Genomic DNA, 72,089 nt, shown 5'->3' with positions numbered 1-72,089 from the left:
TCGACGTACTAACCGTGGGCATCCGCTTGGTGCATGCCTTAGCAAGCTCGTCAAATCACTCATTTTACTCTATTCCCTTGAGCCCTGGTACTCAGTAAATTCGGACCAGTATATTCTCGCAGAGCTCCTTCAGTTTGGATCTAAAGTGTTGCGCGCACTCTGATCTAGTCATTACAGCCATTAAGATGCTTAAGTCGTTGAAGATGTTTGTGCGAGTGTCGAGGGGAGTAAATTCCAAAGCAAATTCAGCTGATTTGGTTATAGTATAGATCTCAGCTTGAAATATGCTACAGTGAATAGGAAGCCTGAAAGACTATGGGAGATCAAACTACGGGTAGAAGACAGCCGCTTCTACTTCTTTCGTGAGTTTGGATCCAACTGTAAAGAAATTGTATGCGTGGTAATCGGCTTCTTCAAGTCTTTCCGTTCTATTAAAAAACCAAGTCAATTGCCAAAGTTTTATTGTGGAATACCGCACTCTGACCTTCGTTTGTAAAAAAGCTTGTATATATAAAGTTAGCGCTTACACCTATTTTGGATATTTGGCCGAGCTCCTCCTCTATTTGTAATATGCCTCTTGAAGTTTTTCTACAAATGAAGATATAAATTGCCTTCAAAAGCCAGATGGTTTTTTGTGAGAAGCTTTTTCACTTCGAAATTTGTCATTGCCTGCCGAGGGACGACCACTATTAGAAAGAATTTTTCTATCATTTGGTATTTCATGCCTGGAGTTTTTAATACGGGCGCTATTGTGGTCTCGCAGCAAACCATTTGGCAACGGCGGCCGCCAATACAAACTTTAGTTGTGGCAAAAATAGTGAAAATCACGCTGTTATCCAAGCGCATGAAAACAATCCATACCTAAATTGTTGCGAAATAATTATTTCTTTGGCCATTTAAAGCTTAAAGTGAGCTGGTGTAACAACATTATAAGCCAGTGCCACTAATCGTATTGATTTGTGGTGGAAGGCTAAATACACGGTGGCACAAATTAGTCATACAATTTGTTTGTTTCGAAAAACTTTTCAACTAAAAACAAAAAAAAAAATATATTTTGTGTGGTGTAAATCTCGATTTTATTATTTTTTTAATGCTTTATTGCTTGTCTTTTTGTATACTGCAGCTGTCTAGTTCACAAGTGTCAAATATGTATGATTGACGAAGACTGCCATGCCGGATAGGGTGATTAATTTTGCGCCATCTTGTATAAATTTCAAAATTTCATACAAATATTAATTAATTGTCGTTTGATAGACTTGGATATATCATTTTTCAAATCAATGTTCGAGTATTCAGCTGTATCTACTTACACATAATCCTTTAATTGGTGCTCCCATATACGAGTCTTAATCTTTCTTATTAAAAAAAAATTATTGTAACAAATTTACTTCAACGTCATATCATTTTACTACTGGTATTACTCTAGTCTATGATGAATTAATAGGTATGATTTCTTCTATTAAATACCAGTATCTGAATTAGAATTTTCCCATACTAATTTCCCTGCAAGGATGCCACAGTGCGTAGATTATTGGTACAATAGCCGAAAAGCTAGCCATACCTGTCTAGTACAAACGTTTACTCGCGGACATTTTTATTGAAGGCAATAAACTCCTAGAAATGTCGTGTCAATTTTAAAATTTACACTCGTCAAGAAGAAAAACCCACTCACTCCTTGTGACTATAAATGTAGATACTTAAAATGTTAAATTTAATTTTTACTAGTTTTCAATAAAAAAATATAGCGCATTCTTTAACAAAAGCCAAATATAGGTTCTAAACTTCTGCGATTACCTCCAAAATAAATAATTTAATAAATTTATATAAAGAGTCAATAATAAAATCTATGATTTATTAGCTAACACCCGTCGACAAAAAAAGGCACGGATCCTTTGGGATTATAAATTTTCACCTTTAATTTATTTAATTTTAACTAATATTCAATAAAAACATAGTTCATTATTTAATACATAAAAGACATATGCAACTAAGTTCTATATTTTGGAGAAACAAATACTCGGCGCTAAGCCGAGATTGTAAAGTGATAATACCCGCCCTCGATTCCCCAATTCTCTGTTCGCTTGACGAAAAATTTGCATGTGAAAACAACAACCAAGTTATCGAAAAAGATTCACCGCTAGCGAGTGTGAATATTCCTCATAAAACTGGTATAACTGACTATTTTCAGTGCTGCCAACTCTCTTTCAAGAATGTTTCATTAAATCAAGTTCATACAGAGACACCTTTGTTGCTTCAGCATTGCGAACCCTATTTTGGTGTTGATTGTCGTATTCACACACCTCGCAACTGTTAGTTTTTAGTCTGCAGTCAATAACAACATTGAGAAGAACGAGAACACAAAGGGTGTTGACAGAGCGCGACCATCAGAAGTAAGAGATGTAATTTTCGGCAGCCCTTTCCCAGCGTCACCAGCATACGTATGTTTATTTATGCCAACTGCTGCATCTATTCGCCACTCGCTCACGAATCGCAGGCATCTAATATACATACATATAATGCAATTATTAAGCCAATTTGGTATTCAACTTTGGTGTAGGATCCTAACAACCTTAGCTTAATTAGGCTTAATTTTTAAGCAAATTCAATGGTAAAGGAAAAAAAGTAGTCCGTATGAACCCTTCAGGCCCGGCATTAGATGCTCTGATTGGTTTACCACCACTTGATGCTTTCATCCAAGGAGAGGCTTTGAAGGCCATCTGCAGGCTGAAACACAATGGGAACTGGTACGGCCCCTGTCTGGCATTGGAACACAGAGAAGCATGGACGTCGATCCAACGATTCTCTCCATGCCCTTTGATTCCATGCCATCAAGAGTCGTACTTGAAAAGAGATACAGTGTAGTGCTACCAAAGGCTCAGTTGTGGGAAGACTCAGAAAATGAGCCCGGCAAACACTGGTTTCGCATTTGTACGGATGGCTCCAGGACCGAGCATGGCTCCGGCTCTGGGGTCTACGTGGAATCCAGCAGGACAAAACTGCACTTTGCTCTTGGAATGCATGCATCTGTGTTTCAAGCGGAGGTGTATGCAGTTTAAGAAGTGATGAGCTTTGTTGTGAAAAAGCGATGGAGAGGCAGATCTATATGTGTATGCAGCGACAGCCAAGCTGCGCTTATGACCTTAGACAGCCCTCCAACCACATCAGGGGTAGTCAAGTCCTGTAAATCCAGGCTGAACTATGTCGGTAGGCATAATAGCCTGATGCTAATATGGGTCCCGGGTCACGTGGGTATTGCGGGTAACGAGACCTCTGACTCCTTAGCTAAGATGTAGCTAAGATGGGCTCTGAGGCCAACTTCTTTGGCCCAGAGCCCGTTTTTGCCACTCCCTTCTGCGGCCATCACAGCCACGGTTAGCAAATGGGTAACTACCACCCCCAAGCGAGCTTGGCAGGCTGAGAGAGGCTGCAGATAGACTAAACTGATGTTATCTGTCATGTCCGATCGACTATCGCAAACCATTCTGTCATTAAGCAGAGGGGAGTGCAGACAACTGGTTGGACTGATGACGGGCCACTTTCTGTGGGCGAAGCACATGGAAAGGTTGGGCATCTCAGACAGTGTACTCTGCCCAGCGAATCAGGTTTGAGGTCTTTGGCACTGATGAGTTAAGAAACGACCATCTTGGCTCCTTGGCACCACAAGAGTTATTCAGATTTCTTCGGAGATCGGGTAGATTTAAAGAAAATTAAAAGGGAATCCAAGTGTAGCACAATTGACTTAATTAAAGTCTGAGTGCTGCACTTGCTAGTTGTCCCGACAAACAAAAAAAACAAAAAAGTCCGTATGGGCTGAAAAGTCCCGGGCATAACACATAGATGGCATTCGTTTTATTGCTTTCCCCTCTTTTTCAGTTGGTGCTAACCTTACAAAGACAGCAGTTAAAATTTCATGATATTCTATTAATTATTTTGTGAGTTATTGTGCTAAGAGTGACGCTACTTTCGTTAGAATTTCGTGTTTTATTTTTACACTGCTTCTTGATGGGGAAAAATAGCGTTCGAGCGAAGCAATAGCTTGAAAAGTGTTATAGGAACTTCCCTCCATCAATGAGAAAAAACAATAAAACGATGCTTTGCTGACTTCGAACGTGGTATTAGAGACACTGACGATGCACAACGCAATGGGAGTCCAAATGAGACGGTTACACCAGAAAATATCAAAAAAATCCACAAAATCGTTTTGAATGATCGGAAAGTGAAGTTGCGTAAGTTAGCTGATATCGTAAAGATATCAAAAGAACGCGTTGCCTTTATATTGCATGAGCATTTGACTATGAGAAAGCTCTGTTCAAAGTGTGTGCCGCGTTTGTTCACTGTTGATCAAGAACAAGAACGTGTTGAAGATTCTGAGCCAATTAAAACATTCCACCGTATTCACATGATTTAGCTCCCAGCGACTACTGGCTGTTTGCAGACCTAAAAATATGCTCACCGGTAAGAAATTTCAAATGAAGAGGTTATCGCTGAAACTGAGGCCTACTAAAGTGGCATTGAAATGTTAGAGCGGCGCTGGAATGATGGAATGAATGCTTTGTTCTTGATGGAAATTACGTTGATGAATAAAGCTAATTTCGAACAAAAAAGTGGTTTCTTTGTTGGGCCCGGGGCTTTCAGCCCATATGTTACAACATCTATCATAAAAAAAGTAAAAAAATGAAATAAGAGGGCTCTTACATCAGGGCATGAGAGCCATGATGGCAATAAACATCTGGTAACAGAAAAATGCAGCTCTGAGTCTATATTGAGACGAATATGTAAGTACTGAAATACCGGTTAATACTTCCGCTAAGATTTGAATTTCACATAATCCGGACAGCGGCGAAAGTGAAAGTCGAAATTAGTTGAATTAAAAAACCCAACCTTACTCGAGTCACACTAACAAAAACTCAGTAGGTACACATTACGTTGCAATAAATTTCTTGTATGCCAAAATTGCAGCAGCTGCAGACATAAACCATTGATTTTTTAGTGAATATCAAATTTTTTGCTTATTGCAATCTAGCAAGTTGCAATTGAATGGAGTCGTATGGCTTCGCAGCTAACTTCGAATCCAGTGTCAATGCTGATATCCCAGTCACATGGGCGCATTGACATTGGCATTGGTATATGCCAGGCCAGACCAACTTGCGTCGCCGCTCACCACAGCCGGTTTAAATGTATAAAGTAAGCACCAACAAGCGACTGTAGCAAATGTGAAATGTGAAAATGCATTGCTGTTGTTCACAGCAGAGTGGCAATCCTCATTATTATTTTCGTCATCATTATGTGGATGAGCGTCAACCTTGGCCGTGAGCATTGCACCGTCGTCATGTGATATATATGTATATATGTATCTGTAAATGTGTATATGTATATGTATATGGTGTATGTGTGTTCTGGCTGGCTGTGTCACTGCTCCGACAGCTTTTGTTGCACAACCGGTGCTATACCACACCAGCCTGTATGCCGTCGGCAGTTGTCGCACTTTGCTGCAACTTGCATAACAAATTGCAGTTCGTATTTACAATTCTTTGTCAGCCATGCCCGATGCCACACATTTGCCGTCTGTCATGTGACAACTGTCAGTGCTGGGGTTGCAAGTGGCCCGCATACTTGCCACTTCCTATACGTGTATACCTATATAATACTTAAAGCTTGCCTTGTGTGCTGCTGTGCTGCTTATTTTCTTGATCGTTGTTGTAGTTGTTTTGAAATCCTTGCAATACTACACTTTCGAACTGTTTAACCGCCACTGATGCTGTTGCATTCGCCGGGCGTTCGCGGCATACCAAAGTGTCAGCCCGTCAACCTGCCGGGCAGTCATGCATCGATTCCAGAGTCTCAGAGCGGCACCCATTGGAAAGATGTCTACAACCTCTTGCTGCTAGCCTGCTAGCTTGTCTTGTGGTATGCTGTAGGCTGCAAGTTGCAAGCTCCTAGCTACTTGCCGCATGCAACATGCAGTATACGCTTGCTGTACATATGCATGTTCGGCCTGTTTGTATGCATGTCAGTCATCCCCCAAAACAATCCTTTCTGTACTTCCGAATAACGGGTTTGTTTTCAGCCTTTTGCTAGCATTGCTGTTGTTTGTATTGTTGCTACTCTGCGAGCTTTTCTTGTTCGTTTTATTGTTGTTGCTGTCACATTGGTGCTATGAGAATGCAATCTACCAAACAAAAATAATGGACTTAATTGAAAATACAAAATTTTGCCTGTCTAGACAGTAAATTATGTGACAATTGTTTTTGCAGATTTTTTTATTTTTATTTTTATTACAATTTTGGTCTTTTGTTTCAATTGTTTAAATTTTGTTGCTATTTTGTATGTATTAAAAATTAATTACTTTGGGTACGATACATAGCACACACAGCCAAACACACTATCACATGAAATAGTGCACACATAGCACTAAAGGCCAGGGTTGCTGGTGTGCATGCTACTGTTGACTTAATATTTTATATGGTTCTAATAAATACCAATGATGATAACAGCAACAGTACATCACACACATGAAAAAATTGATATATGTACTCGTATGAGCGATATTATTGGTGGAAAATATAGTTTTCCCTACCATGCCAGAAAGTTTTTAAATTATCCTACTTTCATAAAATTGTGAGACAAAGTGGCGCAAAATTAATCATCAATTAGGTTTTTGAACAATTTTTTTTTATAAAAACTAAAAAAAAAAAAATATTTTTGATGATGAAAATCTTTACTTTGACCTTTACGCGCTCCACTGCTTGTCGGTTCGTATACTACAGCTGTCTAGTTAACAAATCGCACTTGTTACGTTAAAGCGTAACAACTCAAAATCTGAACATTTTCAGTAGAGACGAAAAACTGTTTCCGTAAATATTAATAATATAGGTATTACAAGGAAAAAAATATGTAATTGCACGAAAATATCATTAAAAACAATATAACGGTTGTTTCATTCTTATTTGTTTAGTAGTTGCGCTAAAATAACAAATTTTTGAGTTGTTACTCTTTTCCTTTTCTTTTTGAGTTGTTACGCTTTAACGTAACAAGTGCGAAATGTTAAATTTTATTGACGTACGACGCCATGCAAAAATTATGAATCTTCTGATCATCCCCGTTTGGCGCTACACCTTCTTGTGATCTGTGGCCTGCTGAACAGTACATCTCCATGCTGCTTTACCCGTTGCCGCTTCCTTACACTTCTTTAGATTAAGCGGTCCCAGGCCTTTTTTCACTTCACTAAAATCTTCTGATAGGGTGATTAATTTTACGCTACCTGGTAGATATATATATATATATATTATTATAATATTTTTTGTTTTTCATTGACGATTTTTTTAGAAGCTGTTGTGCAATTGCACGTAACAAATAGAAAAGGATACTGATAAGCGCTTGCCATTTGATTATTTAATTTCTTGTAAGGGGATTTTACAGTAAAATTGCTACACGATCTGCTACCTTTGGGCGTTTTAAATGTTTTCGAGAAGAATCCAGCCGAAGTAAGTTGTATGCTGCATAGCTGACTTGATTTTTTAGTCTCTGTTTATGAGCTTCGGCAAATTTCTTTGTTAATTGAGTCACAGTTGGTATGCCAAGATCACGTTGAATGTTGCTACTTCTTATTCAGGTATAGCCTTTCATTGCACTTATATGGTAAGTATGTGGGTATAAAATGAGAGGAGGATGTCAAAAGAATTCAAGAATATTTTTTTGGAAAGAATTAAAACAAATATTTTTTTATAACAATCCTTGTCAAAAAATGTGTAGTGCTTTTTTAATTGTTGTTCCAAAAAATTGTGATAAGGATCGTTTTCACAGTCACAATCTTAATCTCAACCAACCATTTTTCATTTCACATTTTCATTTTGACTAATGGTTGACTGTAGGTAACTAATGCACTAGTTAATGCATTAGTTATACATATCGATATATATATATATATAATTGGCGCATACACCTTTTTTAGGTGTTCGGCCGTGGCGTGCGTTTTGATGTTGTTCCACAAATGGAGGGACCTACAGTTTCAAGCCGACTCCGAACGGCAGATATTTTTTATGAGGAACTTTTACATGGCAAAAATACACTCCGAGGCTTGCCATTGCCTGCCGAGGCAACCGACCGCTATTAGAAAAAAACTTTTTCTTCATTTTGGTGTTTCTCCGAGATTCGAAACTACGTTCACTCTGAATTCCGAATGGTAGTCACGCACCAACCCATTCGGCTACGGCGGCTATCTTCATTAGTTAATGAATATTTAAAAACAGCTGGACATTATGAACGAAAGTATCAAAACAAAAAAAAAATAACTGTTTTTTTAATTTTTCGGTACCGATTTTTATGGAAAAAAATTATTTTTTGAATCCTTTTAATATGCTTCTTTCGGGTGATAGCTACTAAAGGGTGGTTAAGTTTTAAAGGCCGGTGTTGATTTTGAATAAAATACAATTTTTTAGGTAATTATTGTTCTTTCTCTTTATTATGATAATATTGGTACGGCTCAATTACGTATAGAGCAAAATATGGGACAAGTGGTCGCCGCGGCCTCGGCGGCAAACCTACGCTGAGGCATAATTGAAGTTATATGCCGTTAATGTGCCGAATTATCTCATCCTTTAGCTCTTGAATTGTTGCTGGCTTATCGACGTACACCTTTTCTTTCAAATAACCTCAAAGAAAGAAATCCAACGGTGTCGTTGACGTTTAGGTGTGGTTCACATTCATCATCGGCCCTTGAAATTTAACCACCCTTTATATACGCTGAGTTAAATAACTATAGTAGTAGGACTTATTGACAATTTTAGACAATTTATTTGTTTATTATCTTCTTTTATTAAATTTTTTGTGAAAATATGGTTCATTCTTCTGCAAAAATTATTTAGTTCTAAATTTAAAATTTAGGAAAATTTTCGAAAAATTGTTTGAAATAAAAAGGTATATTTTATCCTAAACAAATATAAAATTATTAAAAAAAAGCAAACGGAATTTTTTTTAAACTATATGTACCAAAATTTTCAACTTTGAGGTTATATTATTTATTTAGTTTATTTCTTACTATACTCAAACTTACAAATAAACAAAATTTCAAAAAAAAAAAAAAACTTTTCTGAAACAATGTTTGGAAAATTTTCCTAAAAAATATTTTGTCTTAAAAGATATTTTTTTTAAATTATAAAAGTGTGAAAAAGAACCGTCGAGATTTATTTTAAAAAACTCGATACCAAAATTTTCAGCTTTGAGGAAATCTTAAAATTATTAATTATTTTCAAACTTTTTTCAGTTTACGTCTCATTATAATCAAATGTAAAAATAAACCAAATTAAAAAAAAAAAAACTTTTTGCCAAAATTTTAGGAACATTTTTCTAAAAATATTTGTTTTTAAAAGGCATATTTTATTTTACAAAACTAAAAAAAAATGAAAATATTAACAAGAACAGGCGAAATTTTCAACTTTGAAAATATCTTAAAGTTATACATTTTTTTAGTAAATTTTATGAAAAAATTTATGACAACGCCAAAAATATTTGAATCACGAAATCGCTTAATATTCAACCCGAAGCTGTTTGGCACCAAGATCTGCGAAAGCTTGAAGTGAGTATTTAAGTTGTGAACGATGTTGACCTGTATAACAGTTCATATTGATTTTTCAAACTTTTCTAAAAAATGTATCAAAGAGCAAAAAATAAAAGACCATTCGGTAGAGGCCTGGTTTGAAACGCCCGGAATTAAAAACCAAACACCTACCCCACGACAGGCAATGGCAAACCTCCGAGTGTATTTCTGCCACGAAAAAGTTCCTCGTAAAAAATCATCTGCCGAGCAGACCTCCATTTTAGTCAAGAATGTTATCATTCTCGTTGGCAACAACATTTTGCCATCTAGAGTGAAAATTTTCAATCCCAAATCGGTAAAATTTAATTGGTTTTTTAGTAAATTGGTGAAATTTTTTATGTGAGCGAAATTTTCAACTTTTATACTTGTTAAAAAGTATTGTAGCGAACGTAATAATTTGAAATCCCATGGCGGAATGGCGGGCGAGTACGGGGGGTGAGGCAGTACTTCCCACACCATGGATTTTCTAGCGCAGTGCGGTCTTAATTTATCATGTTGCAAAATAACGCCTTTTCTATTGATAATCGCTGGCTACTTTTCAGTTCTTCTTCTTCTTAATTGGCGCGATAACCGCTTACGCGATTTTGGCCGAGATTAACAAAGCGCGCCAGTCGTTTCTTTCTCGTGCTAACCGGCGCCAATTGGACACACCAAGTGAAGCCAAGTCCTTCTCCACCTGATCTTTCCAACGCAGATGAGGCCTTCCTCTTCCTCTGCTACCACCAGCTGGTACCGCATCGAATACTTTCAAAGCCGGAGCGTTTGTATCCATTCGGACGACATGACCCAGCCAACGTAGCCGCTGGATCTTTATTCGCTGCGCTATGTCTATGTCGTCGTAAAGCTCATACAGCTCATCGTTCCATCGTCTGCGATATTCGCTGTTGCCAACGTGCAAAGGTCCAAAAATCTTACGCAGAATCTTTCTCTCGAACACTCCAAGCGTCGCTTCATCGGATGTTGTCATCGTCCAAGCTTCTGCGCCATACGTTAGGACGGGCATGATGAGAGTCTTGTAGAGTGTTAGTTTTGTTCGTCGAGAGAGGACTTTACTGCTCAATTGCCTACTTAGTCCAAAGTAGCACTTGTTGGCAAGAGAGATTCTACGTTGGATTTCAAGGCTGACATTGTTATCGGTGTTAATGCTGGTTCCTAAATAAACGAAGTCTTTTACAACCTCAAAATTATAACTGTCAACAGTGACGTGGGTGCCGATACGCGAGTGCGCCGACTGTTTGTTTGAAGACAGGAGGTACTTCGTTTTGTCCTCGTTCACCACCAAACCCATTCGCTTTGCCTCTTTATCCAGTTTGGGGAAGGCAGAACTAACAGCGCGGTTGTTAAGGCCGATGATGTCAATATCATCGGCATACGCCAGCAATTGTACGCTCTTATAAAAAATTGTGCCTGAGCGATTAAGTTCTGCGGATCGTACAATGCTCTCCAACATCAGGTTAAAGAAGTCACACGACAGCGAGTCACCCTGTCTGAAACCTCGTTTGGTATCAAACGGCTCGGAGAGGTCCTTCCCAATTCTGACGGCGCTGCTGGTGTTGAGCAACGTCATCTTACATAGCCGTATTAGTTTTGCGGGGATACCAAATTCAGACATAGCGGCATACAGGTAACTCCTTTCCGTACTGTCGAATGCAGCTTTGAAGTCGACGAAAAGATGGTGTGTGTCGATTCTCCTTTCATGGGTCTTTTCCAAGATTTGGCGTATTGTGAATATTTGGTCGATGGTAGACTTTCCAGGTCTGAAGCCACACTGATAAGGTCCAATCAGTTGGTTGACGGTGGGCTTCAGCCTTTCACACAATACGCTCGCTAGAACCTTATAGGCGATATTTAGAAGACTTATCCCGCGATAAGTGGCACAAATTGCAGGATCGCCCTTCTTATGGATTGGGCAGAGCACGCTTAAATTCCAATCGGCAGGCATGCTTTCATCCGACCATATTCCATACCAGCTCCTCGCCGCCATGTTTGAATAGCTCAGCCGGCAGTCCGTCGGCGCCCGCGGCTTTGTTGTTCTTTAGCCGTGATATTGCTATTCTCACCTCGTCATGGTCGGGTAACGGAACGACAATTCCGTCGTCAACGATTGGGGTATCGGGATCTTCACATTCTCTATGACATGCGCAGCTGTCACCGTTTAACAGGTTCGAGAAGTGTTCCCTCCATAATTTAAGATTGCTCTGTACGTCAGTCACCAGATCGCCGTCTTTGTTCTTACAGGACAACGCTCCGGTCTTAAAACCTTCTGTAAGCCGCCGAACTTTCAGGTAAAATTTTCGGACGTTGTTCCTATTGGCCAGCATCTCAAGCTCCTCGCACTCACGTATTTCGGCCTCTCGTTTCTTCTGTCGGATAATACGTCTCTCTTCCTTTTTCAGCTCTCTGTAGCGATCCCACATGGCTCGCGTTGCGCCCGATCGCAGCGTGGCTCTATAGGCGGCATCCTTTCTTTCTGCGGCAGCATGACATTCCTCGTCGTACCAATTGTTTTTTCGGGCTCGCCGAAATCCGATTTCTTCTTCGGCGGCGGTACGTAGGGAACGAGAAATGTTGCTCCATTGCTCGCGCATGCCGGTTTGTTGGGCAGAGCATTCCGAGAGCAGGAGTGAGAGTCGAGTGGCGAATCTTCTGGCTGTCTGTTGTGATTGCAGCTTTTCGATGTCGAGCATTCTTTACGTAGGTAGATGTACGTTTTTTGCTGCACAGAGGCGGGTGCGCAGCTTGGCTGCAACAAGGTAATGATCCGAGTCGATGTTGGGTCCTCGGATCGTGCGTACATCTAATACACTAGAAGCGTGTCTTCCATCTATCACAACATGATCGATCTGGTTTCGCGTTTTTCGATCAGGAGACAGCCAGGTAGCTTGGTGTATCTTTTTATGCTGGAATCTGGTGCTGCAGACTACCATGTTTCGGGCCCCGGCGAAGTCGATCAGCCTCTGTCCGTTACCGGATGTTTCGTTGTGCAGGCTGAATTTTCCGACTGTGGGACCAAAAATTCCCTCCTTGCCCACCCTGGCGTTGAAATCGCCAGGCACGATTTTTATGTCGTGGCGGGGGCAGCGCTCATAGGAACGTTCCAAACGCTCATAGAAGGAATCTTTGGTCGCATCGTCTTTCTCTTCCGTCGGGGCGTGGGCGCAAATTAGCGAGATGTTAATAAATCGCGCTTTGATGCGGATTATTGCGAGACGCTCGTCCACCGGAGTGAACGACAGTACTTGGCGACGAAGTCTCTCTCCCACAACAAATCCGATCTCTCCCACAACAAATCCGAACTTTTCAGTTAATCATTGATTTTCTTCGATTTGCAAATGTTCATGGATGGTCAACCAAGGTTGGTTAAGAATATCTGACAGGGATTTACTAATACGTTATTGTCTACAGCTGTTGATCGATGTGTCTCGGAAAGATCGAAATTACCGGATCTGAACTTAGAAAGCCTCATTTGGCATTTACGAACATCTAAGGAACTTGGATAAACATCGCAAATGTTTTTGGTAGCAAATGCAGCATTACTACCCTTGTGAAACTCCAAAAGCGTGCCAGGACGGATATTAATCTCATCTGGTATTTGGCTAGCCATTTCGCTCAAAATGGTGAAAGAAAATTTAAGGTTTAAGTTTTCACAACTAAACAAATCACTTTCATTTTGAAATGTCTCCGGCATAACTCAATGAACTCATAAACGGTAAAGAAGCGTTGACAAGCGCACAAACGACATTACTTTTCGGTCCCCCTAATAAAGTGTGTTGAATGGATGCTGCTGGCAGAATAAGACTTTTTGATTGTTCCTTTCTACTGTTTGTAAATTGAATACTTCACCTAATTTTATTACTATTACAATGAGATTTATTTCAATATTCTAATTGACATCTATGTATGCATTTCGTATAATAGAATTCTCGTATATGTAAACAGAATTTGCTCACTTAATAGTTTGCTCAAGTTTGCTTTGCTAACAATTAAGCGATATGTCAATAAATCTTAACCAAGGGAGCTTTTTGTTGTTGTTCACACGTAAAACCCAAAGATTTTGTTTTTAAATCACACTTAAAAGGTGTGTCAAACACTTTATTATTTATTTTCACAAGACGCATACAAATGCATGAGAAAAGTGATAAGTAATTGCATTTGATTGACAGAGACTACACCTAAAAATGAAGAATAGCAACATTGTAATTACTGTTGAATATTGATAAAATACAACAATTTGTTGGAAACTCCAAGTAATAAATGATTTTCATTTAAATTGCAAGTGTGTAAGTGTATGTGAGTGCATATTGCCATGCAACTGTGGATATTCCAGTAAATGTATGTTCCTTGATGAATTGTAGATGTGCTAAAACCGAGTGAAATGAATAAATAAATACAGCTGTGGAAAATTACTTAAGAACGATATCATTTGAACCTTAAAAAAAATAACGTAAATGTTTTGCATATTGGATCAGTCTTTTTATCTAAAAAATCAAATTTGTTTTATTTACAAAAGTGAATACACTTCGAAAATCCTTCGAGAAATATATTTAAGAGCGAGGCAAAATAATAGTCCAATCAGAGATTCAGGCGAAAGGGAAGCGCATATAAGAGTATTTTGTTGAAAATCGTTTTTGCTTATAAAATTTGAAGAAATTTCTGAAATACATCTATTTACATAAAAAGTATATTAGTAATATTCTTGACTGTTTTATTTATGTTTAGTTATTACTTCGATCAACACAAATTTTACATATAGAAATTTTTTTTCAATGCACTGTTATCACACCATCATTATTGTTTCCTTGACTTCCTAGCATTACATAGGGCACCAACAACAACTACGCACCATCTCGTCCGATTACTGGATAACGCCTTTCCCTGCTTCCAACTTTACCCGAGTTGAGCCGTCTCGCGATCACAGTGCTCTTGCAGGTTTCCCTTAGGCTGCCAGGCGCTCTTCCTCTCACTCTGACTGGTTTCTATTCCATTGTTTCTTCGGTATGTTACCGTCGTCCGTGCATAAAGTATGATCGATTCCCTTACATTTCTGTGTTCTAATCCAAATGTCTAGCGGCTCCATGTTTGCTTTTTCAAGCAATTCCTTTTTTGTCACTATTTCTGGCCAGGTTAATCGGAATATAATCCTTAGATAGCGGCTGACAAAAACTTGTAAACGACTGGTTATAGCGGTGGTGATTTTCCAGGTAGTGCTACTGTACAGCAGTACCGACAGTATATTCGACTTGAAGAGCCTAACTTTTAAACTGAAACTCAGGTTGTTGTTTCGCCATACACATTACAACATCCCGAACGCCCCTCTGGCTCTTTCGATTCGGGTGTGTATGTTTACATCCGTACCACCGACCTGGGCAACTTTGCTGCCGAGGTAAGTAAATTCCTCCACTGTTCCGTTAGGGTTACCTACAATTTCCACACACCCATCCATCTTATTTGCCAGACTCATCACCCTCGTCTTGTCAAATTTCATTTTAAGACCGGCAGACGCCGCATCTCTATGAAAGGCTGAAAATGGGTTTAGTTCGGTTAGGCTATGCGCCAGGATGCATATGGCGTCAGCTTAATCGATGTGTTGTAGCGTGCTAGTCGTCGTCCATTTAGGACCGCAGTTGTGAATAGGACTTAAGGCTGCTTCGAGGACGACTCGTATCACTAAGAGGAATAACACGAGCGATAGAATACATCCCTGATGAACTTCGCTTCAAATTTCGAATGACTCTGACAGCTTAGCCTTGCGCAGCACACGACATCTAGCGCCATCATAAGTTGTTTTAATTATTGAAATGATTTTTTCGGAAACCACTCGACAGGCAACCTACAGTCAGCCTTTGTGCACGCTGTCAAAAGTTTTTTTAAAATTTATGAACATCAAATTAAGGCCTGCTGTGAACTCTCCCATTACTCGATGATTATTCTAACAGCATTTATATGGTCAGTACAAAAATATCCTATTCGAAAACCAGTTTGCCCGCAGCCGATTTTTGAATAGAGGTGATCCTTTAGTCGATCCAGGATGAACTTTGCCATAATCATTTAACACATGAATGTTTTCTGCACCTAACAATACTGGGTTGCCCATATTCGCCTGGCCCATATGTTTTTTTAAGTCCGCAGGCAACAATCTTTGCGTCAATTGAATCTTATACGGGAATAAATGCAAATCAATGCGGATAATTCGTTGTAAAGTGGTCTTGGTCGGTTTTGATTTGGCCTCTTTGGATTAGAAAGAGCATCACCAGAGGAAAACCTTTAGTACAAACGTTTAATGGTGTTCTTAGAAAGCGCACTTTTCACATTATTTAATTTTTAATACGCACTTTGAGTTTTCACAATTGACTTCTTTTGTTGAATGTAAATTTCAACAATTTGGGAGCGCTCGCGTGGCGTGTACTGTTCCATGGTAAAAAACTGCTTGGACTGACGCTTCCAACGCGGTATGTCACTAAGCGATCTGACGTCTTTGTCAAAAGATACAGGGTTGCCAGATGGGTCCGTCGAATATGGGCAACCCTGTCATTGATTTATTTTCATTGGAAAAACCTATTTGGCAAGTATTCTCTATATTAGAACTATCAGGACTATTCAAGATGTTATTCAAGTCTTCCTGTGCAGATGGATCTATACATTCTACGGAAAGTTCTTCTGCTAATTGAAACAAAATATTGTTTTGCGATATATTTTCCCCGGTTGTTTCGTTGTACAAATCATTGTATTTTCTGAGCCGTTTGCTCGGTCATATCTACCCCACATTTAGTCTTATTAAAATATCGTTTAATAATTTCTGGCATTTTTTTCTTTTTTTTTTCAATGTTGTCTTAATTACGTTTTGTACTCAGTAGAAGAATATACTTTTTTAGATGACTAATTTTTCTATACCGTCAACGTACAACTATCGATTTTATAAATTTCAAATGTAAATCGCGGTTAATTATCTTTTTTTTGTTTTTCCTTAGCCAGTTTCGGCAATTTTCTTTTATTTCCAGTAGTCCGATTTTCTAATAATTTTGATATCAGTGATTTGCTGGTAGAAAAGTTATCAGTCGTTACATTTCTTTACGCACTAGTAAATGGCTGTATTAATTTTAGGGCAACAAATTCACTCCGAGAGGCTGAGGACTGTGCTGTTTCGTCATATCGCAAATACAGGAATCTATTGATAATAAATTTACTTTGTAGATCAGATGCCAACCAAAATTGTATTCCAAGCTTGTCGGGCTTGTTTGGCATGTACTGCGTGAATCAGGATCTCGTTTTGGTAGGGAATAATTCTTCATCGATCGTAATGCTTTGTCCCGGTGTGTAGCAACTTTCAATGAAGGAATTCCAAACATTTGATATCAACGCAAAATTTATCCTTTTACAATCGTAAACTCCATTCATTTCCTTAGTCGAAGTAGCTAAATTGTAAAATGTTTGTAAACTCTTTTCTGTTCCATTCATGGGAATTCCATTATTGGGAATTTTTATTCGCCGTCGCCGCAGTGGCGGCTTGAAGTAGTCCCTGAGAAGCTTTCGCATTATTTTTATAGATGACCGGGCGGTATGTTTGGGCTTATCACATACGTATATGAAAAAATGGGTAATCAAGAGAGTCTAGGACATTATTAAATACATGAAATTAGAAAAATAATGAAATTAAGTTTATAGAGAAAATCTTGCGAACAATGGACACAATCGGTCGGTAGTTCTAGTATTAAACCTCTACAATGTTCAGTAGGATTGGACTCCTACGTTACCTTGGCTTTTTCAAATAAATGATCCCAATTTGTAGTAAAGGGTTTTTCAATAAGGTCAGGTAGATGTTGAAATGGAATAAAACAAGCTGTGTGTGAGTTATTGACAAAATTAATTTTTTTATTTGACAGGCGCATATATGCCATTAAGTGTGGAATATGACATCAGTCTAATGCCCACCTCGGCTTCTTACGGTGGAACGGATCCGAGTGGTCCAATTTTCAATGACTCTTCCGCATAGATCCGGCTGAATTTGAACGATGGCCTGTGTTATGTTCACCTTTAGAGCATCGGTCGATTGTGGTTTATTTGCATAGACCTGAGACTTCAAGAAACCCCACAGGAAAAAGTCTAGCGGGGTCAAATCGCATGACCTTGGTGGCCAATTCACATCACCCCTGCGAGAGATAACCTTACCCCCAAATCGTTCATGCAGAATGTCAATCGTGGCGTTTGCTGTGTGGCACGTAGCGCCGTCCTGCTGGAACCACATGTCGTCTAGGTCCATATGGTTCAATATGGGCCATAAGAAATTGGATATCATCGTTGTGTAGCGCTCGCTGTTGACGGTGACCGCCTCACCAACGTCGTTTTCAAAAAAGTACGGACCAATGACGCCGCCGGCCCAAAATCCACACCAAACGGTAACTTTTTGAGGATGCATTATCACCTGGTGAACCTCGTGGGGATTGGTGTCGTCCTATATACGCCAATTTTGTTTGTTAACACAGCCATCCATCCAAAAATGCGCCTCGTCACTAAAGATGATTTTTCGCCCAAAACTGGGGTTCTCTTCCAAACGATTCGAAGCCCAGTCAGCGACCAAACGGCGTTGTCTATGGTCATCAACTTTGAGCTCCTGGGTCAGTTGGATCTTGTACGGGTGCAGGCCAAAGTCCCGACGCAAAATTCGCCAAGTTGAAGTCTGCGAAAGGCCAAGTTCTTGTGCACGGCGAGGAATAGACTGCCTCGGGTTCTGTTGTACACCTTCACGGACCGCGGCAATGTTCTCGGCTGATCTTGCGTTCCTTGAAAGTACGGGTGTTGGCTGATTGTTTACTGACCCGGTCGTCTCAAATTTGGCCACCAAACGTTGAAGAGTCGACTTTGAAGGGCCACCACGTCTACCGAAAAATGGTAATACTCATTTTGGTAATAAAGTTTTATCATTTGAACGTGCTGCTCAATCGTGTAACTTGCCATGATGATTTGGCATAAACAACTGAATAATAAACAAAAGATTTGACAGATGTCACCAAAACAAAATTGTTGCCACAGGGCGCCAAAATCGACCCGCGCCAATTGAAAAACCCTTTATTTTGAGTATTGGGTGCATTTTTTACGTCGTTTCAAAGATGCCCTATTGGACTTAAGTCGGCACTCGAAGATACCCAATCCAGAAGTGTCTTCGAAATACAATTTGTCACATGGGAAGTGTGCTCCGGATCATTGTTTTGTTGAAATTTCCAAATCACAAGTAAGTTATCTTCCGCACAAGGTAGCATTACATTTTGAAGTATCTGAACGCACTTGACCGCATCAATATTACCTTCAATACGATGAATCGGACCAACACCGATCAACGAAAAGCAGCCCCACACCATTATTGAGTCTCCCCCGTGGGGTCGAAAGCTAAATGCATGTTTTGGGCGCCGCACGCACTTACTATAATCTGAACCAAATCTATTTATTTTCATTTCAACACTGAATAAAATATAACGACATTGATTTTGATTCCAGAAAACTCAATTCGCCGCTATGGTTGCGATGCTGTTACCAATGCTTTCTTCCGTGCCAGTTGACTGTGAAGTTCTGTTTCTGCCATTCGAAGCAACTGTTCTTTTCGTTATTGGTAAACAAACATTTCTCAATGGATGTCAGCAGCATTCTTGCCGAGATCCTGTTTTGACAATTTCGTCATCATCCTATTAATCTGGCCAGGAGTAACTCGCGCTTTTTTTTCTGGGAACGTTATCAGTAATCATTCTGTTGGAAACGTTTAATTGTGTTGAAATAAAACTGTAGGATAATCAGGTCTTTTGCAACTCTATGATTGGTTGGGCTGGAGTGCAATTTTTCTTTTTCCACATTACTGAATCGTTTCAACTAAAGTGAAATGCTGTAGGAATACTCCAGATTCCTGATACTTCATTTTTTACTACTTACCAACTGCGATATAAAATAGAGAACAATTCACAAAATTTTGCCCGAATCGTTCTTAAGTATTTTTCAACGGCTGTAGATATATGTATGTATATATGTGTGTGTGCGCATATTTAATAGAAACTGACCGACCTTACGAACATGCACGATTGTTATTATTATTTCTGTAGTAGATTCTAATACCCGTAGCAGTCATGGGTTGGCATTTGCCCCAAGCAAATATCTGGTAGAAGGAAATTAAGAAAGTTTTCTCAAAATTTATAAACCATTCATTAGCATTCGGTTTGAATTTGTTTGAACTAAAGCTGTGTTCATTTAATTGCAACTGACGTTGAAAGGATATTTACAATGACAAGTTTTATACGGCAATGAAAAAGATAAAAGAGTTACAAACACATGTAAAAATACACAAGTAAATATCGTCTTTGACCTGGTCGACAGAGATTTTGTAACTGAGTTGATTCCAAGGTAATTCGCAGCCATGAATTTCAATCTTTTAAGTTTGTTTACAGTTTTCGAGTTTTTAGTAAGTTTCTTTTTCTGAAAATTAGCGTCATTGATTTTTTATTTTTTTCAAATTCAAAAAAAAAAAGATGTTGGAGCAAATTCGGCTTTCGAAAGCAGACAACTTGTACTTAGATGATGGGCATACATTTAATTTTTTAGACAAAAGGTAATCGCGATGCTACACAGTTTGAAATGTAGGTCAACATTTCATTGTGTTTTTGCACTTTTAAGTTAAAATATCACGGAAACCTAGACACCACTGCAAACACAGAGTGTCCGCTGGCTGAATTAGAAATTAAATTAAAAAGAAGTTACCATTGTCCTGCTCTATCCAGACATAGATTTATCATTTGGGGAAGACAATTTTTCAATGAATTGGAAGGTCTCTTCTTCTTCTTAATTGGCGCTATAACCGCTTACGCGATTTTGGCCGAGTTTAACAAAGCGCGCCAGTCGTTTCTTTCTCGTGCTAACCGGCGCCAGTTGGACACACCAAGTTAAGGCAAGTCCTTCTCCACCTGATCTTTCCAACGCAGAAGAGGCCTCCCTCTTCCTCTGCTACCACCAGCTGGTGCCGCATCGAATACTTTCAAAACCGGAGCGTTTGTATCTATTCGGACGACTTCACCCAGCCAACGTAGCCGCTGGATCTTTATTCGCTGCGCTATGTCTATGTCGTCGTAAAGCTCATACAGCTCATCGTTCCATCGTCTGCGATATTCGCCGTTGCCAACGTGCAAAGGTCAAAAAATCTTACGCAGAATCTTTCTCTCGAACACTCCAAGCGTCGCTTCATCGGATGTTGTCATCGTCCAAGCTTCTGCGCCATACGTTAGGACGGGCATGATGAGAGCCTTGTAGAGTGTTAATTTTGTTCGTCGAGAGAGGACTTTACTGCTCAGTTGCCTACTTAGTCCAAAGTAGCACTTGTTGGCAAGAGAGATTCTACAGTGACGTGGATGCCGATACGCGAGTGCGCCGACTGTTTGTTTGAAGACAGGAGGTACTTCGTTTTGTCCTCGTTCACCACCAGACCCATTCGCTTTGCCTCTTTATCCAGTTTGGAGAAGGCAGAACTAACACGCGGTTTTTAAGGCCGATGATGTCAATATCATCGGCATACGCCAGCAATTGTACGCTCTTATAAAAAATTGTGCCTGAGCGATTAAGTTCTGCGGCTCGTACGATGCTCTCCAACATCAGGTTAAAGAAGTCACACGACAGCGAGTCATCCTGTCTGAAACCTCGTTTGGTATCAAACGGCTCGGAGAGGTCCTTCCCAATTCTGACGGCGCTGCTGGTGTTGAGCAACGTCATCTTACAAAGCCGTATTACTTTTGCGGGGATACCAAATTCAGACATAGCGGCATACAGGTAACTCCTTTCCGTACTGTCGAATGCAGCTTTGAAGTCGACGAAAAGATGGTGTGTGTCGATTCTCCTTTCATGGGTCTTTTCCAAGATTTGGCGAATTGAGAATATTTGGTCGATGGTGGACTTTCCAGGTCTGAAGCCACACTGATAAGGTCCAATCAGTTGGTTGACGGTGGGCTTCAGCCTTTCCCACAATACGCTCGCTAGAACGGATATAGGCGATATTTAGAAGACTAATCCCGCGGTAATTGGCACTAATTGCAGGATCACCCTTCTTATGGATTGGGTAGAGCACACTTAAATTCCAATCGGCAGGCATGCTTTCATCCGACTATATTTTGCATAGGAGCTGATGCATGCACCTTACCAGCTCCTCGCCGCCATGTTTGAATAGCTCACCCGGCAGTCCGTCGGCGCCCGCGGCTTTGTTGTTCTTTAGCCGCGTTATCGCTATTCTCACCTCGTCATGATCGGGTAGCGGAACGTCAATTCCGTCGTCAGCGATTGGGGTATCGGGATCTTCACTTTCTCGGTGACATGCGCAGCTGTCACTGTTTAATAGGTTCGAGAAGTGTTCCCTCCATAATTTAAGATTGCTCTGTAGGTCAGTCACCAGTTCGCCGTTTTTGTTCTTACAGCAAAACGCCCCGGTCTTGAAACCTTCTGTAAGCCGCCGAACTTTCTGGAAGAATTTTCGGGCGTTGTTCCTGTTGGCCAGCATCTCAAGCTCTTCGCACTCACGTATTTCGGCCTCTCGTTTCTTCTTTCGGATAATTCGTCTCTCTTCCTTTTTCAGCTCGCTGTAGCGATCCCACATGGCTCGCGTTGCGCCCGATCGCAGCGTGGCTCTATAGGGGGCCTCCTTTCTTTTTGCGGCAGCATGACATTCCTCGTCGTACCAATTGTTTTTTCGGGCTCGCCGGAATCCGATTTCTTCTTCGGCGGCGGTACATAGAGAACGAGAAATGTTGCTCCATTGTTCGTGGATGCCGGTTTGTTGGGCAGTACTCTCTGAGAGCAGGAGTGAGAGTCGAGTGGCGAATCTTCTGGCTGTCTGTTCTGATTGCAGCTTTTCGATGTCGAACATTCTTTGCGTAGGTAGATGCACGTTTTTTGCTGCACAGAGGCGTGTGCGCAGTTTGGCTGCAACAAGGTAGTGATCCAAGTCGATGTTGGGTCCTCGGATCGTGCGTACATCTAATACACTAGAAGCGTGTCTTCCATCTATCACAACATGATCGATCTGGTTTCGCGATTTCGATCAGGAGACAGCCAGGTAGCTTGGTGTATCTTTTTATGCTGGAATCTGGTGCTGCAGACTACCATGTTTCGGGCCCCGGCGAAGTCGATCAGCCTCTGTCCGTTACCGGATGTTTCGTTGTGCAGGCTGAATTTTCCGACTGTGGGACCAAAAGTTCCCTCCTTGCCCACCCTGGCGTTGAAGTTGCCAGGCACGATTTTTACGTCGTGGTGGGGGCAGCGCTCATAGAAACGTTCCAGGCGCTCATAGAAAGAATCTTTGGTCGCATCGTCCTTCTCTTCCGTCGGGGCATGGGCGCAAATTAGCGATATGTTGAAAAAACGGGCTTTGATGCGGATTGTTGCGAAACGCTCGTCCACCGAAGTGAACGAGAGTACTTGGCGACGAAGTCTCTCTCCCACAACAAATCCGACACCGAATTTGCGCTCCTTTACATGGCAGCTGTAGTAGACGTCACAAGGCCCTACGGTTTTCTTTCCTTGCCCCGTCCATCGCATCTCTTGGATGGCAGTGATGTCAGCCTTTACTCTCACGAGGACATCAACCAGCCGGGTTGAAGGTCTCATCCGAGGCTTTTTTACACTTTTCATTGGGGGCGATTTTTAAGTGGCGGGTCCCAAACCCAACGCACAACCAGCCTTCTCACGTTAGCTCACTCCCGAACGGATGTTCGGAAGCTACCCAGAGGATACGTGGGCTAATCCCGGCCGTTGTGAGCTGCTTGAACCATATGCAGAAGAATCGTCCTGGCCATTCCCAAGTGAATGGCGGTAACTTTCCCCACCTGCGTGGACTTTTACACATGGAACCATCCTCCGATTGGAAGGTCTCAGTACTGGAAAAATTAGGGATTATAAAATATTTAAAATTACACAGTGGGTTTAGGGGCGATAAGTGCAAGCTCCCCACGCGGGATCACAATGAGCTATGCGCCTGAGTGTGCCCCCAGTTGACAATCACTTCAACTTAACCTAATGACAAAAGTTCATTTCAATGAATATTACAATGAAGAAAAGGGCGGATTTCTTTTTTTTATTAATTCCTCTCGTACTTCGTGCCACTTGCGCGAGAAGTGACGTCCCGGCATTAACCTCATGAACGATATTTTCTTTTAGTGCTGAGATGATCGGTGGGTTTCTTTCAGAGGCCGTATAAGGTACTACATTTGAGGTACTCTCATTGACCAAAGTCCATAACAGTAAGATCGAGCGACTTGGATCATTTTTTTGTTATGAAAGAAATCATTCATCTTCGTCGTGGTCTCTCTGACCGTGTGCGGCTGAAAACATGTGTGTGTGCTGAGATAAGAAGGAGGCTATTCTCTCAGTATTGATAGAAAATATCGTTCAGTCCTTACAGAAGTTGACCAGAAGAGAGTTGCAACATGACGACGACAGGGCCTTGATCGCCGCTTGACTATTGGAAAAGATTTTTATGTTACTCTCTCGATAACGATCCTTAAACATTTTACACACTTGCAGGATCGCGAAGACGTTGCCTTGAAAATCACTACTCATTTTCGGCAGTTTCAAGGAACCTGAAATATTGGCTGATCCAGAGAAAACCCACGCGCCAACTCCAGTTTCCATCTTGAATCCGTTGGTGAAAACAGAGGTACTTATGTCCGTTCAGACTCTCCCCTATTTCCAATCCAGCGTGCCTGGGGGTAGATAGCCCTAGTACAGCCCTAGATGTGAGTAATGAATAATTCTTAGCCGGTACCACTTGTTTATCTCATCTTAGGCATTTGTCAAGTAGACAGAGGTACAATTTTACACGATAGATCAAGGCATTCAGATTATTGAGGAAAATGGTCGATTTTTAAGAACAGCATATTGTAAAATTCATGATTGGTTGGTAGAAATAATCGTCCGAATGAGTCGACAATTCAAAGGTTGGTGAAAACATTCAAAGAAACTGCTTCGGACGAGGATTAAAAAAAGACTGAATACTGCACGTTCTGTGGGGAATATTGCTGCTGTAACGCAAAGTGTTGCTGAATAACCTTCAACATCGATATCTCGACCTCTTTAACAATTAGGCAATCAGGAATCGACTTTGACGGATTTTACTCGTAGACGTGATCATTCATGGACATTAAATGATGTAATTTTTCACATATAACTGTTAAGAGCCGTATTTTAAATAAAAATAGTGATACCCGAAAGAATTTAAATTTTTTAGATATTTTATTTTAACACAGCATCTAAGCGCATACACTTTATATGCTTGAATTCTGCTCTCAAATACTGAGCCCTTTACGAACTTCGATATCTGTGACTAAGTACTTGAAGCTTATCGAGTGTATTGTGTAGCTATGTACTCGGTGGAGAAATTATTATAATTAAGTGGTGTTTTAAACTAGTACATTTCATACAAGCGCTGGTATGTGATGTTCCGACAAGAGTGAATAGGAGTAAATAAGGGATTTTTCATAAATGACGCCTAGATGTCAAATTCTAATGAGTCGACAATTCCAAGTTGGTCGGTACATTTCAAGAAACTTGTTCTGCCGAGGATAGAAAAACGACTGGCAGACCAAAAACTGGGCGATGTATTGAGAATATTGTTACTGTAGCGCAAAACGTTGCTAAAAAACGTTTAACATCCATATATTGACAAAAAACGTACTCATGAATCGACTGCTGGGCGGTTTTATTTGTAGTTGTGGACAGTCATGGTGAACACTTGAATGATTTAATTGTTCACATATAATGGTTAGTAGCCTTATTTTGAATAAAAATATTTAGATCTAAAAGAATCTAAAGTTTTACATTTTTATGTTAAAAGAACATCTAGGTGCCTATTTTGAAAGACCTTTTAAATATATTTCTTTTAATTTTATAATAGGAAACGCAAGGGTGCAGATAAGTTTTTTTATATGTGAGTCAAACTAAAAATTTTACATTATTTGTTTGTATATGCAAAATAAACAAAACCTTGCAAAAATTCAAAAACAGTAAATCTTACAATATTCCAACAAATTTATTTTAACCATTTCTTCTAATCATATAGTTTTTTTTTGTACTAATAGGACTATGAATAAGTTCGTGCGGTTTTTTTCGAAATTTGAAACTTTATTGACGTAAAATGGTTACAAATTTAATATTCAAAATATTGTCCATCGCTTACTACTACTTTTTCCCATCTTTCTGGCAATTCACGGATTCCCTTTGTGAAAAATTCGGCCGGTTTTGCCGCAATCCACGAATCGATCCATTTTTTGACTTCATCGTAATTACGGAAGTGCTGGTCAGCCAGGCCATGTTGCATCGATCGGAAGAGATAGTAATCGGATGGCGCAAGGTCTGGACTATACGGCGGGTGGGGTAGGACATCCCATTTGAGCGTTTCTAAGTATGTTTTGACCACTTGTGCAACATGTGGCCGAGCATTGTCATGTTGCAAAATAACTTTGTCGTGTCTATCGGCGTATTGCGGCCGTTTTTCTCGCAGTGCTCGGCTCAAACGCATCAATTGTCGTCGGTAGACATCCCCCGTAATCGTTTCATTCGGTTTCAGTAGCTCATAATACACAACACCCAGCTGGTCCCACCAGATACACAGCCTAACCTTCAGGCCATGAATATTCTGCGCCGACGTCGATGTTGAAGCATGGCCAGGGTATCCATACGTTGCCCGACGTTTTGGATTGTCGTAATGGACCCACTTTTCATCGCCAGTCACAATTCGATGCAAAAAACCCTTTCTTTTGTGCCGTTGAAGCAGTTGTTCGCATGCCATAAAACGGCGTTCAACGTCTCTTGGCTTCAATTCATACGGCACCCAATGGCCTACCTTTCGGATCATTCCCATGGCTTTTAAACGTTTGGAAATGGTTGATTGATCAACTCCCAAAGTTTTTGCAACCTCTTCTTGCGTTTGAGCCGGATCTTGATCGAGCAATTCCTCCAATTCGGTATCCATGAACTTTGGCGGCGCACCCTCGCGTTCTTCGTCTTCCAAGCCAAAATCACCACTTTTAAAGCGTGCAAACCACTTCTGGCACGTTCGCTCAGATAGAGCATGCTCACCATAAACTTCCACCAAGATACGATGACTTTCGGCTGCTTTTTTCTTCATATTAAAATAATGAAGAAGAATTCCCCGCAAAAACACATTATTTGGCACGAAATTCGACATTTTCAAGTGTGGTAAAAATATTGTTGTTTACGCTTCAAATAAAAAACTTATACTGACGTTTGTGCCTTACGACAGTAGCTCTCCAATGAATGTTTGGAAATGTGGATCGATGGAATAATAATCAAGTTACGCCATCTGTTGTAAAACCGTAACGAACTTATTCATAGTCCTATTAACTCCTTCTAAATTATCGTATGATTAAAAACAGATACTTTCAAAAATAAAAAGTTGATTAAATTTAGAGTTATGCTTTATCGGAAATTTTTTCTTAGAATTGAATGTAAAGTAGAATGCAAATTTGATAGGAACGTGTAAGCAAATTGTTTCACACAAAGTGGCCCAACCTAATGCACATGAATAATTCAATGGCAAGAAAATGAGCTACACTTTACACATACATACATACATAATTGGCGTGCAGACCCCTTTTGGGTGTTAGGCCGAGCTCCTCCACTTATTTGTGGCGGCAATCTTGATGTTGCTCCACGAATGGAGGGACCTATAGTTTCAAGCCGACTCCGAACGGCATACCTTTTTTACGAGGAGTTTTTTCATGGCAGAATTACACTCGGAGGTTTGCCATTGGCTGTCACTATTAGAAAACACTTTTTCTTAATTTTGGTCTTTCATCGAGACTCGAACCTACATTCTCTCTGAATTCTGAATGTTAGTCACACACCAACCCATTCGACCGATTTGTGTAAAAAACACACATGTAAAAAAATCATTTTACATTACAAAAAAAAAAAAAAAAATTGTACGAAAATAGTTTATAAAAAAAAAATTAAAAAAAACTAAAAATTAAAAATTCAATGTAAAATTTAATGGCGGACTTGAAAAATGTAGTTTCGATTTAAAAATAATGTTTTCGGTACGCTACGGTACGCTTCGGACGGAGAGGCGCTGCGCAAAAATTGGAAATATAACTGCTTACAAATTCTTTCTCCTTTGAGTCATTTGAGTACACTATCGTTTTAGAAAAAAAAAATACTTTATAAAACTTTTATATATTTTTATAATAAAAAAAAATATTAATTTGTTATTAAATAGTTTAAGCCAGTATTTTCCGTATCGCGCTCGTCGTAAATACGAGATTATTAATTGTAAAATAACGGGTGTCAAATTGTAATTAGAAATACTTCTTCATCACTCTTTAAATTTACTATAACTTCTATCCATCTATTTCATCTTTTCCATCTTTTCTTCTATCCATCTATTTCAGCATCTGATGACTCATTTCAAGTAGTTTTCGACTCTACCTGCCCTTCTCGCCAACATCAAACCAACTCAGATGCTATGAAGGCAACAACTAATCTCAGTTACAGCCACTCCGTTGCAGTAGCCAATACCAGCGCCAGCTCAAGCTCCACATCGTACACTGCTAGCAGTAGTAGCTCTTCGACCGCGTGCTCTCAACTCACCACCCCCACTGCACCGGCCGTATCGGCATTGGTTTCAAACGCCAACACAACAACGAAATCAACTAAGACAAAACCTGCAATCAAAACGTCGAAGGTGAGCTTTGCACCGTTAGACATCACCTTCCCGCCACCGAATACGACCACTAACATCAGCAGCTGTGCGACAACGGTCACGTGATACGAAAACCCCAACATGCCGCACAATAATATTGTCTGTGAATGGTTGCGCGCCATAGGTATGCAACAGTATGCCGAAAGTTTCATGGAGAATGGTTATGACGAGCTGGAGATCTGTAAGCAAATTGGCGAAATCGATTTGGATGCGATTGGGGTGGACAATGTGCATCATCGGAATAAGCTGCTAAAGAGTGTGCGATCATTGAGGGAGAAAGGTGCGGCTATTGTGTATGTAATGATAAACGATCCGAAGGCGCTGAGTAGCAGCAACGAGATTTTGGCATCCGATTGTGATGCGCCGACAACAATGAAAGAGCTAGAGGCTATAATGAAGCGCCATTTGGAGGCCGATGGCATACGGTTGACAGCGCATCCCTATTCGACACCGGTGAGTAAAGAAATCTTTAAATTGAAGAATTGTAATATAATTTGCAAAAAGAAGAGTGCAGAAGTGCAAAGCGTAGCCGGAAAACGAAGTTGAGTAACAGCTTTTCACAGGGTGAGACGGTAGTTCTTTCTGCGTGTCATCTCCAATTGCTCTGTAATTGCATTTACATATTTTTTGTTAACTTCAACACGACTTGCGAAATTTTATTGGTCCCATATGAAATTCATAGCCTTCTTGGAGTCAAACTGCTGTCCGTACGCCGGCATGAGAACTATAAATTAACATTATATTGCATTCGGCTGAGGCCAAGTGATTCTTTTACTTACTTACGATGGCACTTTGTAAATCCCACTGGCCCACCTACAAATAACAATGATGCAACAATGCCATTATCACGCTTTTTTGCTACAATGTCACTTTGTCACAGTGTCACAACACCATTGAGGCGCACAAGCGATCGGAGGTGTGATGGCGTAAGCGATTTCGATTTTGTGCCATGTCGTTTGGGATTTTTTGCCTCAGCAAAGGATAAATTTATGGGTTTGACCTGGTCAGTAGCCGAAGTCTTTAGTCGTGTGCTGTGCGTTTTGTGTGCATGTTTGTAAGATGAACTCTGATGCTCGTTGCCGGATGGCTGCTGCTGGCATTTTGCATTTTGCATTTCACTTTGCACTTTTATGCTTTCGTTCGTAGATATAATGTCAATATTCAACGGGAATTCAGGAGCACGTAGATACTTAGTTGAATGGCGCGTGTGTATTGCAACTGAATGCACGTTTCTGATAAAAGATGAATGTGAATGTGGGTCATATTTTGCAAAAAAAAAAAAATAATAAAGGTGACGTTGCAAAATATTGTATTTAATTGTAATTTTTCACAATATATTTTTACATACTTTATACCTAAATATTTTGTTAATATTCCTGCTGTATAAAAACTTTATTGCTAGAATTATGACCCAGCTGCGTCTATAAATCTATAATCTACACACAGTGAATCTACGCATGTGAATCGATCTAACTTAATAAAGGTCTTTTTAATTAATTTTGTCAGATTGGCGCCAGTTTTCGAGAAAATTTTCGTTGGGGCTATTACACACTTTACATCATAAATTTTTAAATGGAATATTAAATAAAAATAATTTTTTTTAATTTTTTCTTAAGCAAATTTTATTGAATTTAAACTTTTTGCGACTAACTCCTTCAGTTTTAAAACTATTCTGCTAAAATTTTGGCCATAATTGTTATGTGTATACGTTCTTTTATGTCTATATAATAAATGTATAAATCATCACGATCGGTTCACTTTAAAATATAGCTCCCTTACAACTACGGTTGCAAGGGAAAATTTTCAAGCACCGTTATCTCGAAAATGAGAGCCAATCGGGGAAGCCCTTCAACTCAGAAGGTCAAATTACCATAAATGATATCCACTTTCAAAACCCTTGCCCAAATTTTGAATTTACACAGAGTGACTTAAGACCAGCAATCAATTGAAAGTTGCGATAAAAGTATAGATTTACGCGCATAAATTCAGTAGTAAGCTCAAGAAATGTTATAGTCATCAGGTACAAGAATAATAGATGGCAAGGTTTGGTCATCCGAAGCAAGATTGTGAGGATAACTTCGGCTGCCAAGTCATTGGTGATTCGGGAGCAGAATTCTGACCGCTCATTTCACGCGCATTCTCATACTTGGCTAAAAGGTCGCTTTTCAGACGGCAACGAAGTAACGCGGAGGCTGTGTTAATTTTTTTATATATCACCAATACAATCACAGGTTTTTCGTAAATAAACCGTAAACCGTTAGAAATGAAGACATCCTTTTTTAAAATTTTTTTTATGTATTTTTCAACATAGTCTCCTTTTAGAAAGATACACTTCTGCCAACGCTGTGCCATTTTTTAACCCCTCCAACAAATTTGATTCGTTGAACTCCACAATGAACTTAATTTTTATCCGCGAGCCATTTCTACATGTAAGGGAGTCAGATGGGATAAATACGGAGGGTGTGATAGCAATTCATAACGCAATTCAATCAGTTTGCTGGAAACAACTCCAGATGAATGTGCTGGTGCGTTTTCGTTGTGAAACAGCACATTGTTTTGCACCAAATGCGGCCGTGTCTCCTTCAATTTTTTGTGAAAGCGGTCCGATAACTTACTGTAGTATTGGTCAGGGATCGTTCGTCGCTTATAAAAAAATTCATGAAGATGACGCCGTCATCAACATCGCATCCCAAAAAATTGTCGCCACGACCTTTCCAGCCGATGAGACTATCTGCGCCTTCTTTGGAGCAGATTCAGCGTGAAAAAATCCATTGTTTTGATTGTTGCTTAGTTTCTGGTGTGTAATAATTAATCCAGGTTTCATCAACGGTGACAATTCGGCGCAAAAATTCCTTCGCATCTTGCTTAAATTGCTCCAAACACTGCTTCGAAGTTAACAGCCGCATCCCCTTGTTGTTGCTTGTCAGCAATCGCGGCACCCATCGAGCCGACAATGCCGCATTCATTTTTTCATGAAAACATAGTTGATTCTGTTACAAAAACATGTGTATGTGAATAGATGTAGTAAAATTAAATATGAAAAATATCCCATTTTACCTACATTAAGCGATCCAATACTTGTGTATTTCAAATATCATAATTTTTTTTATTCATGAATTGGAAACATTTAATTTTATGTATTACGAAAAAATTTTTGTTTTTTTTTTTGAAAAACCATAATAAAAAACAATCATTAATTAATCCATGACCATCATAATTTCTGAATCAAATTTATAATATATAGTATTGATTCACAATATATGTATAAGTTTCCAGTTGTTTCATCAATTTTTATATCATGATACAAATATATAATATCATGATATTGTTTATAGCATGATATATTATAATACGGGTATCTATTTTAATACATTGTGCAAACCGTCTTCACATATGCTATCCAATTGTATATGTTTCAACTTTTTCCTATGACTATAAATACTAAAAAAAGGTACGACAAAATGTTGCTCTCCGTATTAATATATAGATTTGAGGTATTCAGAATTATATGTAGTACATTGAGTCCTGGTATAATAAAGTACAATTATCAAGAGGCTCAAAAATCAAATTTATTTTTTTTTACAAGAATAAGCTGAATAAATATACCATGCACAAGGTTAATCACCCCCACTTTCTTTTGAAGAAGTTTTTTACTAAATATGTAATTTTGAGTGATGTAAATCTCTATTTGGTTTAGGCGCTCAATTGCTTTTCTGTTTGTGCACTGCAGCTGTCTAGTTCATAAGTGTCAGATATGATTGACGTACGACGCCATTTTCAAAAGGTGTAAATTTTCCGATAGGGTCATTAATTTGCCCCATCTTGTATAAATACGTTGTGAATGCACACTTTTATAGTAATTTTTGTTTGGACATACAGGGTGAACGATATGAAGTGTTACCAACTTCACACTGCTTGTATCTGTAAAACAGCTTATGACATCATCGTCAAAATTGTTCTAATGACAGTTCAATATATTGTTTATAAGCCATCAAAAGCATTTGCGTCTCAGTTTTGTTGAATTTTTTTTTCTGTGATGGAGTTAAAACGTAATAGTGTGATTGCGTTATATTTGGCTGGAAAATCACAACCAGCCATTGTTCGTGAGCTCAGTCACCTCAAAGTGAATAAAATGTTTGGGTATCGCACTATAAAATGTTACAATGATACTGGTAGCATTGCAAAACGCTATGGAGGTGGACCAAAAAAAACCGCAACAACGCCAGAAATGGTTCGGAAAGTGAAGGCTCGACTTGAACGAAATCCACGTAGAAGTGGAAGAAAAATGGCCAAAGAACTGAAAATATCGCAAGGCAGCATTCGGCGCATATTGAAAAATGAGCTCAAGGTCAAGGCTTAGAAGTTCCAAAAAGCACACGATCTTTTACCCAAGAAAAAAAAGTTCGGTGCAAAAGAGCCAAGGAGTTGTTGCGCAGGCAGTAACCTGGCGAATCTCCTAACATTGTGTTTTCTGATGAAAAAAATTTCCCAATTGAGCAGTTCATAAACACTCAAAACGATCGCTCATACGAGAATTTGAGCCTACGTATGGCCACTCGAAGCAATTTCCCATCGCAAGTAATGGTTTGGGCCGCAGTGACCGCTGATGGACGCTCTCCAATCGTTTTTATCGAGTCTGGTGTCAAAGTGAGTGCGACTTATTATCGGGAAAATGTTTTAGCAGTTGCTTTAGAGCCGTGGACAAGCAAACATTTCGGTCGTAGACCATGGACGTTCCAACAGGATGGATGCGCTGAAAAAAGCGATTATACGAGAATGGGCCAAAATATCTCAAGATAACATTCGTGCAGCATGTTTGAAGGCTATAGTCAAGGCAAAAGGTGGATATGCTAAAGTGAATATATGTTAAAATTGTAATCATTATTGAACAATTTTGTCTTTGAAATCAATAAAAACTAATTTCACACAAAAAAGTTATGTTGTTTTGAATAGTTCACCCAGTAGTTTATATTATTTATTTTCATCACAATTGTTTTTTATTATTGGTTCTATATGTAACAACAAAATATTAATTTGTTGCAAAGTATACCTAAATAATGCACGTATTTTAAGAAGATAAGAAATATTGCTCGAATTGAATATTTTTTTGTAAAAAGTGTACACATTTCATGCGTGGCAAAAACATGAAATAAAACAAATAATTGGCGCACACACTTCTGTCAGGTATTTTGCCGAGCTTCTCCACCTATTTGTGGTGAGCGTCGTAATGTTGCACATTAGGATTCGGCTTTAACAAAAGCAAAGTGGAAGAGTTATAAAATTCAAAAATACAGGAAGGATTTTCAGTCAAAAGCAGGGGAAAAAACCGAGAAAAAAATTTATTTTTCATTTAATTAATTTGATGTCGTCAGCGATAAATTAATATTAACATTTTATTCTACACTCAATTCTTTAAAAGAACATAGGCATACAAATATAACGATTAGAGAATACGGGTACAAAAACAAACAACATATCAACTCAACAACCACCCACAAAAAAAAAACCGGCGATGGCGCTAAGTGTAATCGAAACGTGCCTTATCAGCGTTCTTCTCGGAGAAATGCCACCATCCAAAGTGTTCGCGCACATTAATGTCTCAAAGTTTGTTGTATTGTTTGCTCTTTCGAAGCGCTAGCAACACAAACAGACAATAGGATGTGTTCTACTACATATAAGTGGCGCAAACAACCAGGCTATCGATTGGCAAGACTTTCCGGCAACTGCTCAGTCGGTATCTAAACTTGCGAACAGACTTTGGAAACTTCTACGAGATGCAACTCAACAAATATATGTATGTGTGTGTACATATAAATAGATGCAACCGCATATGGTGCAAGTTGCTAATTACAGTTACACTCATGTTCACCTAGTCTTAAGTGTGGGATGTTGTGCCACGGGTGGCGGTAGTCAAGTGGCAACTGCTGCACAGCTGAATCTCTGTTTCAAAAATAAACGCACTAACTCGACGATGTGTTTAAAATTGGCAAACACATTGCAGCACCATTAGCTGCAGAGTTGCTATCAGAATTGCTCGTCACATTGCCGCAGCAGGAATAATAATTTCAAACATGTCGAACGTGTGAGGTTACCTTATTATAACGCGGGCTGCTGCGTTTGCAATTTGCAGAAGGTTGCGATTTCAAGGTTGGAAGTATGGCAGTAAGCTATATATGTAATGATGGAGCAATGAAGTGGGATGAGCTGTATACCAGGGAAATGTTTACAAAATGTATCTACACCACAGAATTTAGCAACACGTCTCAATTACGCTTTCGACAACAGCGGCTGCAGCACAAGAACGAGTAGCAGCAGAAGCTGTACGAATACTTAGTAAAATGTCAAGCAGAGAAGTCTGCATGAACGCGAACTCGTGCGGAAGTATTCCAGCAAAAAATGTTCCATCAATCGCGAGAGTAAGAAAGGTGGCAAGCAGGCAACCAAGACTGAACGATGAAAGGAAAATGCGTTTTTGATAACTTCATTTAGACGACGTAAATGCAAAGAGCACCGCCTTGCCGATAATGCACACGCTGGCTATTACTGTTTTGATTAAATTATGAACATTAAAGAAGATAAAAATAGCTTAAACTTAAGACTATGTGGTTAACCGGGTTTGTGGCGGCAGACAGACCTCTCCACCAAATGCTATTTGCACCAATAGATGAATTATTATTATAGTTTGCTCACGCTCGATTATGTCGCGCATAGTTCCAATAGGGAGGGGCCTCGACATAATCCGCATCAAAGTTGGATTTCCCAAATTCAGGCTACCCCACTCGACGATCACTTCTGTGAGTTCTAGGAGTGAATTTTTAATGCTGCCCAAATCAAGATATTAAAATTCGAGGACGAGCAAAGTACAAGGAGACTCTCTCTTTGTGTGCTCTGTGGGAACACTGCTCAACAAAACGACGCTCTAGACAGTGTGATCACATTTTACCCGCCCGACATGCCGTCAGCGTAGAAAAAATTATATCTAAGGTGAAGAATTTGAGACGGTAGCAGACAGTAGAATGGTTCGAGAATTATAACCGGGTGTATACATAATCGCGGATTGGAATTTAAGTTTACGAAAAAGTTATTTATTCTATTAAATCTTCATGGATGTGTATGTTTATAAATGTGTGCATATATATAATTTGCTCGTACGCATCCGTTAGGTGTTTCGCTGTGTTCCTCTTCCAATTTGTGTTATGCGTCTTGATGTTGCCCACAAATGAAGGGATCTATAATTTTATGCTGCACCAGAATGACAGATGAGTTTTTATGAGGAGCTTTGCACGAGGTTCTCGGAGGGCAGACCGTTATTAGAAAACACTTTTTCTATAATTTGATCTTTCATTCCTACACGGGTTTCGACCCTAGGCCATTCCGAATGGTAACCTCAAACCAACGGCGGCCGTCTTACTGAGCACAGTCCTAGCTTATAAAAAAAAATATAAGTAATACAAAACATCTAAAGGCAGGTGGGTTTCAAAAATAGCAAAAACAATTTTCTTAGCATCTTCTACAAAAGAATTAAAAAAAACAAAAATTCTAAAGTACACTCATTCTAAAGAATAAAATAAAAAATTATAAAAATGTTAAGAAGACCCCAAGATATTCCACTTTAAAAAACGCTGTATCAAAATTTTCAGCATGAAATAAATCTAAAAATAATATCCATGAAAATCGTGCGTGCTGCAATAGCCGACTGGCCTAATCGTTTGAAGGCTTGTGGAAATGCAAATGTCGACCATTTCGAATGAAAATTAAGATTTTTGTTTTTTATATTTACATGATTAAATAAAATTAACTTCATTAAAAAAGTATTATAATTTCATAACGGGCTATAACGGGCTTAACTTGTAACACAAGTTGTGGCAGGAATAAATATAAGTATAATTGGTGCTTACAAGGTTTGATTGAAAAGTAATGAGCCTTATTTTTTTAAGCAGTTTTATTAAACCTTTTGGCTTATACCACTAATATTCTTCAAAATAGGACTCTTGAGCGTGAATACACCGCTGGTAGCGGTCCTTCTACTGCAGGAAACATTTTTTAAACTCATCCGCTGGGATCGCATTCAACTCGGCTGTCACAGTTTTATGGATCACCTCGATGGAGTCGAAACGTCTCCCCTTCAGCTTTCAGGCGCGGGAACAAGAAGAAGTCCGGAGGGGACAGGTCTGGGCTGTAGGGAGGGTGGGGAAGCACCGGAACCCCCATCTTGGCCAATGCAGAGGGGCAGAGGAAGGCGGTGTGCGCCGGCGCATTGTCGTGATGAAGCACACATTTTGCGCATTTCAAGTTTTCCGGTCACGATTTCCCGCACATTGTAATAAGTTAAATTTAACCCTTCACTGATCTCACGTAGACTGCACGACGGTCAATGTTGAAAAATTCCAGAACCCGGTTCACATCTTCGTCTGTTTGCGTCGTCGAAGGTCTTCCAGATCGCTGTTCGTCTTCGACGTCCTCCCGGCCTACCTTGAACGACTTGTGTCACCGTGTTACCTGGGCACTGGTCAAGGGTTGGTCCCCGTAGGCCTCCTTGAGTAGCCCAATGGTCTCGGTACTCATTTTGTTTAGCCTTACGCAAAATTTGATCGAGTAACGTTGCTCCAACGATCGTTTCATTTTCGACACTGCAAAATCCTAACACACTTTTAAAACAGCTTTCACGTGCGGAGCGATGTTGACTGCACCGTTGCTTCCAGCGAACTGGGACCGGTTTCTAGTGGAAGGAGAAGGTCCAACGATCATTTCCCCCCACCAGCCGATTCGATTGATCGCTTGGCAGACGCTCCGCGCGGGAAGGCTCATTACTTTTCAATCAAACCCTGTACACCCTTTTTGGGTGTTTGGCCGAGTTTCTTGACCTGTGTGTGGTGTGCGTCTTGATGTTTTCCGCAAATAAAGGGACCTACAGTTTTATGTCGCCGCCGAATGGCAGATGATGTTTTGTGAGAAGCTTTTTCATGGCAGAAATACTCTTGAAGTTTTGCCATTTTCTGCCGAGAGGAGACCGTTATTAGAAAAAAAAACTATTTCTATCAATTGGTGTGTCGTGCCCTGTGTTTCGAACCTGTGCACTTCCGAATGGTGGTCTCGCACCTACCTGCTGCTATACGTTGACCGTGAAACTAATACAGCTGTGTTAAACAACGACGGGCAATATCACCTGCCCTATAGAAAGGGATAAAAAGCTCGTCAAGTTGTTTCATACTGAACAGAATTTCAGAATGAGCACTATTTCATGAGACTTCTTCAATCTAATGATATTAGGGAATACTTATTGTTTGAGTTGCAGAACTAAATTGCTAAAGAGCCGCAACCGCGCCTTTTGATAGTCCTTCTCTAAACTGAATAAAGCAACGTATGGAAAATGTCTGTAGATGAGTGAGGGCAGGATTAAATATCTTTTCTCATCAATCAAACAGTCTGCGCTGGCTAGATCATGTTTTACGAATGCATACAAGCCCTACAGCCTTGCATGTATCATATTTGATGCAATGGTGAAAGAGGTAGGTCTCTTCTGCATTGAAGAGAAGAACTGGAATGCGGTTGGAGTTATATGTGCATATATACTCGTATACTCTGTTTGGTCCAGCATTTCCTCCAATTTGGGATGCGCTTCTAGTTATTATCCAACAAAAGGATAGTTTCATACGCGACATAAAACACTTTCAACGGGTAGATGACTCATTATAGGAAGCTTTTCCATGTCAGGTTTGCACGGGAGGTTCGACAATGTTGGGAGTAAAAGACTATTAGCGTGCAAGAGATAAAAGATAGTTGTCGGGTTTTATTAAACTTGGCCAAATTCCCTTTAATGTTTGTTGCACCAATCAAAGAGAAATACCTGTAAATTCACTCGTGTAACCTTTTAAACTAAAGCCTTAAAGCACGCGTCAAGTTTGTCATACCATATCTGCCCCTGATTTACTGACACAGATATTTGGCATGAATGAAAATTAGTAGGTACATATGTATAGATGCACATGCATTCAATTCATCGTTTTCTCTACTTTCTAATGCTCTCTTTGTAGGAATATCCATTTACACTAGAACTATCTGCAATTGCATTCACTCAGTTGCATTCCAATCAAACCTGCATATAAATATAGGGTGGCTTGTGAGTGAAATGAAATAACTACCTAAACGACTGGTGTTACTATGGACATTATACCTACATGGGAAATTTTGAAACTCAAGCTTTTCACATAGATTATGATGATTTTTTTCAGTAATTGGTATAAATATAAAATAAAGTTGCGTTAAGTCTCAGCTTTACTTAAAAGGAAAATATTTCAATTATTTTTTAAACACTTTTTTATCACATACAAAATGTCACATCTGTTTGTCACTTTTTATGCAGGATTGACGTAAAGATTATGGAACAAACGGAGCAATGCGGCAACGCATTTGACTGACGTTTCGTGTAAAACGTACCATGGAGCCATAATGAAAGTATTGTCGCATACAAACAGAAAAAAACATGTTCTTGTCCTGAAAGCAATTACTATATTATATTTTGTTGTATATAAACAAGCCTATAAAATATATTAAAAAGTTATGGCTTATTGAAGCGAAATAAGAATAGAATAATAGAATTTATGGTGTCGTAGACCGTGGATGCGACCATAACTTCGAGATCGGGACGCACATTTTTCAGAACAACTTAGTTAGGCCTAGCCTTTTCTCTACTCTTTCAAACTCTTCTCGAAAAGATAAGGGTGCATTTCAATTGACTCAGTTACTTTTAATTCCATTTCTTTTCTGCATTTAATTTGATATGATAAAAACACCATCGATAAAAATTTGCGCTATACAAAATTGTTCTTCTTTTACGTAAAAGTAGAAATTTGCCAGTTTTTGTGCATTCCGGCATGGCGTACGGCTTACGGCACGTATTTTGCCGTCAGTCAAATTCGTTGCCATAAAGGACGTAACGGTCCAACTAAACGAAACCGATCTTTAGTAGAATAATGCTGCAAAGGAAAGAGAACAGACTGGTCGCACGGCATAATAAACAGAGACGCAATGCGATTGCAAGCAATAAAACATTATTTGAAGTACCGTCGGAGTGAGTAGAGAGAGCGAGTATTGATTTAAGGCAAAAATCCATCCTTAATGTAAACGCAAATTCATAGTAAAATTAAGAATTTTTTTACTGAATTCCATCTAAGATATACATTTTCGAACTTTCTTGGGTGAGTCATTCTTAAAAAATTAAACAAAAATAAATAAATAAATATTTCTTGACGTTAAATGTTAGTTCAATCTGAGTTGCTAAAACTCCAAGTTCTGAATCAATCAATATTACTCAAAACCATCATCGCTATCCGGGTGTAGACATCCGTTCCCATACCTTTTCTAGCCTATGTATAATTTGCAAGCTCTGATCCGAGATAAGTCATTCATAATGTGAAAAATGGCAATATAAACTACGAATTCACTTGCCAATGGCCAAATTGCTGCCACTGTAAATAATATTGCTTATTTGAAAAACGAACTTCCAAAATTACCTTCTGTATACCATCCTTTGTATATATAATCGGCGCATACACCCTTTTTGGGTGTTTGGTCGAATTCCTCCTCCTATTTGAGGCGTGCGTCTTTATGTTGTTCCCCAAATGGAGGACCTACAGTTTCAAGCCGACTCCGAACGGCAGATATTTTTTTTATAAGGAGCTTTTTCATGCCAGAAATACACTCGGATGTTTGCCATTGCCTACCGAGGGGCGGTCGTTATTATATTTATCTTCATTTTTGGTCATTATCCTTTCTTTTTAAATCTTTAAAGCTGAAGGTCTTGAAAACTGTTAAGTTTTGGGCATCATGTCATATAAACAAATGAATCTGAAGTACCCTAATTAATAACGTCTTTAAGTGCCTGGACTTTCAGTGTAACCCTGTATATCTACATATATGAACAGACACGTGCATATTTGGCTTGATATTCTTTTTGCACAGTTATTTTCCTGGTCTTTGTGTTCTTAGTAATTTCAGTCAATTTTAACAAACGAGTTTATCAAACAGTGAGTGGGAAAGTTCTCCATCTTCTTAATTTTCCACGTAATAATTTTATTGATATAGCCAATCGAAAGCGAAATTATATATGTATGTATGTATGTATAGGGTGTGTTTTAAGAGATTGAGAATTTAAAATGATAATACAAAACAGAAATATTAGTGGAGTGATTTTTTTTACTATAAATAGGATCTGGTAGATCCGACATATGTCCGCCGCGGCTACGAGTTACATGATTCACGCGATCGGTCCAATAAATCGATTGGTCCAAGCTGAATCAAAAATTCAGTCAGCATGGCTCGATATAACTCGGAATTTACTGTAACGGTAGCTTCTTCCTCATTCTGAAATAATAAGGGCCAATGATGCTGCCATCGTGTAAACCGCACGATAAATGGACGAAGGGCTTTATGAACTTCTCGAATAGATTTATTTTTTTCAAATTAAATTTCCATCATTTGGAAGTGTTTTTCTGGTGTTATATATTACGACTAATGATGACTTGCTAAGCCTTGAATAGAAATTTCAATACAGTTTGTCATTTTCAGCTGTGAAACCATAGTTATCGATATCGATAGTTCTCATGCAGTTAAAAAACGCCCGGTGTATGTGTTAATTTATATAAATAGTTAACATTCTAATAAGCAGATAGAAAATATATCGAAGTTGGCAAAAGAATTTGGCTACAATAAAAACTTTATTAACTTTTTTTTCAGTTACAAAATTTAGTTTTATTTACAGTTGAATTTTTTTGTGTGTTTAATAATCAAACTCAAACATCCTCTACATCGAATAACGCACGCCCTGTATCTGATCACAAAATTTTTCGTCTCTGCCTCTCGAATAGAAGTGAGAATTGTCTAACTGGTTGAATCGATTATTCCAAATCATTTAAAAATTATGCTTTCGTTAAGAAAAAATAAAAAATACCTACAGTGAATTCTGAAGAAATGGCGGTAGTGAAGTTTTGGAAATAATTGTGAGCCACAACCGAAGGGCGACTACTATTTTTAAACTACTCCTGATGATTTCCGACTATATCGACAAATATCGCTAAATTTCATTTAAAAAGAGAATTGCAAACTTTGAGGATGAAAAAAATTCTGACAAAAATAATTGATATGTAAAATAATCTACTCCCTTAAATGCTTTTCAAGTTTATTTCTAGTTTTTGAGATATTCCAGTAACTTCGGTTTTACTTATTGTTACAATAGCAAAAAAAAAAAAAACAAAAAACAAGTGCGGTTAAACCAAGTTCTTTTTATAATTTGACATGCTTTTGCCACAGTACACTTCAAAAGTAATCACTCATTATGCTTCTGTTCCAAAATGTTGGTACCCTGTTTTGCTTTTCACAAAATCTTTGCCTTTCCGTTTTCCTTACTTCTTGCTCGCGTTGCTCCAGTTCTCAGATGAAAAGTCGGAATGGAATGCAACAAATGTGTCTGGAAAGCAATGCATCAAATTACGCTAATCCCTTATGACCAGAGTTTGTAATTTATGTCAAATACCACATCATTGCTAATATTCACCTAATAGCTTATGCTAGTTATTATGCCACAGCTACGTACTTAAATAGCTTATGTTTAATAAATGTGTATGTATGCGTTTATGTATTCACGACACTCATCATTGAAATTCCTATTTGTTCAATCGTCGCACGCTTCACCCTTTCAATTTCTACACTTTCCATTCAATGCGAACTCACATTCTGAAAACCACAAAAACCATTCGTCTGATGCATATCATAGATTTTGGTTTCATTTGCCAATGAAAAAGCTCGTTCTTGCGGCTTTTTCTAAATAAACTGTGGTTGTATTTGTAGGTATACAGTTTTTAGAATTCATATGAAAAGGTTTTTGCTGGTATGTGGATTAAGTTTTGAGCAATGAGGTCACAGTGACCAATTTAATTTTTCAACTTCTCTTTACTTAATTTTTATTTTGCGAACTCAAGGCCAGTCTAAAAATAAAACAACAAAGTAAAATATTATTTTTATTTTTGTGTCAATTAGAACTCGAGTCTTCAAGAGCTCTTGGCTATGCCTGCTCGAGATTACTTATTGCAACAATTTCGGGGTCACTGTCTGGACGTGAGGGGATTCAAACTCAGGGTGAATGACTTAGGCTCATAAACCTCAAAATCTGTTTGTATTCTCAGGTAATTTTTTTCTCATGCCCATATTATTAATATCATGAGCGAAATATTTAGTTTCTGGAACAACACCAAAACGCACACCACAAATAGGAGCGGAAACTCGGCCAAACACCTAAAAGAAGTGTAAGCGCCAACTATTTAAAATAGAATGTCATGTGAGAGGTTGCTGGAGGTTTAAATGTTCAAGAAGATTAGGTAGTTTGTCACTCCTCAAGTAGCACTGAAGCACCGTTTTGATACCATTATGAGACCTCCAAAAGGCAGATATCTACAGCCAGCCAGAGTTGTTGATGTAATGGGGGAGATTGATTGGATTTAGGTTGGCGCACTGCCCCAGGTTGTCGAAGAAAGGAGCGCCCAGTGACCTTAGTCGTCTAGCTGCTAAACCCGGACATTTACAGAGAAACTGCTCTACAGTCTCCTTCTCTGAAAGGTCCCCACAGCTTCTGCAATGGGGGTTAAAAGGTAACTCTAGCTTTTCCGCGTGTATGCCGATCGTCCAGTGACCGTTAAACATAGCTACGAGTTTGAAAATTGAATGGCGAGGAGTCCAAAGGACTTTCTGAGTCCTTCGGATATCGTATTGGGGCCAAAGGGTTTTCAAAATAGCACATAAAGAAATGGAGCTCCATCTTTTCTGCGCTTTCCTGAGAAATAATTTGTGCATTTCCCCTTTAACGACTGTCAGGGGGATGCCGATGACCGGGTATGAGATCTCTGAGGCCAATTTAGTCCCCTTCCTGGCAAGCTCTTCAGCAATCAATGTTCCATCTTTTCCATCTACGTTCCTACGTCCTGTTACCTGCACATCCAAGATTTGTGATCTCCTCCTACCTTACTAGTTTTGTTCTGCACCATGGCGTCGTCAGAGCCTTAATCGCGGATTGACTATCGGAGAAAATGTTAATATCTCCCCCGCTCCCGCGTTCCCTAAGCATTTTGCATGCCTACAGGATCGCAAAGACTTCTGCTTAAAAAACACTAGCAGTGTTCGGCAGTTTCAAGGAAATAAATAAATTAGCTGATTTAGAGAACAGCCCTGCTCCGACTCCCGATTCCATCTTGGAACCGTCAGTGAAGACAGAGGTGCAAGCTTCGCTACAGATTTTTCCCTCGATCCAATCCTGCCTATTTGGAAAGATTGCTCTGTCACGACCCTCAAACTCAAGTTTGCGGATAGAGAGATCTGTTCGAAGTTCGGAGAAATACGGTGTTAACTGCCCGAAAATGCTACCATGCCCCTTGAGAGATTGCCTCCAGGGGCCAATCTTCTTGAACCTGATTGCACTTTGAGCTGCGATTAAAAGTTGATGGGAAGTAAGTTCAAAAGGACATTCAGCATGTAAAACTTGCCCCAGTGCTGCCAATGCATCCAGTCCTTTCCACCCTTCCCAGTTTAGTGATACTACAACCCTTCCGAAGAGCTTCCCACCAAACCATACCTTGTACAAACCAACTGCCTTGTACATCCATAGCACGACCTGTGGATTGATTCCCCATTTTTTACCCGATTTTCAATGTGTAGTTTTCAATGGAGTTTGGAGTCAAGTATTACTCCAAGATACCTAACTAACCTTTTTCTGAGTTTTTCGAAAATGTTTGAAAGACCGATGATGAGTATTTGGAAATGAAGGAGAAAACTTCTTTTACTTTTTTAATATTTTTACCATTTTTTAAAAAATTTCTGTTTCTGGTAGATCTTCCAAAACAAACGATTTTATCGATGCTCGATGTTATACTATTTCTAAATATTTTAAGAGCTGCACTGACATGCTAACTTCAACAGGGTAATGAAGAAAAAAGAATTGACAGATCAAATAAAATCTCCGTGAGTTCATGTGAAAGATGAAATATTAAAATGATGTAGGAAGATTAATTCTTTTACTGGTTAATAGTTTCCTACAACCGGTTTTACCTATACCTTGTTTTAGTAATGTGCATGTATTGGGAATATGGCCCTGCATTTTGCTGAAAACTTGTTTCTTTTTAGGCTTGAGTGTAGTAAGATGTATATTAAGAAGAATTTCGAAAAAGTTAATATTTTTGAGATTTCTTGAATGTTGATAATTTTGGTATATTGTGTTTTGAAGTGAAGTACCTTCGTTTCTTTTTAACTTTTCTTATAATTTTGAGTTGTAATTTTTTTAGGATAAACATATGTTATGATTCAATAATAAAAGATTGTCTAAAGTTTGACAATTGATTTCGGATGTCACCTAATCCAACGGAAAGCTTACGATGCGGCACCAGCTGGAGATAGCAGAGGAAGAGGAAGGCCTCCTCTGCGTTGGAAAAATCAGATGGATAAGGACTTGGCTTCACTTGGTGTTTCCAACTGGCACCGGTTAGCACAAGAAAGAAACGACTGGCGCATTTTGTTAAACTCGACCAAAGTCATTTAAGCGGTTATCGCTCCAATCAAGAAGAATAAGAAGAATTAATACCACTACTTACTTAAATTTCCGAAAAGATTTTCAATGGGGCTTAGGTCGGGTCTGGGTCTGGGTCATTCCATAACTTAAACATTATTTTGTAAAAACCCTTCATGTATTAACGTTGAGGAGCTTTTTGTGTCATCTTACATAAAAAACCAACGATATGGTATCTTCTCCATCGCCATTACTTGAATGTATGTCGCTGAGAACAAAAATTTGCTCATTTTATTGGCTTTGGGTGCATGGGTCCTACTCCGTACTATGAGAAGCTCTCCCGAAGCATTATGTTGCCGCCACAGTGCTTGACTGATTGACTTTTCGAGTTATATTGAAATATGCTGAGCGAGTGAAAAATACCGAATGGATGTATGTACGTTTCAACACATCGATCGTTTCGTAATCGCAGGTAATATAAAAGTACGGTTATGTATGCGTTTCGTTAGAGTAGTAATTCTCACTTATTTTTCACTGGTTCGTATTTGAGTACAATCGAGAAGTTAATGGAATCCTATGACGAAACTTTCAGAGATTATTGAGCTTATTTTTACCTATTTATGAAAGAAAAAAAAAAAAAAAAAGCTGAAATGGGGCGGTGCTATTTCGTAAAAAAACAAAGTTCCACAATTTGTTTTCCAAAACTAAAAAAAAAGATATTTTATCCTACAAAATTAAAGAGATAAATGTATAAAAATTTGAACAATTAAAAAGGAAATTTATAAAAATTTTAAACAGAATCGAAGATATCTGACTAAAATAAATTTTTTTCTCAAGTTTTCAACGTTAAGTAAATCTCAAAACTATTCCTTTTCTCATACTTTTTTCAGAATACTTCTAATTAAATTCAAGTCTACAAATGAAACAATTTTAAGAAAAACAATAATTTCAAAAATATTTATATCATTTGACATGGAACCGCTCTTTAATTAAGCAACCAACTTGCGGTGAACCAAAGAAATATTCACCCATACATGTGAATAGAAAGACGAACTGACTCTAGAATTTATTCAAATTATATAGAAAATATCATTAAAGAAATAAAGGTGTTGCAAAAACAGTTTGTTTTGTATAACTAAATAAAAAAAAAACAAGAAAAAACAATTTTGAGTGATGGAAATCTTTATTTTGATCTCTATAGCCAGAAAGACGGTCAACGCTGCCGCAGTTAATTTTGATTAAAGTTGTAGTGTGACAGACGGTTTTAAATAAAATACGGGTAAATACGGGTATTAGATGCCCTTGTACTCAAAAATAATTATTTATTAAAAATAAATTGTAAATTGCTATTTCTCAAACTGCTCCGCAATATCAATATAATTAATGAAATTTCGAACGTGTTAGTGCAAACTAGCATCCCTACTATCTCAGGAATGAGAAATCTGGAGAATCGTGAGTTTAATATTATACAATTTATAGAGTTGTAATCCATATTATATATTCATGAAGGACTGAACGTGCCTGCCATTTCGACAGTAATGCCATTGAATAGGTAGGTAGATATGTAGGGTGGCTTTCGCAATGGCACACTTAGACCTATGGGTTCTTTTTCAAACCATCCGGTAGCTTTAATAAACGAGAAAAGCTTCGTTAGTTTTAGATTCGCTATGTCCGCTACATTACATAAAAGGTGCCTGACTGTTTCCTCTTCTTCTTAAGGCAGCTTCTACAGAAATCGAGGTACGGAAGTCCTAACCTTCTAGCGTGGCTACTTATTAAACAATGGCCCTATCATTTTTCTTATAGATTCTCTGTTATATCTTAAGAAGCTTTCTGATCGACCGCTGTTCCATTTCGGCCATGTGTGTCTACCTAGTTCGCATGTTGTGAGGTTTTGCCAACTTGTATTTACCTTGTTGATGGTTTCCCTACCTATAAGTAGTTTACAAGTAGCTATAGGCATAGGTGTCAGCGTCTTATCCACGTGGAGGTCAATCGTTGTACCGGTTCGCGCAAGTTCATCTACCTTGCAGTTCCCTGCTATATTCCTGTGGCCTGGTACCCGAATAAGGTTTACTTTGCAGTATTTTAATACGTCATTTAGAAGTTTAAAACATTCTATGAATGTTCTTGACGAGTTGTTTCAGATTCTAGCGCTTTCATTACTGGTTGACTGTCCGAGCATGTGAAGTCTCCATTTGTGGATAATACTCTCGTTTCTATTACCGTAAGTCCCTCTTTTATAGCAGTGACTTCCGCCTGAAAAACACTGCAATGGTCAGGTAGGCGAAATGATTGGCTAACTACGAGTTTATCAGAGTAAACCCCTCCCCCTACTCTGTTGTCTAGTTTTGAGCCATCTGTATAGATGTTTATATCATTTTCTCTAACAATAAGCCCATTATTCCATTCCTCTTTGGACGGAAATACTGTGACGAAAGGTTTTAAATAAGTTGATATCCTTGGTCTTACAGAAATCCGTTGTAAAAGGAATGCAGGGGAAGGTTTCTAAAACTGAAGAATGTCCTCTATGCTTTGTTCCGATTTCTCTTAATCTGAGAGCTGCCTTGGCAGCTGTTTGCTTGCCGAATTGCTCTGTTGGTAATAGGTTATGCATAATATTTAGTGAGCCCCGCAGATGCAAAGACTGGCCATTCTTTGTACATGTACCATAGTTTTTTGATATCTAACTTATCTAAAGCCGGCCACCATACTAGTATACCGTATCCTAGAAGTGGTCATACAATTGTTGTGTAAAGCCAATATACGATAGATGGCGAAAGAACCCAACTTAGTCCTATTAGCTCTTTACAAGAGTAGTGTGCTATTGTCGCTCTTTTTACTCCATCTTCGACATTTGACTTCCATCTTAGTTTTTTGTCTAGTATTATACCTAAGTATCGAGCCTCATCACTAAATGACAGCGCCGTTCCATCTAGAGTCGGAGGAGTTATTTTTGGAATTCTAATAGGACTATGAATAAGTTCGTGCGGTTTTTTTTCGAAATTTGAAACTTTATTGACGTAAAATGGTTACAAATTTAATATTCAAAATATTGTCCATCGCTTACTACTACTTTTTCCCATCTTTCTGGCAATTCACGGATTCCCTTTGTGAAAAATTCGGTCGGTTTTGCCGCAATCCACGAATCGATCCATTTTTTGACTTCATCGTAATTACGGAAGTGCTGGTCAGCCAGGCCATGTTGCATCGATCGGAAGAGATAGTAATCGGATGGCGCAAGGTCTGGACTATACAGCGGGTGGGGTAGGACATCCCATTTGAGCGTTTCTAAGTATGTTTTGACCACTTGTGCAACATGTGGCCGAGCATTGTCATGTTGCAAAATAACTTTGTCGTGTCTATCGGCGTATTGCGGCCGTTTTTCTCGCAGTGCTCGGCTCAAACGCATCAATTGTCGTCGGTAGACATCCCCCGTAATCGTTTCATTCGGTTTCAGTAGCTCATAATACACAACACCCAGCTGGTCCCACCAGATACACAGCATAACCTTCAGGCCATGAATATTCTGCGCCGACGTCGATGTTGAAGCATGGCCAGGGTATCCATACGTTGCCCGACGTTTTGGATTGTCGTAATGGACCCACTTTTCATCGCCAGTCACAATTCGATGCAAAAAACCCTTTCTTTTGTGCCGTTGAAGCAGTTGTTCGCATGCCATAAAACGGCGTTCAACGTCTCTTGGCTTCAATTCATACGGCACCCAATGGCCTACCTTTCGGATCATTCCCATGGCTTTTAAACGTTTGGAAATGGTTGATTGATCAACTCCCAAAGTTTTTGTAACCTCTTCTTGCGTTTGAGCCGGATCTTGATCGAGCAATTCCTCCAATTCGGTATCCATGAACTTTGGCGGCGCACCCTCGCGTTCTTCGTCTTCCAAGCCAAAATCACCACTTTTAAAGCGTGCAAACCACTTCTGGCACGTTCGCTCAGATAGAGCATGCTCACCATAAACTTCCACCAAGATACGATGACTTTCGGCTGCTTTTTTCTTCATATTAAAATAATGAAGAAGAATTCCCCGCAAAAACACATTATTTGGCACGAAATTCGACATTTTCAAGTGTGGTAAAAATATTGTTGTTTACGCTTCAAATAAAAAACTTATACTGACGTTTGTGCCTTACGACAGTAGCTCTCCAATGAATGTTTGGAAATGTGGATCGATGGAATAATAATCAAGTTACGCCATCTGTTGTAAAACCGCACGAACTTATAAATAGACCTATTATGTTTCTTAGTAAATAAGAAGAGTTCAGTTTTGTTAGTGTTGACGCTTAGCCCATTTGTTTTTGACCACTTTTCACCTATGTTTAGTAGTTTAGGGGACAGCACTTCGTCTTGAGATGCTCCTCTACTGACTCTTTTCCTGATCTTCCAGGCACCTAGGGTTGCGATCACAAATCTGCTCATGAGCATCTTTTTGATGAACTCAACCAGAGCCCCGGAGATCTGGAAATCAGTCAGTGGTATCCGGTAGGATGTGGTTGAACACGCCGTCGATATCAAGGAAGGCTACCAGGGGGTATTTCTTATTGTAAATTGACTTGCCATTGTATATGTGGCCATTTCTTTTTGTTATGAGCGCCTGCTCGCTCCTCTCCAACCAAGTTGAAGGTTTATATCTGCTTGCCATCTGCAATTCGAGAAACGCATTTTTGAACTTAAAAATAAAACAAAAATGCCAGTTGTGCTCAATATATCGTTTCAGAATTTTAATGCTGCAATGATTGTTTTCAGTTTTTCTTGTTGTTCACTTTAAAAGTTTCATCATTTGCAATATTGCAATCGACAATCTCCTTAATACACATAAATTATGAAAAACAAGTCTATTCGTGCTTACTTGTATATAATTTTTATGTTAGTGAAAAATTAACTTTTACCCTGTATCTTTGAATCTTAATATGATTTTTACAATATTTTAAATTTTATCGTTATATTTAATTTCGGTGTAATACCCATGCTACGTCTCACCGTTTCAAATTTATATTTTTTTGATTAATTTCTTATAAGTGTGTATGTATGTATGTACGCACATAATAAATAGCAATGTATATGTATAGGCATGCACATTTATATGCAATGGAAACCTAGCTATATACACATACATATTTACGCACTTCATTGCATGCATCTAATGCGCCTGTATTAAATTGTCTAGCGGCTTATGCATTTTGTCGCCAGACTACTCTGTCGCGACACAACTAATTGCACTTCAAGAAATTCACAAAGGTACGAAAAACACATACATACAAACCATCGACATACGAGCAAGTGCACTACATTTGCATAGCCGCCGGCTTGGTGATGACAGGCCCCCCAAAAGGTGCTAAGCGCGTCACAGGCATTGTGCACGCCTCCAATTTGCATTTCATATTACGAAAGTTTGAGAATTCCACATTCTGCAATGCGATGCGTACAAAATGATACGCCAATGTGGCTGCTCAATGTCAAGTAGTTGGGATGGCGAATGGATATGCATGTACGTATGTGAGAGTATGAGGAGCACAGGCAAAAGTATCCACTTACAGCGGGAGCAATGGCTCTCAAGCGGCTTAGATGTTACAAGTAGCCAGAAGCTGTTGGTGATGACTCATCTCTTCGGCTCCTCCATCTGCCTGCAATTTTATTTGGTTTTAATAGGACTATGAATAAGTTCGTGCGGTTTTTTTTCGAAATTTGAAACTTTATTGACGTAAAATGGTTACAAATTTAATATTCAAAATATTGTCCATCGCTTACTACTACTTTTTCCCATCTTTCTGGCAATTCACGGATTCCCTTTGTGAAAAATTCGGTCGGTTTTGCCGCAATCCACGAATCGATCCATTTTTTGACTTCATCGTAATTACGGAAGTGCTGGTCAGCCAGGCCATGTTGCATCGATCGGAAGAGATAGTAATCGGATGGCGCAAGGTCTGGACTATACGGCGGGTGGGGTAGGACATCCCATTTGAGCGTTTCTAAGTATGTTTTGACCACTTGTGCAACATGTGGCCGAGCATTGTCATGTTGCAAAATAACTTTGTCGTGTCTATCGGCGTATTGCGGCCGTTTTTCTCGCAGTGCTCGGCTCAAACGCATCAATTGTCGTCGGTAGACATCCCCCGTAATCGTTTCATTCGGTTTCAGTAGCTCATAATACACAACACCCAGCTGGTCCCACCAGATACACAGCATAACCTTCAGGCCATGAATATTCTGCGCCGACGTCGATGTTGAAGCATGGCCAGGGTATCCATACGTTGCCCGACGTTTTGGATTGTCGTAATGGACCCACTTTTCATCGCCAGTCACAATTCGATGCAAAAAACCCTTTCTTTTGTGCCGTTGAAGCAGTTGTTCGCATGCCATAAAACGGCGTTCAACGTCTCTTGGCTTCAATTCATACGGCACCCAATGGCCTACCTTTCGGATCATTCCCATGGCTTTTAAACGTTTGGAAATGGTTGATTGATCAACTCCCAAAGTTTTTGCAACCTCTTCTTGCGTTTGAGCCGGATCTTGATCGAGCAATTCCTCCAATTCGGTATCCATGAACTTTGGCGGCGCACCCTCGCGTTCTTCGTCTTCCAAGCCAAAATCACCACTTTTAAAGCGTGCAAACCACTTCTGGCACGTTCGCTCAGATAGAGCATGCTCACCATAAACTTCCACCAAGATACGACGACTTTCGGCTGCTTTTTTCTTCATATTAAAATAATGAAGAAGAATTCCCCGCAAAAACACATTATTTGGCACGAAATTCGACATTTTCAAGTGTGGTAGAAATATTGTTGTTTACGCTTCAAATAAAAAACTTATACTGACGTTTGTGCCTTACGACAGTAGCTCTCCAATGAATGTTTGGAAATGTGGATCGATGGAATAATAATCAAGTTACGCCATCTGTTGTAAAACCGCACGAACTTATTCATAGTCCTATTATTTTGTTGAAGATGCTAAGTTTTTGACAGCCGCAGCTGGATGAGCTTCTGCGTGATTACTAAACATTAGAGGCCGGGTTCGAAACCTACTGTGCTCATGAAACAGCAAATGGTAGAAAGTAATTTTTCTAATAACGATCAGCCCTCGTTAGGCAACATCAAGAATTGGAGGAGTGGCTCGGCCAAATACCCAACAAGGGATGTACGCGTGAATTGTATTTATGTATATATAAGTTTTCTATTACATGCATAGATATTCGTGCTTGCTCTCGGAAAAGTATTTATAAATATATGAGTGAATGTGTGCGTGTATGTATTTATTATACTTGTCGGCGGAGACATGCTGAAGTGGGAGCTCTTTACTAATTACCACAAGATATTAACACTTTGACAGCCGATGGCACACGGGACGCTCGTCTGGTATTGCCGAGGGATTTTTAACTGTTAATGCTTACAGTGGTGGGGACAAAGTCCCCCTAAAAATCCTGCTATCACCTATATAAAATATTTAAAAGGCGATTTTGTTCAACTTCTTGCCATTACATGAAGCCGCTGCTGCTCAACCTCTCTTCAATCGGTGCGCTCTGTTACTTGCGCCTCTTCAATTGAAATTTATGCGCCTGTAAAATGTTGCATCACTTTTTATTACTGCTAGCCTACGTTAGTTGCATTCGATACTTTTTACATCAGTTCAATAGCTATCAGAAGCGTTTTCTTTATTTTTTCTTATTGGTTTTTTTGTACTCGCTTAGCTCTGCTTCTAATGTTTCTCTTGTTGCAGGAGGGCAAACGTGGCTATTTGGAAGGCCTTGCCGCTCACTATAGCAAACAGATTAATATGCCGTACGAGGACGTTTTGGATGCAATTGAAGAGGTACGCGTTTCCAAGTGGAAGGAGCGTCATGTGCGCATTTCAACTGGTCACACGTTGTCGAGGCGTGCGGGTGGCAGCAGCAGCGGTAGCGGCATTGGTGGTGGTGGTGGTGTCAGCGTTATGTCGGGGATGATGGGTGGAGTTGGCGGTGTAGGTGTTGGATTCGGCATTATTGGCGGCAATATCGCAAATCAATCAACCCTGCCGACAAGCCACAGCCAGCCGTTGTATGTGCCTGGGAAATATTTGGTACGTATACGCCATGCATGCCCAAGTACTCGTAGGTGCTAGAGGCTCGCACATCTTGCGAACACCAAACGTAACTAAAAAGCTAACTCTTTCTCTCTTCATTTTTATTACATGCACTTTATCAAATGATGTTGTTCACTGTTTTTTTTTTTTTCTTTTTCGACTAACATTTTTTCGTTTCTTTTTTGTCGCCTGAAGCCAACGAGTTGCCTTTCAAATCGTGAGGAGAATGAAATATACAGCTATACACAAAACGATTTGGCAAATCGCATGGCTAGAAGTGCAATTGATTCGAAATCGGCGGTTAACCTGAATGGCATGCAACACAGTTATCCGGGCGCTAGGCGGAATTTCTTGTACGATTTCTCAGCAACAGGTAGGCAATCGAAATGGCGAGATTGTGGAGTTTGGCAAATTGACTTATGTTGAAATTGGAAAGCGTTTTTTGAATTTGTGAAAGAAAATAAAAAAAAAAATATTTTTTTCTTGCTTTTTAATTTTAATTGAATAAAACACAATACATATTTAATCATTTAAATAATTCTCGAAAACAGAGGGACGCAATCGAAATAAAAGGCGAACAGTATTTGCTCGTTTTCTTAGCGGGCTGAAGCAAGGTGCCGAAGAAAATAATCCCAATGAAGGGATGCAGTTGAAGGTGAGTAAAATAGTTGCACAAAATATTAAAAAAAAACACATATATGGTAAATTATTAATAAATTTAAGAAAAAAGAGATTGACTTTGCAAAAATTGGAAAATTTTCTATTAATATTGTAAGGAATATAATGGGTGATCAATTTAGAGGTATCAAATTTTAAATTTAAATATCAAATATCTATAATTCAAATTGATTGGGCCATCTTCATTATTTTTTTGTTGAACTAGTCAAGACATTTATTTTTTAAAGATAATGTGCTGCAAATGATTAAATCCTTAATGATTAATCCCTATCAACTGCGCCGTAATTCAACCATCTGTACATATCAATTTTCAAACACTCGCTGGAGGACTTCGGTCGGTATCTCGTAAATAACTTCAGTAATGTTTGGCTTTCGATGCCTCAATCGAAGCTGGTTAACCCACAAAGCATTAAGATTATACATGCACCCACAAATAAAGTCCTAAAGAGCGAGACGAGAGATACATTTCTCACCGAAACGACGACGCAGTAAATCCGTTGTTTCACGGGCTCTATGACAAGTAAAGCCGTCTTGTAGGAACCAATGTTCTAAGTATCACGGACTTCAATTTCGGGCATGAAAAGGTGGTTTATCATAGCGCGATAGCGTTCGCGAATCTTTGTTATATTGGCCCAGCCTTGTCTTTGAAGAAATAAGGGCCGATGATATCTGCAGTCCATAGGTCGCACTATAGGCCGATTGTTGTCAATGGATGTAATGGCTGCTCTTGAATGACTTCGTATTGCTCTCCTGCCCAAATAAAGAAATTTCGCTTATTGACGTAGCCATCAAGCCAAAAATGGGCCTCATCGCCGAGCGGTTATGTACACCTTAAGTTGGCCTGAGCGCACAATGAACAAATTTCACAGAGTTTCGTAATCCAATTGTATGATTTGAAAACGTTGTTGAGGCGTAAATCTCTCCATGATGAAATGTGAATGAATACTGAAATGATGTAGTTAGTTTGAAAGTAGTCACGCGTAACCTCTTAAAAAACCCTATTGGAAAAAGTACCTCCAATCCAATCAACCTTTATATATGATTTCAATACTCATTCCATATTGTTAGGGGATTTATTAAACATAAATTTAGCTTGGTTCGATTTCTGAATACCACTTTTCAAAACAACAGAAAAATTCTCTATGTCTCAAAATATTTTTTTTCCATCTACTTACCTATTTCTTAAACTAATGAGACCAGTTCTGGCTTTAAAAATTATGTTTTACCAACTGCAATAATTTCACATCTACTTATTGAGGCTGCAATGGCCTCGTTTGGCATTTCCGTTGCAATATTTTCTTCTTGAACTCGCATGCAATAAAAGTAAAACATTTGAACTGGCTCTGCTGATCTACAAAGTAGCTCTGATGCTTGTAATTTTTAGTTACCGCGACTTATTTAGGGTTTGCGTTGAAGAACAGCAGCTACAACAATAATTATCCGAAAAGGAAGGCAACCGCTGACCTTAAGCGTTTTGTTTGTATTTTATCTGAGCATTGCTAAATTTAATTACTATGGATTTTTCTGGAAAGGAAATTAAATTGTTGTCTGAAGTTCCTGAAAAGTGGGGTTGATCGCTCTGCTGAAAGAATTTTAAGAAGTGGCAATATACTATAATTTCGAGTTATTTTGCGTAGGTATATTATAGGTTGTTAAAAGCGTGACAGCTCTTTTTGTTTTTCGTTTGTTGTCTTACTGGCCATTTGGTGTATTCAAAGTGTTACGAGTATTTCGTATTTAATTTTGCAAACCTCCACTGCTTTTTTCACATTGTCATGTTTGTTCCTGGCGATGTTCGAATTGCTGTGGCAGAAATTGGGTTGCGTACTATACATTTATTTTGATGATATTTGTTCATTTGCACCTTTTCGGCATTTACATTGTGATTTTGTACACATGTTGGTTGGTTGGAATATCCTCGCTGTTTTAATTCTTTTACTACTCTCACATTTTTTAGCATTTGAGTTGTTTTTTAGCCGATCGTGTACGTATGTACAGGGTGGTCCAAATAAGACCTACTAATGTTAAACACAAATAACTTTTGCAATACTCATTCATTTTGGTTAATTGTTTTTATACATTGAATATATTTTATGGAAATTACGTATGAAATATTACATCAGACAAATGTCCACCATTTTTCCCGATATAAAGATTGGCTCTTTTTAACGCGTTTTCCATTACACCACATAATGTTTCTGGTTGAAGGCTCAGTATTTCGTCTCGAATATTTTGCTTCAGCTGTCTAATAGTCTCTGGTTTATTAAGATACACTTTGTCTTTTAAATATCCCCATAAAAAGAAGTCGGGCGCAGTCGAATCTGGCGAACGAGGTGGCCAAGGGAAATCTGAATTTTTGGAAATCAGACGTTCGCCAAAAATTTCACGCAGCAGGTCCATAGTTTACCAGTATGCGCAGTTGCTCCATCATGTTGCAACCACAAATTAGGATACTGTTCCGCCATTGGCCGCAAAAAGTTTTCAATCAATGTCCTGAAATCGATTCCGGCGTTTCATCCTCATTTTCGAAGAAATATGGACCGATAATTCTAGTGACCATAACACCGCACCAAACAGTACATTTAGATGGCTGCAACTGATGTTGGCGTGTTGCCCTTGGTTTTTCAGAGCCACACAATCTACAGTTTGGTTTGTTGACATAACCATTTAAATGGAAATGCGCTTCATCTGACATCAAAACATTATTTAAAAAATCAATTTGTGTGGCTAATTGTGTAAAACGAATAGCGTATTGTAGTCGTTGTTGGTGGTCTTGCGGTAGGGTTCCATAATAAATTTCCAAGAATTCAAAATTTAATAATAAAATTGTTTTTATAACCTATAAAAAGAGAAAAATAAATATGTCAAAAAATAAAAAAAGTTATTTGTGCTTAACATTAGTAAGTCTTATTTGGCCCACCCTGTATTTGCATAAATATGCTTCTCTTTAGCTACAGTCACTTGTAAGCAATGCCTGAATTGTGGATATTAGTTAATTTTTTTTCTTTGTACTTTTTTGGGTTCCTGCTACGGTACTGCCTATGTGTTGGTAGAACAATGCTTTTTGTATGCACACTGTTCTGGTTCTGCCATTTGTTGCTATTGTTTTCTTGTTACTTGAGCCATAAAGCGAAATTGTGTTGTTGTGCTGTAAAAAATAAATAATTGCGCAAATATGTTTAAAAGTGAATGCGCAGTTGTGGTGAGTAAATTAATTTGTCCATTTATAAGCTTTGAATTAACTGGCAGTGTTGAAGTTATACGACAACACTCTGTTGACCACAATGAGACTGTTTGCAATTATATCTCAGTTTTGCTTTTTACAAAGATAAAAGTATAGTTAGTAAATGCCTCGTCCATCAGTAATGCAGTTATCTCTTTTAGTAAAACCGCTAGTCTCGGAGAAGGGGAATACATTAACCCTTAACGGCCGAAAGGCCCCGCTACGGGGGCATGAAAATAATCCAGTTTTCATTTCATTTATTTATCATCTCTGTAGTTTTCTTTAACAAATATTGCAACTTTGTACATCCCTGGCTTGTTGATCATACACGGATAAGAAATAATTACCGTAATATAACGTTTTAAGCCGTTGGATCTGTCACATTGATATTCAGTGTAGCTTGCGATTTAGAAACTTACAACGTGCAAATATAATATATTGGCGTCTTCCAAGTATCGAGTATTTCTATTATAATAGGGTTTAATTTATTTTTATTTTAAAAATAAATAAACATAATAAAAATTCCAAATAATAGATCATGAAGAAAATACATAAAGACGAAGATTATGAAAATAATAAAAGTGAAAACGAGTGTATGTTTGATTTGAAGTGTTTGTGAAGAATTTCCTCAATGTGAATATAACTCCGATGATAATAGCAGTTCTGATAGTGATTTGGTGCAAGCTAAAAGGAAAAAAGTTCGATGCCTTTCAAGTCGCAGTGAAGAAAACAACAATATTTCCAATGAAGCTCTCAGTCAAGATCATGACAACTAATTTACCATCGTCTTATGGGCGAGCATTACAAAAAAGCTCTCAGCCGTTAAGGGTTAATATAGGATTGACCATAGTCAAATTTAAAGAAAAAAAAATGCGTAATACAAATGAACTCTGTTGCAAACTTACAGAACCAGCACATATTGACAAGTTTCGTCTATTTATTTTTTAATTTCAACTATCTTGTGATAAAAGTACATTTCATTCTACGAGGGGTGTCATTTATATTTCGGGATTAGAGAACAAAAACAAATTTTAATCATCGAAAATCACTTTATTGTTTTTCAAAATATTCTCCATGAAGATCTATACACTTTTGCATGCGTTTGAACCAATTGTCGGAGGACTTTTGCCACTCTGAATGAGGTACCTCCAAAACATGCATTCTGAATGCCGCAACCGCTTCTTCAGGTGTCGAAAAACGTTGACCTCTCAGTTTGTTTTTTACGTACGGGAATAAAAAGAAGTCATATTTCTGGTGCCAAGTCAGGACTATACGACGGATGACCCATTAATTCGATGTTTTGGGTGCTCAAAAATGCAGTTGTTTGAGCCGATGTGTGAGAGCTCGCATTGTCCTGGTGAAGAGTGATCCGTCTTTGGCGATTTGTTTTCTTAATTTCTTGGAAGACAACTGGCAGACAAATGGTTGTGTACCACTCAGAATTTCCTGTTCTGTGTTGTTCTAGTGGTACGGTTGCGACATGTCCAGTTTTTCCGAAAAAACAGGCGACCATTTGCTTGGAAGTGCTTCGTGCGCGAACAACTTTTGTTGGATTTGGCTCATCTTGAAACACCCATACAGTCGACTGCTGTTTACTTTCGGGCTCATACGCGTAAATCCATGATTCATCACCTGTCACGATGTCATAGACGTGTTTCGAAGCCTAGCGATCGTATTTTTCGAGCATTTCCTTCGACCAATCGACACGAGCCTTTTTTTGAGCGATTGACAAATTGTGTGGTGTCAAATGTTTACGCAATATTGAATGTTTGCTGGCCCCACTAATGTCTAAGATTGTCTCAATCTCTCGATAGGTCACATGACGATCTTGCAATATCAGTTCGCGCACAGTATTAATGGTTTTCGGAACAACAACTGATTTTTGACGACCTTCACGAAATTCGTCTTGGAGCGAACTACGACCACGATTGAATTCACCATACCATCGATAAACACTGGTCCTTGATGGAGCTTCATCGCCAAAAAGTGAATTAAGTTCATCCATGCAATGTTGCTGAGTTAATCTACGTCGAAAGTTGTAAAAAATAATCGCACGAAAATGTTCACGATTTAATTCCATTTTTGGACCGAGATGAATCTTTTAAGTTACTGTAAACAACACAAATAGCGTTGGTATTTCAAAACGTTCTGAGTACGTAAAAGCCAAAAAATGTCAAACTTTGCTATACAGCTGTCAGTTGCCAGATTGCAATACCAGGGTTGCCAAATCCCGACATATAAAAGGCACCCCTCGTATAAAGAAAACTATAATAATCAAAGTTTCAAACTTTGTACCAGATTTATAAAATTTCAATAGATCTTCATCAAAATTTCAAAATTTTCCATAAGAATTAAAAAAAAGTGCATACGCAGTTTAGAGCTCATTAAATTATGGTGCAATAAAATGCAGGGTAGAAGTAGTTCAAAATTATAGTAGATTTTTGATAATTTTTTATCTGACTATGTTGCGCATTTTCTCTATGTGACGAAAGTACGAAATTTTCCCGAATTTAGGGCAGGCGTGGCGATTTGAGTCTGTCGATTTGCCGGAAAAACTAAAGCTCAAAGACTAGTTTTTATTTCTGAGAGAAACGATATTACTTGGGCGTATTCGAAAACAAAAAAAAAAAAAAATTAATAATAATAATAAACGTTATTTGTGGTCAAAACAATAAGTACCTACAAACTAATCATTATTTTAGGGTGAAAAAGCTCGTAATTTGACAAACAATTGTGCTAATCAAAACCATACAGAAATAAAATACAGTTTAACTTAGTATTTTCAACTTAGTTGTTAGATTGTAACAATTTCTTCAACTTTCGGTACGTTTAACAAAGCTTTGAAAACTTACGCATATCTTAAAAGCTATAACTTTCCCACAGAGAAGATATTTTTCCTATTCTCCTGTATGTTAATCAATGTACGAATTTGGACATTGCCTGTACCATATCGTCCCAAGCTTGGTTGGGTATTTCACCTATTTAATCTGCCCCTCGGAAAGTATTTCAGAATTAAAGGGTGGGCCATATAGCGTTTGCTTTTTGAACCACCTATTTTTTTGAGAATGGTAACACAAATGACATGTCAAATGTGTTCATAATTTACTTAAAGGTTTGACGTTTACGAAATGGGACGCTATACGCTTGAACAAAATTGGTAACTATTGAAAACCTATTTCCAAAGTGGTGAGTCTTCTTCTTCTTCCGCGGTTACAGTAAATGGCGAGCGTTATCGCGACATGCTCAACGAGGTTTTGTTTCCAAAAATTGAAGAGGATGGCATGGACGACATTTGGTTTCAACAGAACGGTGCAACTTGTCACACTATCAAAGTTACACTCGAATTTTTGGCTACCGTTTTTGAATTCCGATATCAATTGCCCGCCTCGGAGCTGTGATTTAAGTCCGTTGGACTATTTTTTGTGGGGAGCCGTTAAGGACAAATGCTTTGCGAACCATCCAGAGACGATTGATGCTTTAAAACACAAAATTGAAGTTGCCATTCATGAAATTGGAGCCCAAACAATCGAAAATGTTCTTAAAAATTGGGTTGATCGAATGGCCTACTGTAAAGCCAGTCGTGGCAGTCATTTGAACGATATTATTTTTTATTCATAAATGACAATGTTCAATCTTCAAAATAAAAAAAAAGTTTGAAAAAATATTGATTCGTTTTTTTTTATAGCCAATTAAAAAAGCAAATTTTACATGGCCCACTCTATAGTTACTTAAGATGGGCGAATTCTATTCAAATTTAGGTGACACGCACACCAATTAGTACACGATCTAAATAAAAATTCGTTTGAACTAAACGATAATAAACTACATTTTTAAAATAAAAAGAAATTAGTCTGTTTGCGTAGATGCGTTAACCACAGCATGAACCGGATGACAAAATTTCGATGGGCATCGGAAGAGCATCCCTTCGCCCTGTTGCCCCGTTGCCGAAAAATGATACACGCCAACTTTTTCGCCTGGTTTTAATTAAGTGTCGCACGATTTTACGCAATCTTCTCTTTTCATTTTATTTTTTAGGACATGGACAAAGTTAACGCCACCTTTTGCCCACGTTTTGTGGCACAACAAAAACATTATCGCTTGCTAACTTTTCAGCAAAAGTTTTCATTTCTCTGCTTTTGAGTACTTTTTCCCTTAAATTTGCTGTGAAATATAAAGTAGTATTTCCAAGAGTACATCACCGACTTATTATGTAGCTCAAGATGGTTGACACAGGATGAAAATTAGATATCTTATATCACCTTTAATTATAGCTTCATGATTCTTAATACTATTTTTTATATATTAGATATCGTTAAAAAATTTTAAATCCTAAAAGGTTCATCCACATAGAGTGACAACACTGATTTTGGTGCAATGACATCATTCACTTAATTTTTGAAAACGACTTTTTGACTAAGCTGGTAGTGGACTATGATACAAGTGTAATAAGAATTGTTGCCCAGACACAGGAATAACTCGGAAAACAGTCTTAAATTAAACTCTGCCCATAATGCGGATGTTCTTTTACTCTGGCTCAATTCATTAGCGAAGCGAGACAAGATAGATAGATCACTAATTTCCTTTGACCGTGTATCCAATTACGCTGTAGTGGGTACAATCACTGGCCACTGCCTTATGTGAATGCACAGCAAGCAAATGGTACATTTTGCCGCAGCTTCAGAATTAAAAGAAAGCTGGAGAGAATTTAACACTATCCCGCAGTGGCAAAAATGCGAAATTTTAATTTTAGAGAGAGTTTCTTTGAAAGGACTTTGATTCAACGGGCATTCGAAATACCTAGAGCTTCTTAAAAGGTCACACTATTTTTGAAACTAATACGAATTTGGAAAGCGGAATTGAGAGGCTGCACAGACATCCTAATGAAGCGGGACGTACATTAATTTAAATACAACTACACACAGCAGACAATTGATTGCGTATACGCAGTGCAGGCCGAAGAGCCGGAGAGAGAAAACTTGAGAGCGTACTAGGGGCAGTCGAAAATTTTGAATTTTAGATTTTTCAATAGTCTCGCCCACTCAAAAAACAGGTTTCTTCTTAAGAAGGGCTAAAATACTATTCGATATACTACAAAAAGATTTCAATACAATCCTGCGTACCTAAGCGGTTACGGAAAGTTATGATCTAATTGACCTTCCACCACTCAGAAACATCCTTGTTGGGCATTGCCGAATCTAATTCTCTGACATATTCCATCTACAAAACCTCACATAAAACTGTAAGATTTAGCCCCGTCGAATACATCACTAAATACTCTTATATACCTATAACACCGCTATGTGCTTTCTAGAAAAGAATATTCAGCCTTCGACGCCAATATATGTAAGTCAACTCTTATGAAATGATAAGAGCGGTAGACATGAATTGTGGATCTGACTTCAGAATGTTTTTGCTTTCTTTTATGTTGCTAGTGGAAGGAAAACAATTTCTATAATTTTTTTTATTTATTGGGGATTTCTTAAGATTTTGAGAACTTAAAATGAAAATAAAAATGTTGGAAGGAATTGTTTTTATTATAATCTGGTAGATAATTTCATGTCCGCCACAGTTACGAGTTACATGATCCATTCGATTGGTCCCATAAATTGGTTGTTAAGCGCGTTGTATGACAAGTTGAGTCTTCTTGTTGGAACCAAACGTCGTCAATGTTTAGCTGATGAATTTTTGGGAACAAAAATTAAATCAGCATGGCTCGATAGCGCTTTCCATTCACCATAAAGGCATTTCGAAAGAAATAAGTATCGATGATGCCGCCAGCGTGTAAACCGCACCTAAAATGTCCGAAGTACAGTATGAACTTCGCGAACGGACTTTTTTCAGAGTAAATTTCCACAATTTGAAGCGTTCTTCTAGCATTAAACGATTCACTATGACTTGCCAAACCTTACAGAAAATAAGTGCCAACAAAACTTGCCATTCTCAGCTTTTACACTATAGTAATCGATATCGAATCTTCTCATGCAGGTAAAAAACCAACCGATACATTTAAGCCAGAAACGTTTTTGCTGAACATCGGAGTACTTCATTGATCGGAATACTTAATTGAAAAAGAGTAGTTGTTACACAAAGCACATACAATTTAAAATAATAAAAAAGTAAAGTTCTCGTATTAAGCCCCAAACGTACAAAAGCAAACTAAAAAGCTAAGAAAGGCTACTTTGGTGTTTTTCGAGGCCTGATCATTTTCGACCAGAATTTATGCATTAAAACCAGATTTATATGATTGTACTTGGATTTATATGTTTTTTAGGATACTATATTAATTATTTTTGTTGAGAAATTAATATATTAAAATGTCAAAAGATTAATTACTATTAATTATTTGCTAGATAAGTCTTGGTGCTATAGTTATTTAACGAAAAATGTAAATTTGACGAAAAAATAGATTCAGTGAATTGTCTGCAAACGGGAATATATGCTTCCAATTGCTGGGGATGATAGTACACATAAATAATAATGTATTATAATCTACTTACGCTGTAGAAGACTCAATTTCACACAGGCCAGTAGATTTCTGTTTACATTACGTTATTTACCACAGTGTGGGGAAAAGCCTTATGCACTAGAGCTTTATGGCTTATTAATATTTCCATTGAGAAACAAAAAGCTTTTTGCTTGATAAAAATCCTAACTAGTATCAATATTTTCTCATTTTGCGAAGTGTACAGAAGAGAGATGTTAGTGTTTGCTTTGCCACACAGCTAAGGGTGTTTTCTTTATCACCCACCCTTGGTTTAAGAGTTGCAGGTATAATCTAAATTTTAGCCAGCTAGTGTGTAAGTAGAACCAAATGCTTACCGATTGCATCTGATGTTTATTTAGTTTTTATTTATTTATTTAATATCAGTTTATTAGCGCAATAAGAACATAAACTGAAGGCTGACAGTACAACAAAGATAATCAATTGAATAAAAAAATTTTGATATACATGAATATCCATAAAAAAGTAGAAAGAAAACAAGAAAATATGATTGCGTACGAAGGTAATCATTTATATTTCGCACCCAATAATAAAAACACAGTAAAATAATAATGATTGATAAAATAATAATAAATAAAATAATTGTAAGCCGAGTTATCAATAGATTCCCAGAGCGCCTGTATCCAACTTCTGTACAAGATACAACTTGCAATTTTCATCTGAAAAAAAAGATTATTAATTTTGATGTAATTATCTTCGATGTGAACTAAGAAACACGTAAAATTCGAATTTTTGGGGAAGGTAGAAAAAAAAGTGGTTTTTCAAGGAAAAAAACTCTTCAACTGGGTAAAAAAGTCGCTTAAAAAAGTTTTTGGATGTTTTCTAGTTCACACATAATTACATCAAAATTAATAATCTTTTTTTTTTTGTTTTCAGATGAAAATTGCAAGTTGTATCTTGTACAGAAGTTGGATACAGGCGCTCTGGGAATCTATTGATAACTCGGCTTACAATATATTGTTGGAGATTGTACAAATTTTTTTTTTAGTTCAAATATATATTAAACTATCCCCAAAACTTCATTTGGCTAATTGTTTTTTTTCTCATCCTACAACGCTTCACGAAAACTACTGAATTTAGGACATCTAATTGCCCTGCCGGCCTTAAGGGCTTCAAAAGCTTCTATAGGTGTTAAAGAACGTGGACCTCGCGTTTTATCTGTGATGTTTGGGAACCAACAGAAATCATTAGAAATCAATCAAAATTAAGGCTGTAAGACAGATGATCCATTAAATCGATGTTTTGAATGCTTAAAAATTTGCTTTTCAAATTTCGTGGACTACTTACATTATTTATGCCTCCCATAAACAAACTAAATATGCTAATATATATTGCTAAAACCGTAAACAAATCTTCGAGACGAGTGGTGTGCCAACATAAAAAAAATTATGATCGAAAGTCGAATGTACATAGCCCGCGAAATTGGAAAATTCGCCTTATTTTTTTAGCACACCCCGTAGATATAGTACTGGGAATAAAGATCTACTGGCGCCGGCTCTGAAAGTATTCGATGCGGCACCAGCTGATGGTAATAAAGGAAGTCCTCCTTCGCTTTGGAAAGATCAGGTGGAGAAGAACTTGGCTTGCCTGGATGTATCTGGTGTCAATTGCTTGGCTTTGCTGGTGTCAATTAGCACCAGAAAGAAACGACTGGCGCGCTTTGTTAACACTAAACCTACCATGGACGGGTCAAATGACCCATTTTAAACTTTTTGTCAGAAGTTCTTAGAAATAACATTATTGAATCGTCCTTTGCCATCACGACTTTTATTAAAAAATACATCGAATGTATTTTTCAAGATTTACTCTTCTCTTTCTAATTGTTTTACCGAGAAATATATGTGATCTTAATAATGTATATAATATTTTTAAGACGGGTCATTTGACCCACTTTGGTAGGAATAGGAATACATAAAATATCGGTAGGTTTAGTGTTAAACTCGGACAAAATCGCTTAAGGGATTATTTCACCAAGAGAACAAAATTCATTCGCGTTTGTAATATGGAAACATCAGTGTGAAATTTTCGATGATTCGTTAAACTGAAAATTACAACAAAACAAAACCAAGGTTTCTTACTTTCGTAAGAAATTTAAGGAGCCGCACCATCAACGTAAAGAAATGGAATAAATGTAGAATTGAGATACGTTTTGAGACTTTTTGAAGCCCAAGAGAATGAGACTAGAGTAAAAGCCAAATGTTTGGATAAGAGTTTCTTATAAATAAAGCTGGCTATTATTCGCAAAAGCATTAATTTTTATTTGCTGAAAAGCACTAAATATATCATTGATGAAAAAGCAGTTGCCAGTGGTTCACGCCGGAGGTACAACTGACAAGAACGACTTTAATCGAGAGAGCTCAGCTCCAATTTTCACAAGCCGATTTCTTTCTGTTAGATAGCCCCTCATTAGAATTAATGCAAATGCATCAAACCCAAAGTATGATAGTTCTTTAATTTATGGCAGATTTGTATTTCGGTATCACAACCCGCATGCCTCCTAACAGATACCTGCCCAAATAAACAAGCAGAGGTGTAAATGTAGCCAAATTCTTGTTCGCATTTATATTCTTGACTTCTTACCATATCTCTAGGGAATGCTTTGTGTTTTCTGTTTTTTGTTTTTTTTTTTTGTTTTATTGGCTTTTTACCTTTCACTGTTTTGTTTTTTAGTTTTGTCAATCCTTTTTCGGTTGTTCATTTAATATTTAATCGCTATTTATTTTTAGTTATTTTTGTTTTTGCTCAGAAGGCTTGTTTGGTTACTGTCACTGCTGTTGTTGTTGTCGTTTGCTTCGGCTGTCTGCTAAATAGTGGACATGTTTGTTTGTATTTGACACAATGTCCTTTCGAAAGTGAGCATGCATAACTTCTCGCAACGTCCCTCAGCTGCGCGCACTCTAACCCTTTACCCTTTACCCTGTACTTTGATGTTGCTGTTGTGGTTGTCCACTGATGTTTTGTATTCTGTCCTTTGCGGTTTGTACTACATTTTTATGTTTTAGTTGTTATTGCCGCCAACGACCACGTTTTTGTGATACATTTTTTTCTGAAATCCTTCAACTGGGCACTAGGTGCCGGAAAATGCGCTCGGAGCTCGGCCAATCAAACATGGACTCGGACTCAAACTTCGACTACTAGCGCAAGACTCTGGTCTGAGAGAACCAATGCTAATTTTTTTTTTGTTTGGTCATCACCGTTGTTGCTGTTGTTGGTGCATGACAGCAATTTAATTTCTAAAGCTACTCCATTTCGGACCTTGGGAGGGAGTTTATTTTGCAACTGCCTTTCATTTTCATTCAAACTGCTTAGTATTGTTCTTGTCATTTTTATATTATTGCTTTTATTGTTGTTATGCTATACAGTCACATCGTTGGCATCCATCCTCTTGCGAAAAGCAAAAGAAAGAAAGGCGAACAGGTAAAGGTTCATAGTTGCTAGCAAGTTGAATTAAACTGCACATACTTGCAGAATAAGTATTGTGGTTTGTGTTTGTGTGTGTGCGCGTGGTACAGAGAAATAAGCTGCCAAAAGCATGAGCGGAGTGAGAGACATGTTGTTGTTTAAAAACTGTGCTTAAATGCCATGGAATTTTGCTCATTACGTGGTCTGTTACGGAAATGTTACTTTGGATCCAATTTTGTTGGTATTTCCCGTTTAGTCAGTTCAGCAGCTTCCTCGTACTTCTTTCACCACTTCTTTGAATCTCGATTTGAATGGCGGATTTTAACTGACGGTTGAAACTTGAAGTGAGTATCTCAATGGACAAGTGAGTTAGTAAGTGAGCGGACTACCAAGCGCTGTACTACAGAGCCAGCCAGCCAAGTATTTACAAGCGGTTGAGAGAATTTTTTTCCTGTTGTTGTTTGCTAGTGGAAAAAGTTTTTGTTCCAGGTGTCGTTTGGATTATTATTTTTATCGCGTTTTCACGCTAATCTTCTGTTCGGTCGATTTTACTTCCTTTAGAAAGTTTTTCCATTCTACTACCTACCAGCGGTGGCACACACAAGGCTCCTCGCATTGTTTAGTTATTGAATATTCTTTTTAATTTTGTTGGTGTTAAAGTACTTTAAAGTTGTAGGTGTTAAAGTACATACATACATATATTTACGTAGTTATTATAAGTAATTATAAAAGAGAATATTATGGTGGTGAAATAAAATTAATTAGTTTTTGCGTCAGGAGTCGAAAATGGCTGCCGAGCTTTTCATTGGCTTTTCAATGCACTTGAATAGGTGTTAAATAATTATTTTTCTAGTAGTCATCTATAAAAGTCTTAAGCTTGTTGCTGGGTAACCAGATTGGTTGCAAATCTACCTTAAGATGATATTAGATCAAAAAACAAATAGTTCATACTACTACAAAAAACATATAAAAGCACTAAGTAAAAAAAAAAAAAATAAATAATTGGCGCGTACACTTCTGTTAGGTGTTTGGCCGAGCTCCTCCTCCTATTTGTGGTGTGCGTCTTGATGTTGTTCCACAAATGGAGGGACCTACAGTTTCAAGCCGACTCCGAACGGCAGATATTTTTATGAGGAGGTTTTTCATGGCAGAAATACACTCGGAGGTTTGCCATTGCCTGCCGAGGGGCGACCGCTATTAGAAAAATGTTTTTTTTATTAATTTTGCTTTCACCGAGATTCGAACCAACGACCTCTCTGTGAATTCCGAATGGTAATCACGCACCAACCCATTCGGCTACGGCGGCCGCCTAAGTAGTTAAGAAATAATTCACTAAGTAGTTTTTATGAATTTGCTTTTTTTCGTATTCTTACTACTTCATTTTTAGTTTATACAGTTTTCAGATATTTTTTTCTTTAGAACAAAAAAGTGGACCACAATAATTTCTGGGAGCAATGAAAATAATAGGTATGCCCATCCTTGTGTTCCAAAATGATTCGTAGCCGAACGATTAGAATGGCAGGGAATTCACTTAAAAGAGCGGAATTATCTAAACTTGAGCACGTAGTTACCTGACTTAATACCTGTACAGCATTTGTTAATTTTCAGGTCTCCTGTAAAGTTACATTTTACTTTTTACGAACCACGTGCTGAATGAATTTTGTGGCGTATAAGACTAAACATAATATTTTGAACCCGCGCTGTACCGAATGTTACTCACACAAGAACCCATTCGGCTACGATGGCTGCCTGAAGTCATTATTCTTTCCTTTTACTTATGGCGGGTTAATAATTTTTAGATTCCTAACGAAATTATGAATTTATAAAGCAACTTTTACGTATACTTGTCGTACCTTTTATCATACAAAAAAAAAAATAAAAAAATATGACTTCAAAGTACTTCAATCCTTTTCGGACCATAGTTGGATTCTCTTCGAAATCAATCTCAAACTTGAGAAACCGAACCCCTATGAAAACCCAAAAAGAACAAATTGACACATATTGAACATATCTATAAAACCATAACGTCAAGTAAAACTTAGATGAGAAAGTAAGAGCTTTCGAAGTTTCCTTGAAGAAAGGATTTGAAGCTTCACCTCCTCTCACGTATGGCAAAACCACTTCTCGCACCTGGCGGCATGAGGATTTAAGTTAGCTTAGGGTATTGAAAAGATAAATCTTCAACATCTGCTACAAATACAAGTACTTTAAATCCTACAAACGAAAAGGAACTGGAGAGTGTTAAAAAATCGTTTCAACCGTTACTGCTTCACCTTGGTCAAGATATGACATAGTTTCTTCCCAAAAAAAATTCTTTTGAGTACTTAGCGTACTTAAATTAATTGAATATTCTCAATAAGAAGTAAAAACGTAGAACGCTTTTACGTGGAACCACAGTTGGCACCCAGCCTTAATGCATCTCAAAATATGGCTTATAATTTTTCGAGGTCTGTAATGTGCCAGTTAAATTTTCGCTTTCCAAGTGTATTTCAAACTATGCACACCTGAAAACGACTTGGTTTTTTGGCCTTGGTTCATTTCGAGCTCTCCACTCACACGCTTGATTTATAAACCCACGTCTCGTCTCCAGTAATGATGGGTTTGATGAAAGATAATTTAAATCAATTAACTTAGAGCGTCACCTGAAGGTTGTTCCAGGAACTTTTTGTTGAAGTTGGTATGCCGTGTCATTCACGAAATTGGTCAGAATATTTTGTTTCATATTGCTTTACCTAACGTATAGGTACTTCTTATAAATTACTACTATTTACGTAAGTTTAAAATTTAGCTGAAGAAAACTTTTCTAGGTTTTCTTAAACTAGACTTTCTTTAGATTCTCAATTTCAAGGAACTTGAACTATCAGTTCGACTACCAGATCAATGCAGCGTCTATCAGGCAGAGGTTCTAGGTATAAAAGAACTGGCTACGTATCTAAATACGAATGCCGTAACAAAAACTCCTATAAATATATTCTCGAATAACCAGACATCCATTAAATGCACAAAAATGCCCCGCAGCCCAAAACGATATTAGTGTCGTATTCAAGGTCAGCCTTATTTGGATTCCTGGCCACAGAGATATTGAGGGAAATTGTAAAGCCGATGAGATAGCCAGGAAAGGCACTACTTTCAACTGCTCATTGGTAGATGTACCATTGTGATACCTATGGCCATGAGCAAATTTATAATTAAGAACAACTTTATCCAAGAGGCCAATAAGTCATGAGAGAAGAAGGCACGTGCGTAACAGTTCACTTTCTTTGCAATTGTAGAACCTCAGCGCAGGTTTCTAGGAAAATATTTTTTTCTATTCTCTTACGGAAGAGAAAGCAAAAAAAGAAAAAATATTTGTTAATTTAATGAATGATGTGAAAAAGCTCCTCATAAAGAAACTATCTGTCGTTCAAAGTTGGCATAAAACTTTAGGCCGCTCCATTTGTTGTGGAACATCAGCAAGAAACAGACTACAAATTGAAGGAGGTGTGCGTTTAATAACTAGAGTGTGAACGATATGAAGTATTACCTATTCAAAACACCATAACTTTTTTGTGAGAAATTAGTTTTTATTGATTTCAAAGACAAAATTGTTCAAAAATGATTACAATTTTAACATATGTCCATGGTCTACGACCGAAATGTTTGCGTGTCCACGGCTCTAAAGCAGCTTCTAAAACATTTTCCCGATAATAAGTCGCATTCACTTTGACAGCAGGCTCGATAAAAACGATTGGAGAGCGTCCATCAGCGGTCACTGCGGCCCAAACCGTTACTTGCGATGGGAAATTGCTTCGAGTGGCCATACGTAGGCCCAAATTCTCGTATGAACGATCGTTTTGACTGTTTATGAACTGCTCAATTGGGACATTTTTTTCATCAGCAAACACAATGTTAGGAGATTCGCCACGTTCGTGGAAGCGCAACAACTCCTTTGCTCTTTCGAATCATTGAATTCCGCTATACCAAAGTGTAAATTTAAAGTAGCTCAAATATCGCGTTGATTTTTGACAACATTTTTGTTTTGAGGTGTCACGTCTCTTCTTCCACACAAAGTACTCGTAATGCTCGGTGCATCGTTACAAAATTCAATGATAATTTTTAGTTATATGAAACATGCACTTTATTGTACTAAAATCCAATTTGCTATAGAATTGAGTACCCAAAAAGATTCTTAAAAACTTTTAAATTTATAAAAATTTAAATTTTTTTTTTTTAATTTGTACAATGCTTTAAGCTTGGATTTATAAAAATTTTGGTTAAAAAGTAGCAAGTTTTGACACTTATTTTATTTAATTTTTACTATTGTGCATTATATATTTTTTGTTGTAGAACGAATTATATATTTATAAAAACTAGAGGGGGGTATATGAGAAGAAGGAGAAGGCATACGTATTGATAGTAGTGAAGGCAAATACGTACACACATACATACTCGCATTGACCATTTAAATTAAAATAATAATTATTAAAAATTTACTGCATCACTTATTTTCCTTTACAATTTTCATTTTCAGTCCTCGGAAAAGTTGAAAGCTTGCAGCACAATGAAACGCGTAGAGCCACATCAGAATTTCGAAGAGACAATAAGACGAGTAACTACATTGACATTTCACTGAGTAAATCTTTTGCGATGACGCTATTTATTTTTATTCTTCTTTTACAATTTCATAAAAAGTTGAAGACGCAAAAGAAAAAGGCCGAAACGCACGACAAAGGAATACACGACAGGGGTAAAGAGGTCGCGCACACCATGGTCAATGAAATGCCACTCAACAATTATACGAAGCATCCTTAGGACATGGCAATAAGCGAAGCGGCAGAGGTGAGCGAAACAAAGGATGCAAGCGAGGGGAAAGTGGCGAATGAGACGAATGTGGTGGAGAAAGCACAAGAGGCGTTGGAGGGCGGCAGTGACAATGCTAAGGACACCAATGTTGAGGCAAAATGCAGCAGCAACTTTGAAAAGAGAGCAATAAATGAAATTGACAAACATATCTACGAAAATCAACTGTAAGAGAGAAGAAGCAAATTTAGTAATAATATAAAGAAGTGTTGTTGGGGCAGGCAGGCAAGGGGAAATAACTCATCAGATGCGGAGATGGTGCGAAAATGATAATAACTTTGCGGTTGTAATTATGCACTCAATTTTCCATTTCTCGAATTGCCTGATGCGAAACGAAAAGTGAAAAATGTCAATACCACAAAGAAAAAATTCAATTTATGTAGTAGTTCTTTGAGTTCTGCACAAGTTGCTAGATAAATTAGTTTCATTTGCAGTTTTAAGAGAAATATTGGCAGTGGTGACGCCACAGCCCAGAAAGGGAATGAAGACCAAAACGCA

The 72,089-nt window shown here is 38.3% G+C and overlaps 2 protein-coding genes across 3 annotated transcripts; both read left to right on the top strand.

Annotated features, from left to right (window-relative positions):
- The first annotated feature begins 28,066 nt into the window (after window positions 1-28,066).
- LOC128855049 (uncharacterized) lies at window positions 28,067-28,391 on the top strand. The gene has a single exon (XM_054089634.1). It carries the CDS (start codon window positions 28,089-28,091, stop codon window positions 28,389-28,391), a length of 303 nt encoding a protein of 100 aa, XP_053945609.1. The 5' UTR covers window positions 28,067-28,088.
- On the top strand, window positions 28,392-71,543 carry LOC128855048 (uncharacterized). Of its 2 annotated transcripts, XM_054089632.1 has the most exons (7): window positions 28,392-28,778; window positions 52,603-52,780; window positions 52,850-52,944; window positions 53,143-53,320; window positions 53,499-53,602; window positions 71,263-71,340; window positions 71,424-71,543. In XM_054089632.1, exons 1-7 carry the CDS (start codon window positions 28,407-28,409, stop codon window positions 71,541-71,543), a joined length of 1,125 nt encoding a protein of 374 aa, XP_053945607.1. In that variant the 5' UTR covers window positions 28,392-28,406. The 2 variants fall into 2 exon arrangements, with proteins under 2 accessions (XP_053945607.1, XP_053945608.1); XM_054089633.1 differs by having other exon boundaries at window positions 28,407-28,778; window positions 52,603-52,944.
- Window positions 71,544-72,089: the final 546 nt, after the last annotated feature.

Source organism: Anastrepha ludens, chromosome 2 (assembly GCF_028408465.1).
Source record: "Anastrepha ludens isolate Willacy chromosome 2, idAnaLude1.1, whole genome shotgun sequence".
Classification (NCBI taxonomy): domain Eukaryota; kingdom Metazoa; phylum Arthropoda; class Insecta; order Diptera; family Tephritidae; genus Anastrepha; species Anastrepha ludens.
Note: the sequence above shows the minus strand (reverse complement) of the source record. Positions and strands in the feature narration are given on the sequence as shown.

Coding starts and splice junctions, on each gene's coding strand:
- LOC128855048 (XM_054089633.1), top strand. CDS start 28,407: ATGCCGCACAATAATATTGTCTGTGAATGGTTGCGCGCCATAGGTATG. Junction 28,779..52,602: donor CGCATCCCTATTCGACACCG/GTGAGTAAAGAA, acceptor CTCTTGTTGCAG/GAGGGCAAACGTGGCTATTT. Junction 53,603..71,262: donor ATGAAGGGATGCAGTTGAAG/GTGAGTAAAATA, acceptor TTTCATTTTCAG/TCCTCGGAAAAGTTGAAAGC.
- LOC128855049 (XM_054089634.1), top strand. CDS start 28,089: ATGAAGGCAACAACTAATCTCAGTTACAGCCACTCCGTTGCAGTAGCC.